We start from the raw sequence: 57,977 nt of genomic DNA on the forward strand, positions 1-57,977 counted from the left end.
AGCTTAAAAAATAATCAGTATACGATTTTGGTTGGTAAGCTCAAAAAACCAACTGTGTTGATTGTAAGTCCAAAAAATAATTAGTGTATAGGTTATGATTGGTGATCCCAAAAAATCAACTAGATTTATTTGTAATTTTATAAAATAAACACCCTGTAATTGGAGAGATTATAGTGGACTTCCTAAGGGACTCTTAAGAAATGGACGTAGATGCAAGGTTACACCGAATCACTATAAAATCTTTATCTTTATATTATGTTTTGTATACTTATTTTTAATTATTACTTTACATTCTTATTTACTTTTATTATTCTGCTATAACATAATTGCATATACCCCACAATCACTTAAGATAGCTTAAATTGAAGCATATCATTATTTAAATTTTAAATTTAATTAAAATTTTTAAAGAACCTAATTCACCATCCTCTTGGGTTGCTATCTTTCTGGACAGCATCATATAAGGCATCAGAAAGCCATATATATTATTCAAGATATTATATAAAAATATAAAAAATTATACATATTATTTAGGATGTCAAATATATTCATAGAAAGTTATGCAATGCATTAGGAAGTAATAATACTATTTTCTTTCTTTATTCTACAGAGAGAAAGCATATTTTCATCAAAAAAAATTCAAAAAAAAATAGACTTTAAATATCTGTCTCATTATTAATTATGCTAAATGACCAATCAGTTGCCACAGTGCGCTCCATGTTAATTTTGCTACACTGCACATGGTGCACAAAGAATTACTCATTTACACAAACCCAAATTACTTCTGGAGTAGACCAGCCCGAATCCCATAAGAAAAAAATAGAAATTCTTTGTCCACCACCCCCAATGGAGAAAAAATGCACCAACCAATCACATTGGGTGATGTGGTGCAATTAATAATGGAGTAGATATTTAATGCGCTCAATTTTTTTTTCAAATTTTTTTTGATGAAAATGTATTTTCCTCTATAGAACAAAAAAAGAATAATGTTATTACTTCATGATGCCTTATATAACTTCCTGTGAGTACATATGACATCCAAATATATATATATATATATATATATATATATATATATATATATATATATATATGACTTTCTGTATCTTTATATGATATCATGTAGGTTATTATGACTTCCTGTGAATATATATACATATATGACATCCTGAATAATATATATGACTTTCGTATCTTTATACGATATTTATTGATTATTATAACTAATAGGAAGTCATATAAGAGTCAAAAAGTCATAATAACGATATGTTATTGATTATTATAACCAATAGGAAGTCATATAAGGCATCAAGGAGTCATAATAACCATAAAAATCATATATATTATTCAGAAAGTCATATATATTGTTTAGGATGTCATATATATCTACAAAAAATCATATATATTATTTAGGATATTATATATATTCACAGAAAGTCATATAAGACATCATAAAGTAATATATATTATTTAGGATATCATATATTTTTAAAAAAAATTATATATATTATTCAGGATGTCATATATATTTATAGAAAGTCATAGTAATCAATAGGATATCATATAAAGATGCAGAAAGTTATATATATTGTTCAGGATATTATATATATTTACAGAAAGTCATATAAGGCATCAGAAAATAATAATACTATTTTTTCTTTGTTTTACAGAGAAAAAAATATTTTCATCAAAAAAAATTTGAGAAAAAACTGAGCAACATTAAATGTCTGCTTTATTATTAATTGCGCTATATGACTCAATATGATTAGATGATGCATTTTTTCTCTATCGAGGGCAGTAGACAAAGAATTACTCAAAAAAAAAAAAAAAAAAAAAAAAGCCTTAACAGATTTTTTTTTTTTTTTTGCTCCCTATGAGATTCAGGTCGGCTCACTTCTAAACCATTGCAATTTCGTATAAATACAGCCTAGCTTGGCCAGATTTGAAAGGTTATATTGGCCCAAACCTACAAGTTCTATAGAATTTTATACCCAACCATCTAAACTACAAATCCAACCATCCAAAGTACAACAAATCCATGATTCCTATGGTTGTATTGGTTATGGGACCCAACCTAACCCAATAGAACACTAATCCAATCCAACCCAAACTTTTATGAAAAGGTTGGGTTGGATTGATTTGAGAAATTCTAACATGAGGTTGGATTGGATTAGACTAGGAAGATACAAAAAAGTTGTTTTGGATTAGAATAAATCCTTACCCTGACCAAACCTATCTGAGTTACCGTCCTAAATATGCCGAGTGCAAGAGAAAGATGAATATTTTTGTGGAACTGGAAGTCGAAAAGAACCATTCAATTTGGATCGACAAGTGCATGAATGGATGCTATCCGTTCGACATGCCTTGCAAATGACACTCCTTTGCCAAACCTGAATGAGTTTAGCCCCTCAAGAGCACAGGAGTAAAAGAAATACAGAACTTTTTTCCAAGTACTGTTCATATTTATAAAACAAACATAACCAATCATTTTTTCACTAAAATATAAAAAGATCGAACCAGTTGGTAACTTGTGGACAACTTTCTTTACTCCAGTGGTATCCCTGCTACCAGCCGGAATTTGGCATGTGTTGTTGAGACCGGCTTTATCCAGGACTACTTCACAAAAAAAAATCTAACTATTAAATCCCAAGTTATTCGTCAGCAAACTAGTATGTGTAGACACAGCTTGTCAGTTACAGTGAATGGAGCATCAAGAACCTCTTCTAATAAGTCATTGTTTGCATGCTTTGCGGATAAGTGTCCAAACAGTTCTACTTATGCTAGAATCTTAAGTGTTCAGAATTTTTAGAGGATTTTGCAGGAAATAATAGAACAATATTACTTGATGATTGCAAGATAAGCTATTTTACTATAAAGATATAAATTTGGTGGAATCAACAATATATTCACAGATTATCATAGTAACATATTAGTGGTATGATCAGTATGTAAATTTTACAATCTTTAACAGTATTATTCAGCTGTTACTCAGAATTTTAGTGTCCATCCTATAACATCGAGGATCATCCTTAATGGCTGAATGGTGTGGACAACGGCAGATATATTTCTTTTTGTGTTATTATGTCAAGTATTTGTGATTCTGCATGGAAATGGAGCATCATTACCATCTTAAAACTGTCAGAGCCCAAGCCTTGACCATGTTTCTGCTTTTGCTATACTGGTGGTTGTACAGCTCTAAGCTCTTGCCAAAGCTGCCATATATAACTAGTTGGGTTACCATAGGTCAACTGCTCTGGTAATCTTTGGTCTTTTAGGGGTATGTTTTATTTCGTTTATCATAGATTTCAAGATTCAATTGTTTGTTTTGTATCATTTCTCGTCTCTGTCAGTTTGAGTAGACGTTATATGCACTGGCAGCATTTTCCCTGTGCCTGAAATAAAACATTGTAGATTAAGATTCTTCCATAGTGAAATTGTTCATGGAAGTCATCAGAAACATAATTTTTATCCTCTGATATGTTTACCTGCCATGAAAAATCTGAAGACATTCAAAATTAACTTCATGGACATCATAAAAGATTCTTGAATGGAAATGAAACCATAGAAATGATGGATGGAAAGTTCAATATGCATCGAGAGCATCACACGAAACTGTTACACCAAAACAGAGTAACGAAAATAGATAGTCAAGATGAAATAATAATCAAACAACAAACTCATATTTATTACCAAGCCACCAACGTTTCTTTCCATTGCATACATCCTCTTAGTTTACAAGAAACAAAAACAAATCTCAAGAAAAAGAAACGAGACCTCAGGTTAACAACCAAACTGTTTTTATACCATTTGTATCACCTATCTCCAAGTCCTAATAATTGTAAAAACTGCAAGCACAAAAATCCCGCACCTGTTCCTATTTAAATGGACCAGTTGGCATCAACAGCACGAAGCATGTGCATCTGTCAGGATAATCTCATGCTCGTCTTCTATCCATCTCCAATTTGGATGGAACTTTCACATATGAAGATCACATAGCAACCAAAACTTGATGAACAGGTCTTAAGCCTCATGCCATTTTTGTTTGTATTTGCCGATGGACATGTACAAGGAACTCAACATAGGAAAGGCCACCAGGAGCCTTGTCTTCAACCATATATGAGAAGAAAAACATACCTGCAAATTTAGAAGTCCAGTGCAAGTGTTAGCAATAACAGCAGTTACTCGGCACATAAATCAGCAAGATATCGTGTACTTTGCTAAAGATTGTGCAACAAATAAAACAACTTTGAATAACTTCAAATAATATGTTTTGGCAAACATTGAACAGAAAAACACATCTATGCCTCGTTACTATTGGAGAAACTTCTGAAAGCAAGGGTTTGTTAACCAACCTGATGGATCTCCTTTTCTGCATAATCGAAAACTGCACCAAAAGTTCTTATTGTCAATGTTGCTATTTTAACTACCGAAAGCTAAAATTACAGAGAGCAGAATATTTGCCATACCGCAAGTATGAACATCTCTGGCGTCTAATCTCGTTAACAACATCATTTAGTTTCTTTGAAAGATCATTATCAAATTGCTGCAGTACCAGCTGCGAGGACAATGAAATGAATCAGAAGTACACCCCATGTTGAACCAGGAAAAGAGAAGCATGGCTGATGATTCTAAACTTTTACAATATGAATCTACTAGTATAATGAAGGAATATATCAGATGCATGCACTTCTTTTTCAATAAAATTGGATGGACTTATTAGTTGTTTATAAACATATTTATCAAGGAAATTGTTCAACAAATTCAATGCCTATGGTGTGCTGTATGCATATAACATTTTTTAGTATTTGTCCAATAATATTTCAGAGACTGAACATTCAGGGAAATATCACTCAAAGCTTAGGGATTCATATACAAAAAACCTACTTCACATATAAAAGCTAAACAATAAAAAGTGAGGGTTCACCCATAGATTCAAAGCTAGGTCATTTTTAAATAACTAAAGTGCATATCAACGTAAGTTCATAGTATTCCATAGTGATAAAACCAGCATGTTTTATCTTATTGAATTTCATGCTTCGGATAGGAAAAATTGAGGGATTCATAATTTGAAGATCAGGAGGTCATACAAAAGAAAAAAAAAGTCTCTTATTTGGCAAAACCAAATACCTGATTAAGGCTTCAGATTCAAGTCATCTTACAAAAAAGAAAAAGTTTCTAGTCATAAATGACTGACACCATAGCACAAAGGCATCAGTTGTTAAACAATGGAACCTGCGATTCGTGGTGGCACTATGGTATTTTAGCCTCAATGTTGATTGCAGCAATTATGCCGAAAGACCAAAGAGAAAATTCATTATTCTCTGGAAAAGCATGTTCATGACCTCAGGTAGTAATGAAGCCAAAGTAAATATTTTGAAATAGGTTTGTCATGGTTAACTTCCGGGAAAATTGCTAAGTTCAGGTCATAGGAGAATGCACCTTAGCTGTACAAGCAGTCTCAAGGTGAAAGAAGATAAATAGAGAATTTACAAATCCTATAGTAAAAATGTTAAGCAACTATGCTTTGAAATGATCAGGTGTGACCAGCAATCCAAACCACCAAACACTGCAATTGTATCGACAGCAGAAGTATCCACAGACAACCGAACTTGAGAAATTCACTTGTACAAGGTAAAATAACCAGCCTCCCCACCTAGATGCAGGCATATCGGCAATCACCAGCTTCATGAACATAATGATTATCCCAGCATCAAGCTACCAAGAATTACGCATGCAGAGGATACATGAGCTAAAACTGCTTTGCCTAATCTGGTAAATGATCCGAAATGTCCTACCATATTTCTTACCTAGCTGTACACCTCTGGCACATATGAAATTTTCCTTCAAGCTCAATCAGAAAGAGATTATCGAATCCCATCATGAATTGCGGAAGGAAGGATGTGATCATTTAACATACTTCAGTCATCCAGAGATAAAAAACTCCTTTGTTCTTCAAGCATATTTACTTAATTTCCAAAATGAGAGCTCCTGTTTGATTTTAATCTACATGCAAATTCTACAATAGACCCTAGCTTAAATCAAAACCCACAGAGGAGGCTTTAATAATAAGATACCAGGCCATAATATTGGGTGGTAGTTGGCTGCTTCAGATGGTTGCTATGGAGCAGCATTACTACCAAGTATTGCAAGTCTGAATTTCCTTTTTAATCACTTACAGGCTTGCCACTTTACCATCAAAATGACTTTATTATGCAAAGGCAACTAAAAACAAACATTCAGTCAATTAAAGCAATTCTCAGCTGCATGAATGCAATAACAGGCATATGATAGAACCATAACCATATGTTAAGGATTTAGGTCGACCACCATCTGGTAGAGACTAAAACAGACAACTTGTTTTTATAATTCTGGATTTTAAGATTCATTGGCCATACAAAATTGCAAATCCAGTAAATAAATTCTGTTTAACACACTGATAAATCCTGATTCATTATTAAGGTCTTTAATGCGTTGTATGCAGTCTTCTGAAAAACAACTCCACAGGTGTTTGGCATGCCAAATAGATCCTCCAGAAGAATACCCAAACCTAGAAAGTTGGATATGGTATGATAGAAGAGGATAGGGGTGGATAGGAAGCGAGAGAGGTGGATGGAATCACAGTTTCCATATTTTAAAAAGAGATGCCTCTGTATAACCCCTAATCTATGGGTTTACATTGAGTGTAGATCAAGATGTGAATTGATGGAGGAGCTGTTCGAGCTTTCATTGGATTTCTTTGAAATTTTGATGCATCAGATAACCAAAAGTGACCAAATTCAGAGAACAAGCTCCAAAGTTCAGCTATATATGTATATGCAAAGACCACACTGAAACAGGTTGACTTTAACTACTAAGTCGCAGAAGGTTTAGACGCATGCCTGGGTTGGAATTCCGTCCGCAGAAGAAACTCCAAATAATTGTTGGAGAGTATCTGGATTCACCATGTTTCCTACATAAATTACAGCATCCTCACCATTTTCCATCAGATAAATTCCATCATCATTTACATGCTCACTGGATAAAGGGATTGTAGCTGATAAAAGAGATCCGTCATCCTCCTGTCACATCAGAAAAACTCAAATTTAAACATGGATTTACTATAATAATACAGTACATTGTTTGCAGATTTTTTTCAGAATATTAACTAATCAGTACCTTTGAAACCAGGTCATGAATAGATATCATCCTAGGATACACCAAAGGAACAGCAAGCGAAATTGGAAGTGAAGCAACATGGCTGACCCAGTAGGAGCGGTCATCCAACCGCCCATCATTTCGCAAGCCAATGCTTTTGACCAGAGCTGGAACATAACAAAGTAACAAAATCAAAGTCACTAGCAGGCAGGTATACAGCATTTCTGTCATTCTACATGTACAAGGTTGATTTAGTCTGACAACGGCAATATTGCTTAGTGTCACAATGGCAATATTGCGCAAGGAAACAAGCGAGCAAAATCAGAGTGAATGTTGACACACCTAACACTAATGTAACCAGTACCAATATGACATTGAAGATCATCTTTTAGATTTAATTTATAATAGCATGTAAAACCACACATAAATGTATAATATAATATATTCCACAAATTCAACCACCGACCCTGACCTATTTTATCTTCTCTCAACACCCTCTCTTTGACCACTCCCAACCCCCTCTTCTTTTGCCTGGGTAGCATCTAACAACTGCATACCATTGGTCACATCCATCACTAGTGCGTACTTGATCACAAATTGTCGTCAGGATCTTACAAACCACAGTCTGGTATGATCCAGACCTAAATGGACCTCAGTGATCTGGATCAGATCCCTAGATTAAGATCAGTATGGAAAATGAGATATGGACTGTAGATCATATAATCCTCGAATTCTAAGATCCAGATACAAGTCATCTTTTTGCAAACTAAAGCTATTGCATTTCCATTCTTTAAGATGAATTAGTTTCTGACTGATGCAATGTCCAAATCATCACTAGCAAACTTTCAAAACATCAAGGGTTTAAATCTTATCAAATTTTTTTTCAACTTTTAAGAGTAAAGAAAATTGAGATTTTGTTGTTTCAGAACTAAGAGCTAGGGTTTTTTTCCTTTTTCAATCTCTCTCCTATCTTGTTGAAAATATAGATTCTTTCTACAACCACTTAAAACAAAGAAACATTCAATAAGCTTCTTCTACATACCTTGCTTTTGGGTCAAATTACTCAAATTAAGATATTCTATGGATTTAAAGGGTGAAATAAAACTATATTAAGCAATCAAAAATTGCCCCATCCATCCTCCCTCTAAATCATCATTGGAAACAATGTTATGACTCCCTAGGTCCCCCAACCATTGTCAGCTCAATAAGCTTCTTCTATATAGATTCTTTCCACAACCACTTACAACAAAGAAACAATCAATAAGCTTCCTTCCATATACCTTTCTTTTGGGTCAAATTACTCAAAATTAAGATATTCTATGGATTTAAAGGGTGAAATAAAACTATATTAAGCAATCAAAAATTGCCCCATCCTCCCTCTAAACCATCATTGGAAACAATGTTATGACTCCCTAGGTCCCTCAACCATTGTCAGCTCCCTCCACTCTTGTGTACCTCTACCACATCCACTTGCCTCCAGACTCCACTTGCAATGAACCTCATCTGCCATGCCATCAGCCCCTTTCCATTGCCCTCCTCCAAGATGAGTGCCAACCCTCCTTTAAGTCTTGCTTAAGCCAAAACCTTGACAGGGTCAGGTAATCAAATCAAGAATCTGATTACAAACATTAGTGTTTGCCCATGCTAACGTATGCCATAAAGCACATATCATGCCAATGGGTCACAGGCAGTGCACCAGTGCATTTATGACATACTTTATTGTTGGATAAGGCTTGATTACATGCATAGCAGCATAATATGTATACATGCATATATGCATGCATTCTTGCACCCACTTGGTGCATAGGTTAAAGACCACCAAAGCATGTGATTTTTTTGGTTTGTAGGCATTTTTCGTTCTACAGATAATGACCAGTGGTGTGGACTGGGTGCCCCATTTTCAGTTCTTCTCCAAATCCAATCTTTATCATTGGGATAAGGCTTGGTGCACACCTACATAACATGCATAGATGTGTATGAACGTAACCAAGAAAATTTAATAATGTCAGGTTCATGAACAAGACAATCAATAATGAACTCAGTAAATTTAACAAAGAACAATTTAAATTAGAGTTCAGTTGACAACTTGATTGATATTTCATGCGAAGTAACACTGATAATGATAATTATATTCATGCTTGAACTATTATATCAACTATTAAAGATAGGCAAACAAGTTCTTTCATGCGCAGCATAGAGTATGTACCAGAAACATTTTAACCTCAGGCTGGGGAAATACCTAGGGTATATAGAGGCAAAAGCTTAAGAGCCTCCGGAAGAATTAGCTGTCCGGATGATGATACAGTTGCACAATATTTACGATAGGAGTGTAAGATGTTGATGCAGAGGTTTGTTATTTGATCCCGAACTTGAGATAGAGGACTAGTTGGGATGCCATTTGCAGCTGTAGGATGCAGAACAATGAAAAAAGTCATTTACTGCAAGAGCAAACAACAATACTTAAGAATATTTTACCTTGCTTCAGAAAACAGGCAAACTGAGTGTCCAGATCAGCTGAACGAAACAGATTGCTAAGCATGCTGGTGCAAGGAAGCGAGAGATTTATAATTCGAATTCTTCTTTGCCCATACACTGTAGTGTAAAGAACTGCACACTGGACAAGGAAGCAATAGTAAACAAGATTAACTCTCTAAAGTAATAGATGATATTGCCATCAAAAGTTAAACACAATGTTAATAATTGAAACATGAAGTGTAAGCTAGGTTGTACAAGGCACAACAGAACTGAGTTGAACGATGTGAAAGCAGCAGTGCTCATCTTTGCACGTAAGTTTTTAATCATACCTGGAAAGCACATTCTGAACCCTCCTGGAACTTATCATCATGTTTGAAAGTGACCATTATGGTTTTGTCGCAATCGATCTGTGTCAAACAAGCTTTCTTAGGGCTGCAAATCAATATGCAATGTAACAATAAAGCAGAATAGACGTCTTGTCATATCAATTCAGTGTTAGCAAATCCTATTCTAACTGACATTGTAAAAAGTGTTTGAATCAGATACATCAGTAGGGAGGACGAAACTTCCCCATAAATGAAAAAATTAGAAGATCGGTCTTAATGAAATATTCAAAATGGGACCGATCAGAGAAGAGTTAAATGCAATAGTACCGCTGCCGTTCTATTATAGTGTCGGAATGTGGCATAGTATCCGATTTGGCATACCGAGTGTTGGTACACTCCCAAACCGTATACCGGTCGGTACCGGTATGGTATGATATGATCATTACACACCGTTATCGACCGGTATGGCAAACTTTGGTAAAAACTAAGTGAAAGGGATAGGTTAGCAATGTTGAATGGAAGTGTATGTGAAAGCAGATCCTGCTCTGTATTTGGACATCCAATTCAGTAAAATTAGGAATTCATCATATATTTCAAGATTAATAAAGTATTTATAATTCTTGATCAAGAATGCAGCTTTACAAAAGTAGCTTAGTTTTAAGGACACGATTCTAATCATCAATCATTTTCCCCTTTTCGAATAATTATTCACTTTGTAATCGCAATTTAAACAGAAGTTCTACTTTTATCTTTACCAAAAATCCAATTAATAAACAAGGTATTATGTTAAATATGCATATTATCTTTATATTAGTTGACTTGACAGATAAGTCAAAGATGTGTAGGTATATGAGTTTAATAAAAACTGTCATATTGGAAAAAACATGGTGTGATTGATTTCCATATCTTGATGCTATTATACAAAAAGGGCAAGGACAACAAAGATTTTATATATATACATATACGTGCGTGCGTGTGTGCATGCGTGTGTGAGTGATTGCATGACATGATATAGCAGAGAGAAGCTTCCAATTCAATCTTGTCATGTTGCTAAAATAGAAGAGGAAGTGGGTGCTGGGAAGTGGATATTTTAGACCTTCTAGTAGGGAAGGGCTTAGGAAGCAGGTGTGAGTTAAAGATTCTGGGAAGATTCTGAATTGGTGCATTAACCTAGGTAGAAGATTCCGGCTATTAAGAAACAAAGTCATGATTTATCAGTGCTCACATGCTCATTCATGTAATCATAATTATTTATGAAAACATACAAGAGCCTGGATAAATTCAGCCATCATTTCTAAAATCTTATGACAGCAACAGAAGAATAGTTTTTGGTGGCCAATAACATAGTAGGTTAGTCCTGGTATCTTGCCAGTTATCTACTCGTACCTGACTACTTAAAATCGATTCAACCCTTCAAATGATTTGTTAAGAAATTCAAAATGTGAAATAAATTCACAGCAGCATGATTTCCGAAGTCAGAAAACAGCTTAAAAAATATAAGAGTACCGACCGCAGGAAGATCAATATCAGTAGGAATGCGCTTGCAAAAACTTCCAGAGTACTCCTGAACTTGAAGGCCCTATGAAGAAGTAAAATAGAGAAAACAATATTCATGGCCCAAGGCAAGTTTAGTTTAAAAATATAACCATTAATTCTAGCAAGTACATCTCTCATAAGACTTACCTGGCTGCATCTTACGCGCATCACAGCCTCAAAACCTTGGGGTCTACTGATATTCCATCTAAGATCATTGTAGAGTTTAGCAGTATCGGAAAGCGCAGAAAATGGGTAGTAATAATAAACCTGCAACAAGGAAAAAGAATATAAATTACTTCTCAAACGCACCCACATCTGAAACAACACCTATCACCACATTCATGGTATTATGTGGCTTCATTCTTTCATTTCAGTACATCCTCAAAATAAATTTATAATTTGTTATCTTTGATTCATAACACATTCGATGTTTAAAAAAAAAAAAATTATCACCTAACTCATTTGTACCCAGAAGAATATCTACAGATGTCATAAATATAAAATGTTTCAGTTCCATTGATTTTATTAACAGGTAAAACGGTGCCCTTTGCCATAATTTTTGATAAAACACGAGAGCTAAGAAAGACTACCTGTCCTCCAGTAGTTCTTGGAACAACAGAGATAGAAGCGATGTCCACAAAGGTCTGGGTCGTAAGGAATATATCCACACAAACCTGGAAAATGTTATGTTATTATTTTGCCTACATCCAAGATAGATTCGTTTCAAACTTGAGCTCGGTTACTTGTATAAAATCACCTGATATTCAGCAAACTCTATTGCCATTGTCTTTAGAGTCTTGTCTGCTGGCTGAAGCAATTTATGGGCCTCCTGAAATCCAGTGAAGAATGTTTGCCTATTCAACTTTCATTTAGACTTGAATTTATGATGGAATCTATTTAGGCCTATAATAACTTACAAACAAATCAGAAAGTTAATTTTATCATTTAGACTTCTACTAGAAGCATAAAGTGCCACAGTAAAATTAAGAATATTAAGGACAGGAAAATTAAGAATCAAGCCACACTGATCTAACTGCAAGTCAGCTTATGGATAAAAAGTTAAAGACATTCTAAAAATGAATAGCTGAACTGTCATGAATTTTTTTTTTCGAGTCAGAACTATCAAGGGTTCACGACGATTCCAGATTCTGGCATCTTTTGCAATGGCTGAGTCCCTTGAAGCTCGTAGTTAATAAGTATCCACAAAATACCATTATTAATGTATAAGCAAATGTACAAGAAATCTGACAATCAAGAGCACAAGAATATTAGAAGCTATGTATCGTAAAACCTTATCTCCTGAAGAAATATTTGTTCTTCCTTCTGCTTCTCTGGAGGAAAGAGACCCAATACCAACTGATGGCAAGACTGCAAGGAACAAAATATAATCAGAAGCTATTCTATTAAATATAACAAAATACAACCAAAAAAGAGATGAAGCAAACTTTACACCCATGAACTAAAAAGGTTGAGGCCATACACATTACGGATTACATACATGTATACAAAACAAAGATACAGACACCCAATTTTCTGCCCATCTGCCTAAATTGGTCCCAAAAGGTTGAAAATTATAATCAACGAAGCACCTTAGGTACCATAATAATACATGTTTCATTTTAAAGTGTATCAGCAAGGGCAGATGAATAGTTGCAACTTGCAAATAATGAAACTTGGGTGCAAAACTATAATAATTGCCATTTGACATTTTCATCCCTAATTCAACTATAATAATAGGGCACCATTTAGTTTGGAGTAAAGTCTTTTTTTCCCAATAAAAGCTTTGAAATATCAAGAATCAAACCTATATTGACCAAGGGTGGGTATCGCATGTGTTGTATCAAGGATCATGCTGACAGAAGATATCAATAGTTATGTATAGATAGCCCCCAAATAAACCCTTGGTACGGCATTTGTGCCCTCCAAAATCTATCATGTTTTCCAGTCTCAATGGTATGTTTTTGTAAGAAATAAAGCAGGGGTGTTGATCTAAGTGTCCTAAGCATGACCTTCTGTGTGCGCTGAAGTCAATGACATTCAAATTGTCAAAAAAGAAAAAAAAAAGATCATATAAATTGGAGCATATAACATATTTGCGATAAAGATCTATAACGTGCATACTCATAACATAATGAACAATTAGAAATAGCATCCAGGTTTTTCATAAAGACACTTCACTTAAGAAAAAATTACGTAGGAGCATAAACAAATCAATGTTCTCCCCTTCTTCTTGTACTAACAGCTGGTGGGAATCCTTAAATTAGCAATCATTTTGTTGTATTTAGTTCGACATCTAACAAGAGGTTGATCTCTACCCAAATTTGAATTAAATTTCTCAAGTTATCCACTTTACAACTCGATTTCCTATTTCTTTACTTCGTCTGAAATTCAAATAAAAACATGGTTGTTCTAGCACCATAATTCGAACATTAAAGGTTGAATCATGTGATGATTGACATTGGATGCTTCAAGAATCTCCCTTTGCCCATTTCAATCTACAAATTGAGAACAAACCTTTTTCCCTTTGCTTGTTTCAATCTACAAATTGAGAACAAGCCTTTCTCCCCACGAGAAATTATTCCCTAGCAGCAGATACCGCTCGGTCTAGGCATGAATTCAGACTTGGCAGCAAGGTGACCGTGATCTATCCTTGAATCACCCAATTCAGGGTCAGTTCAAGTGGTTCAGTTGGTATTTGCCTGAAACAAACCCCACTGTTTTGTTTTAGGGTTGGCACTTTGCACAGTATATACCAAGATGTACAAACTGAATCGACCAGTTTTCAAACATTGGTTTCATAATTGCTAACCCTTATCTCCAAGGTTTCCACCTCTAACCAACTTTGATCATCTCCCCCTAACACTACTTCATCATCTAAAAATTAAATAAACAAACCAACCTTCTATGTTTGAACATCAGTTAATACATAAATAACAAATGAAAGGACTTAACTACTGTGGCTTTCAAATTACTAATAATAATAATAATACTTATATAATAATAATAATAATAATAATAATAATAATAATAATCACATTAGTGAAAAACCACTATTTCAGCCTTTATTTTAAACATTGATGTAAGCTTCCTGCAATAAAACCAATTGGCATGTCCCCTGGTCATTGGCAGCCTTTATTTTAAACATTGATGTAAGCTTCCTGCAATAAAACCAATTGGCATGTCCCCTGGTCATTGTTCCACCACCCTCTAACCCAATTTAAATTGTTCTAACAAAATTAATTCACAAACTACATCATATATATCCCCATTAGCTAGTGCAGTAGTAAACCTCCAACCATTTGCATTTTCCTTGTCCTGGAGTTTTCATTAGGTTAGCTAGTAAATAACAAGAACCCATGTCTCCAAAGATATTTCTAAACCTTTATTAGTATTTTATAAGCCTAAGACAGTTTAGTTGTTAACCTGTGCATTTTACCGATTTTTAACACTTAAGTGAGATTCTGATAAATCATGTCCACCTTTAAAGTGTTCATTAGCTTCAGCAATGAACCATTTACAGTTTCGTGGTCTTCCCTCTTTCTCATAAACTGAATGGTATTTGCACTTGGTTCACCTGATTATTTACCTGCATCTCTAAATTTCTTATCTATCATAAAGATATTATAAATTATAAAGAATTATCAGATATAAAATTATGCTGCACAGTACCATTAGTAACCAAATACAGCAAAAATATATTAATGTGGACAAGTTAGAACATTATAAGCATGTTATATACCCAACATATTTATGTCAGCCTTTACACCCAAAGTAGCATTGTGGAGCTTTTAATCCTTGTTCACCGTATCATTCAGCTCTTCCAAAGGCCACTTCAAATTTAAGAGACTTTTTTTTCACATAAAAATCTAATCTTATGCAGCACTTCACCAGCTTTGTTGGAGATAACCAAATCAACCAGGTAATTGGAAGTCCATTAGTTAATCTGGATGCCGATATGCATCCATATCGACTTTCTCACATGGGCCATAGCCGCCATACAATTTTATGTGCTAACGAGAATGAAGATGGGAAGAGATGACTCATTGTTTTTCTTGGGCAGGGAAGGGGAAGGAGGATTCAATTCTGAAATAGTTATTTTCTTTCTCTTTCTTCTAAAACTTGATTTTCACAAGAAAAATTGCAAATTTGATCAACATAACTGAAGTTAGGTCAGGAAAGTGGCAGCAACAGAAACCATAGGGACAAAGAGGTTTTTCTCGGAGCTTGGTTAATATACTGTTCATAAGCCTGTAAGTTTCTTCCCCTTTTCTGCCAGAGCTTCGGTTAAAAAACTGTTCATAAGCTTGTAACATCAAGCCCAATTCTAGCCAATTTATTGCTACACCAGCATACAACATGCTGGAAGCTTTTGCTCAACTAGATGCATGTAAACTATGGCAGTAGTTTTCAAGCAAAGCCAGCAAACTGAGATCCCCATGCTATCACCAAATTGGGAGTTAAAAAATGCTGACATGTAGTGATCAATACTCCTACTTCCAGAGTCTCAAACATTCTATGAAAAAATGAAATATGACAGTTCTTATAGTAGAAGAATTTTAAAACTTCTAAAAAGCATTCATCCTACAGTTCTACTTAAATATTTTGTTAAATCAAGAACCGAACCCAAAACCAACTGAGAGACAAGAAAATTTTAAATCTACAAGATGTGCAGATGATTGAGATAATGAGCAAAAAATGCATGATTTTGTTCTAGTACCAAATAAAAATAAATGTACTGTGAGGCTTGCCTGATTGAAACACAAGAAGCTTTCCACCTGTGGGTTTCATAGCCAGGAACCCAGCCTGAAATGGATTGAAGATAAATATATAAGATTAGTCTGTTTTTCTTTGAGAAAAATAGCTAACATTATGGATTCTGACACTAAGGATTGAGCATCACTCCACATATGTATATATGAAAATACCAAGGTATGCTGAACCGGTACCGCCGGCCGTATCGGCCGGCCGACGGTACAAATCGATACGGTTTTGTGCCGTACCGAACCGACGAAGGCAAGCGGACCCGAATCGGAAGAAAAAAAGAGAGAGAGAGAAATAGAGAGAGAGAAAGAGGAAGAAAGAAAAAGAGAGGGAAAGGAGTCGGCGGGGCCGCCGGATGGCCTCCGGCTGACTGCCGTGGTCGCCGGAGGGCGCAATCCACGCGCGCGGCGCCGCAGGTGTAAAACAGGGGCGTCGCCCCTGTTTCGCAATTTTTTTTAAAAAACCTAGTTTTAAGTGAAGTCGGCAAATAGTTTGCCGGCTTCACGATTTTTGTATTTTTTTTAAAAAAATCCCTTAAGTCGGCAACTAGGTTGCCGACTTCATAATTTTAAAACCAAAAAAAATAAAAAATCAAAACAGACAGTCGTTTGTTTCGAAAAAGAAGAAGAGGACGAGTCGCAGAGGGGCTCCGCCCGCTCGACCGCCCTCAGGCCGTTGGCGTCGACTCGCCGGCCACTGGGGCCCTCGCGACGGAGGCGCCGTCCGTCCGGTAGGTCCCTCGTCCCCCCTCCGAGCGCTCTCTCTCTCTCTCTCTCTCTCGCTCTTTTGAAAGTCCTATCGGACGATACGGGACTCGGAAGCCCTCCGGCGGCGTAGCCGGTCACCGCCAGCCTCCGACGGCTCCCACCTCCCTCTCTCTCCTCCTCTCTCTCTCTTTCACTTTCTCTCCTTTTTTCTTTCATACCGCCCGTGTACCGAATTTACCGGCCGAATCGTACTGGTTCCCTGCCGGTCCGGTGCGATACGGGTGTACCGGCCGGTTCGGCACGGTATAGAAAACCTTGAAAAATATATTTATAATTTTTTAAGTAAAGCTCTTAATCACCCAATTAATTTGAATTTAGGACTTGTTTGGCTGCAAAATATATTTTGGAAGGAATATCCTTCCACTGTTGAAGGAAGAGACCTATACGACAGAATACGACCTTTTTGGCATCTGATAGGATGGATAAGTGCGGGAAATAAGGGGCATTAATACACATTGAACTTCAAGATAGTAAGGATTTTTATCACAAAAACGAGATTGCCCTCTCACTTTTTTGAATATAGGCAAATGGTAATCGAAGAAGGGAATAAGGGTAAGCCTATTCCGTGATAGAAGTCTGTTCAACCATTTTGGTGGAATAGATGTATATTCTGCAGGCCCACTTATACCCTCACATGTTACAAGCCCCTTTCCATGATCCTTTTTGGTGTTATGCGAGGATATCCCCCATTTGGAAGAATAACCCCACTCTTATTCCACAGCCAATGCCCCTAGTACTACAGAAAAGTGTAAAGCTTCAGTATCTTATAACTATACAGCATCAGAGAGTTCAGATCCCCATGTAAATAGCTCTTAGAAATTAAAATATGAAAGAAAGAGGAACAAGCATAGTCAGGATGGTGAACAACCTTAACAAAATGCATACCTTGATAGCTGCACCAAAAGCAGAATCAGCGACTCTGTTATTTTCAAACATGTTCGGGATGCTATCCAGCAATTGCTCCAAATTTTGACGGCACTAAATCCTCAGAATAAAACAAGAAAGTTCTCTAAGCATGAAAAACTTTGCTGACAGAGGAATGCAAGTACAAGTCAGAGTTTTAAAAAAAAAAAAAGCAATCCAAACCTCAGTAAGTTGAACAATCAGGTCGGTATGAAGGGGTGTATAAACATCTTGTACGTCAGGAACAATGAGCATCAAAGGCTGCAAATGTAGTAAGAATTAATAAAATAAAAGAATCATTTCATGCAATCCATTAGTATCAATAGCATCCTGTGCAAATGTATCTAACTCCATATCCTCAGAGACTTTGTAAGTGAAGAAATGCTGAGAGATTTCTTTGTAGCTTTTCCACAATGCTTGTCTGCTATTGGATAAGCATCAAAATGATGATATGCGTGCAACATGACAATGTTTAACAGTGCATAGACAATCTAGACTTGAATATGTACCTAGCAAATAATCTTTTCATATTTTATGAGACATTTAATCCAGAATTTAGTCTAGAAAAATGTTTCCTCAAACAATACAGACCTTGCCAAAGAATACAGTGCACATGCTGTATCTACTAGATGACTCAAGGCACACGAGCCCAGCCAAATTTTAATTTTTAGTAAAAACATAAGGTAAATATTGACATAAAAACTTGCACATGAACCGACCAGGATACAAACATTTGAACTCAATTCCCAAGGTTTACTTCGTAAACATGATATCATCCTTCTTGAGGTTTTTACCACTCAATTTTTGTCCCCAGCAGGTCCTTTCTACTGAAACATTCTGTAGATATTTGTGTTATGTGGGTAGCATATTTTATTCAACATTTGTGTTCTGTGGGTAGCATATTTTGTTCATCTTACTGGTCAGGCCTGAGTGTAACATGTAAACTGCACAACTCCCATGGAAGGGTTGACTGAACTCAAATTTCCATGGATGCAAGACAACATAACAAGAGAAATAGGTGATTCTTAATAGCTCTACAAAAATAAAAGTTCATGCCAGCTCTCAGATGCTTGTAAGACATGATAAAAACATCTCCATTACCTGCTGTGATGCTCGTTTAAGATTGTAAAAATGAATAGATGAATCGAAGGTCGCTATGCCCACCATTGTTCGAGGACCTTCCTGCAAAGAGGCAACAAATTTCAATAAATAACTTGAACACCTTCCAGTCTCTCTTGCTCATAAAAGTTGCAAGATGCAAAATAATGGGTGAATACAAATGGAAACTAAAGCTTGTATCAAGACATTAACATTGATGAAAAATTTAATTAGACAATAATTATTAGAAAAGAAAGGCAAATAGAAAATATATGTTATAGGTTGATTCCTTCCATCAATCTCCAAAACATAATTCTAGCAGTGGTCAAAGTGATCCAGCTGATGTGGCAAGTCGTTACTAGTTAAGATGACAAAGAATGATTTAAAAACTGCCAAGTAGAAACTAAAACCCATAATTAACTTTTTATTAATATATCTGTTCCATGATTCAAATCCCATTGGATGGGGCCATCCGAGTTTTTCCATGGAATGGGATGCACCACCATCCATGGGATGCACCACTCTGGATGGTGGATGTCTTGTCTTTTCCCAGTCCCTGTCCTGCCTTATCCCATCCTGACACTTGGGATTGTAGGACATACTGCCATTCCACCAGGACTTATATCCTTGCTTATGCTGATGTCATTGTTGATCTCATCATAATGTTAGCATGACCACATTGGCATGATAACAACAAAACTATAACACTAAAAATGAAGCTAACATTAGCAAAATAGTCTACCTGCATCACATAACAACAATAATGAGCCAGTGTTAATTACTGGATACAATAATGCAACGTCATGCTTTTCAAGCAAATTAGTCTAACATCGAGACTAGGGGCAGTTGCACACCTTTTAATGCACAGTAATTAATTGAAACATTTTCTAATGGTAAGTAATTAATTGAGAAAACTGGCACATCAAACTACAAGATTCCCTTCTATTAGCAAAAGCTCATAAGCTGTGTTAAGAAGTGTATGACTCTAGTTCTAGGATTATTATATGGAAACTAAAACCTTCATGCTCAACAAGTTAGCTGCCCACAACTTCTGATATATGAGAAATATCCCAGAGAGCTTAAGTATTTGGTAAGCGGGTTAAAGTATCAGGACCAACAGGTAGACAATCCAGGAATTAGACAGCCATTTTACCTCTCTATTCACCATACAGTTATATGGTGATTATCATATTTCTTTAAGAAAAAGCATCAGCCATGATTTTGACAATGACGTTGTAAAGTCAGATACTCATGACAATAGTTTTGAGAGATGACAAAATCATGACTTGTCACAATACTGACAACAATATAAGTGGATAATGGCAGGGAATCTAGTACCTTTTCTGATATAACCAGTGACAGGAAAGGGCCCACAGTGCCTAAAAAGTACTAATGGTTAAGAGTTAAGAGGTAGTAGGGCTTTTGTTCCATGAGAGGAATGAGTGTAGCATGGTTATGATCCTTATTTCAACTTTGTCAAGGTTTTGATTGGTTGTTTCATCAATGAGGGAGTCCTTTAATTGCTTAGCCACTTATCTGCGGCATTGTTGTGATTTTCCAAAGCAGCAAAGACTAACTGCTTATAGAAAACACCAATCTGATCAACTGATCCTTAACACCTACAGTATGTTATGACTGCCAAATATGAAGGAGAATAAAGGAAAAGAAGATCTCAGAAACTCTGAGAAGTCCTAGTCCTAACCAAACTCTCAGATCGATGAACTAATTCCCTGCAAAACAATTCTCTGCATCAGGTCTTTTCATTTAAAGGATCATGCCCAACAACCAAGCAAGCTATACTTGATTTTTCTTAAACATTTTTTCCACGTGGATTATTGAACTACCACAAACACTAACATTACTCCTGATTTTTCCTAAACAATTTTTTTCACATGGATTATCAAACCACTATCCAATGTTCTAGTTCTATCTTGAGCAGATTTTATCATTGCATTGGTAGCACCCGGTGGTACAATGAATCAAAATAGTTGGATCATGACAATAAGACCAAAGGATGAAAACTGAGTTTAACCAGAGAAGAGCTGGATCACCTATGCAATCTTGTAAAAAAAAAAAAACAACAGGAGATTGACACCAATGAATTCAAAGAACCAATAGTAAGTTCATTTTCCATACCATGGCACTTCACAAGAAAAATCTGATAATGAATTCTTTAGACATAATGTGTGCAATTAAAGTTAGAGCCCAACAATACAAAGAGCAAGAATACAATTTGAAGTTTGATATTCTAAACTTAAACAGAAAATTCCAAATCAAGGAACTTTTTATTGCGGGAATTGTCAAAAAGTACTTGTTTGGCTGCATCATGCTCCAGAGGGAAAAGCTAGAACATATGCTTCAAGAAGAAGAAGAAGCAAATACACACAAAAAAAAAAAAAAAATGATGCAAAATTTTCATGACTAAAGATAAAGGTCTTCTGAGAGAAATTCTTTCTCAAAGATTATGATGCAGTAAACTACATAAACCACATCAACTTGATGCAAGATTCTCTTAGCAGCATAAACTAAGGAGATGACTTCAGCTTGTTCTCAATACAGAACTTAGTCAAAAAAGCAAACCAGGATAATTACTTGGTTAAAACCAATCTGAATCAGAATAGTCAAAATCCAGCTTCTATATTCCCCATATGGATCATGGTCTATATGGTCAACTAGACCATAGATGTTAATTTTATAGGTTCAGACACCATGCTTCTCCATGCAAACACAAACAGAAATTTTTAGAAAACATTTAGGGCAACGAAAAGTGAATTGAGGAGCCAGTCTAGCACATGCTGTACATCAGTTGGTAGAGCACAGAAGGGACAATCTTCCATGTCAAGCCTCCTAAGCAACAAGGGCAGAGCCTAAAATGTGCTCACACAAGACAGCCTCTTTTAAACATAGAAAAACACTAGCAATGTTCTGGACCCTTATGATTTACTTTCTATAAGTTGGGCCCCTCATTGTAACCAAAGACTCATTAAGTTGTAATTTGCCCCATCCCTCTTCTAAGCAAAGAGTACATGAAAAGCTGGGTTCTACTAAAATCATGTTGGAAAAAGTAACCAACTCAATTATCAATAGGATGACAAAGAGAGAGAAAGGGGAGAGAGAGAGAGTTGGTGATGGAGTGTAGAAGCCATTGGATTGTGTATGTCATTTAGGGCCTTCTTAGATACCAGAATTTCTCATATGGTGATATCTTAAGATGGCTTCTCTTCATCTCAAGGGAATGAGAGGAAAAACAGGCACATTGGTTGAAGGAGGCTGCCAAAGGCCTGCAATCCATGAATTCTCAAGACAACAGATTCCACCGGAAATGTGAATTATGCGATCCCTAAAATTTAGTGATTGGGAGAAGTAAGTTTGCCAATCAAGAGGAAAACCACTCTCCACCTTAGCAAGCTCTTCCCACTACGCATCCACACAGTCCCTTAACGAAGAGTGAGAGAAAGGTGGAGAGTGGTTCAGTGGAGACAGCTTACCATATGGGCATTGACTAAGAAGAGAATTGTGTGAAGGACATTTCATGTCATTTACGTACATTCCCCCGCCTGTTTGTAAGTTGTAATAGAACACAAAAGTCATTTTTCTTGTTGAAGAAAGCAAGAAAAAATGCAGTCCCCTTTGAATTTCACATTCCAAAACAATATTGACAGCAGGCATGTTCATTTTTTTTTTCCCTTTTCCTTATCTTAGTTTTAAGAGGGTTGGGCATTCTTTTTATTTGCTTTGTAGTAGAGAGGGGATTCTCTGTTTTTTACGGTCTTCGTAGCATAGTAATCTTTTTTTCTTGTCTACAAAAAATTGTATCGCCATAAGAACCATAATTTAACATGTTAATCATTGCTAAAGTTTCTAAGCCCCAAATAACAATAATACAATTTCTTTTACAAATGCCAACAAAACTCAAAATATTCATTCTATATTTTTATATTTCTAAATTCATTTGCCAACAAAAACTTAACATCTTGTTGAGCAAACTTTTTTTTTTATTTTGGTAACACATTATGTAGGGTCCCCAAGATAAAATTGCTGGCCCTGCCCCTGCTAAGCAATCATGCTCATGAAACAGCACTTCCAATTAACATTTGTGTCTCTTCTAGAAGTGTGGACAACAAAATGCCAACGATTGTACAAGCACGAAATCATTTGACTTGAGTGCAGAAATTGTTCCTAGATTGTATTCAAATCAAGTTTCTTAACATCATGCACGAAGGGGAAAATGGCTTTGAGGAAGAAGATATGGCACAACAAAATATATTTTATGAAAATGAAAATAAAATGATATCATGTAAGTTGAACATCAAGACCTCTTAAAGCTTTGGTTCATTTATCCAAGAGAGAAGTACGTTCCAAAAATCAGTTAGCCTGATTGGCTACATGACCATGTTTTTTGATGTAGATATGGTAGCAGGATAGCCTTTCTCATCATTGACAATAATAAATAAGTGAAGCATTTCACTAAAGGTACAAAAGAAACCCTGGGCTCCACAAGGTAAGAGTCAAATATGGTTGTTAGTTAATTTTTCTATTGGCAAAAATTTATTTATGAGAACAGAGTATAAAGGTACATGTTGGAAGACCAATGTTGCTTGGACACTCACAAATCTAGCTTCTTGATTTGTCAAAAACTTGGACACTTCATAACACCCATTCACACTTTAAATCTAAGAACCAAATGATTTTCATTATTACATTTCAACTTTGGCACTTCTATACATACATACATATATATATATATATTATATATATATATATATTGTGCTTAAAACAACATCAACAGAAGAGCTAGTAGCTTTTATCAAATTATGTAGTAGTCAGCCTCACAGGTTATTAATTAGATACTTAATTATGAACACATCTGTTTATTATAGATGTATCCTTAAGTCCGCTTCCTTGATGCCACTCCCATTGAATTAATCTATCTAGACACCTGGACATTTGACACCCATAGTACATCCATTCTAAAGAACATTTCAATTTTACTGAAAGACAATGAGCAACAAATCTCAGATCTCATGAAGGAAAATAAGTGCAAAAAGAAAAAGAGGCGAAAGGACATGCTCAACACAAACCAAACAATGTCTTCTAGACATCAAAAGGAATGAAGAAATCTTTGTGGTGATAAAAAGAGACATATCAAGACAGCTAGAAAAAAGAAAGAAATAAAGAAAAATGTGCACACCTTAAAGATGGAAGAAAAAGTTTTTAGTAGTTTGTGTCTTTAAGGACTCAAAATAGTTTGTCTTTAAGGACTCAAAAAATGCCCAGTTTAAGTGGAGGAAGTATGTAGCTGACCACTTTAAATCTTTTGTGATATCACTTTAGTTTTCCCCACACTGTAGGTCCTGCATCATTTACAATCTATAAGAACTATGAAGTCCCTTTTTTTGGGGCACCTAATTGGATCAAAAGGCCTATAACAAAAGGAGGAAAGGACAAGATCATACTTTCTTGGTTATCAATACATGTCATGAAATAATTAGTCAAATTTCCTTTTTTTCCCCTCCTTATATTTTAGTTTATTGAACTCCATCCATAAAATTAAGTTTAAATTGAAGATCAATTGGTAAAGTTGTAGATTTAGCAGTTCCTCCTCTTTCTTTTTTCTTTCTCCATTCTTAGGATCTGATTTTCGATCAGATTTTAAATATTTAAACATCTAGAAGATAACCTTTCATTTGTCACTGAATCAACAGACCTCTAGTCACTATCTGTATGTATGCACACCACATGCCATCTGAACACAACTTTGCCAATTGTTTAGAAGTACATATTTTTTAAACCCAGTCCACGTGAATTACCCAATTGAAGTTCGAAAAAAACTTTATTGCCTACAAGAATGAAGGTAATACATTATACGGCCTGGTCAATTATTCATAACCTTAACTGAGAGTCCGAGGAAAAAATTGCACTCGAGACAGAAAGCTTTGAATTAATTAGGCTCTAAACATAGAGCATCCTTGCAATATATTTGTCATTTGGAGCAAGTGAAACGATAACATAATCATAGTATATAGGCAAAGAGTTTGAAGTAAAATTTATTTGCAGTGTGGTATATGTTTAGTTGGTTGGTTTTGGGGGTGGGGCGATAACAATAGGTTTTCTTACATCAACTTCAAGTGCAAAACCAAGAAAGTGCATCCATCATCTCCCATCTTTATCTTCTAGGGGGGCGATAGTATTATAAAACATCATGACCACCTCAAGTCACACCAGCCTAATTAGCAGTGGAATGTCTTTTCATATTTTCTTGTCCTGTGGGGATGAATTATATATCTTTAGTTATTTATTGCTTTTACCTTTCTTGATAGCTTCATTGTTCCTTTCATCCAGAAGTGGTCCCTTTCGAATACTAGTATGGGTGTGTGGAAAAAGAGTGAAGAATGAACCCTTTAATGTTTGGTAGAAGGTCTAAGAGGCAAACTCACGTAACTTATTTTATCAACAACAAATGTGATACCAAAATAAGTAGCTTTCACAATTGTCCACCTTTCCTTTCAAACAGAAAGCTGCTTTATAAAATGTCATAAAATTATTTCGTCATGAAACTCGAGCCTTCCCTGGTTTTTTCTTTCCTTTCCTGAAAGAGGCTCCATATGTTTTTCATTTCACTTGCCATGTACTCATATTTGTTGCAAACATGAGGGAAGAGAGGTTATAAGACAGATGGAATGCACTAGGAGTAACATAACACTGAAAGGACCAGTACATCATAGCTTTATTTGAAAGGCCTGGAAAAGCCTAAAGACAATTTCTCAATAGTGATTGATCAAGATGTCCTTTTTTCTTTCCATTAAAAGTAAACTAACAGAATAGCTATATAAGCTATTGTCACTAGCATGTCTAGATTCCAGAACTACCAGTGACAACCTATGTATGTTAAAAGCTTTACTTCCACACAGAAGTTAAGAAGCAGATATCCAGGTTTCCTAAAGAATATCTAGGTAAATCCTGACAAGCTACAGAAGTTTTTATTTTTGACTGGATCACTTAATTGCCCTGACGCTGCTTCATGGTGGAAAAGAGCTGTATCCATGCAGTTAAGCCAAGCATTCATTGATAAACACAGTGAAATGGGACTTACGGGGAGATCTGCAAGGGCCTGGCTGATTGCAGTACAAGCTGCTGCAGTTGCACCAGTCTGTATAGCATTCATTGTGACATCAATGATGAAGAAAAACACAGCAGGCATTGGATCACGGACCTGAAACCAAACAAACATGCAACAAAATTCAGTTTAATCATAAAACAACAGAACAGTTTTGTAGCACATAGCTCAGTCATATATGCTAAACCCAAAAGATCGCAAGACTGAACCCAACACACACAAATGTAAAAGGTCACAATCAAGGTTTTAAATTCCTGTCCCAACAACAATCCTAATCATACATCCCGATAGATATCCTTTATTTGTTTCCTTCTTTCCTTTCTTTCCTTTTTTTCTTTTTTTCCCTTCTTTTCCTTCTTTTTTCTACCTTCCTTTCTTTCCTTTATTTTTTCTTTCCTTTTCTTCTCCCCTTCTTTTTTTTTTCCATTTTCCTTCTTCTTTTCTTTCGCTTTTTTTTTCTTCGTCTTTCCTTCCTTTCTTTTTTTCCCTCTTTCTTCTTCTCTCCCCACATGGATGGGTTTCAAAGTCCCGAACCCATCTCAATCCTATTTTCTCATAGGAACGGGATGAGATGGCTGGGATGCCACCATCCCATCAGGACGTAAAACCTTGCTTGCAATCATTATTGTGTGCAAACATGAGAATATTGCCTTCTGTCCCTATAGCACATGCATGCTTGAAGAATGGAGGATCTGTTGGTCACAGCTCAATTTGTTTTCAGCATCACATGATCAATTCCAGACTAAGCATCGAAAAAGCTGCAATTAATACTTGTGTGTGTACTGTGAAAACTAAATGTCATGTCCATGCAAAGAAACTTGCAGCATGCACCAACAAAGGCATAGGCAAGAACATGTACACATATGCATAAAGATGTTTAAGAAAAAGCATTAGGACAAAAGCAGAAAAAAGAAAGTAAGCTTCCATGTGTAAGCTTTGTATGTATGTATGCATATGTGCATACATGCATGCAAGTATACATGTATGCATGAATGTATATCGTATTTTAACGAATAATATGTATTTAAGCCCAAAAAAATACATACCACCATGGACAAAATCTTTGAAAGCAAATAGTGAAACCATCACATTAAACACAGAGAGGCATGAAAAATAAAGAACACTACTAGTTACTAAAAGCCCACTATATAGTATTCCTCTGTTGCATTAGTGAGCTCTGTTATTGACACAAAAACCCCTTATATTAATATCTTTGAAACTAAGGCAAGCAATAGCAAACAGCAAAAGTACAATGTAACACAGCACAAGAGAGAACTAAAACAAGACAAATGAAAAACTTGGAAGCAAAAGACAAGTAAACGGACCATGTATTCCTTAGTAGCAACAAATTCCACTGTTCCTCTACAGAGTTCAGGTCTTTCATCAGCATCACGCCGCCTACCATCTGGCCCTAGATTACAGTAGTAATCCCGAGGAGTCTCATTGCTAAATCCTGCCGAAAGAGTGCTTCATTAACAATTCATAGTCTTCCAGAAAAGGGGAAGAGAAACAGTGCATCCGCATCATCATCATCATCATCATAATAATAATAATCATCATTATAAAGCTACATGGAAGCGCCATGAAAAGACAAATGTATCTGTTAAAACTCAAAAAAGAAAAGCATAAATTGCATCAAAAAGATAAAGAAATCTGGCATCGAAGTAATTTCCTCTAAAAAATAGAGGGATATGAAGTGCGATAATTCTGAAAGAGGAAGTTCTTTTTCTCATGGTTACAAGGAACTTAGTTTGCCATCCTTCCTAAGGATGAGCATACTGGTTAAAGCCATAAAAGTACAAGCAAACTTGATATAAACTTCTAGGGGCAAAAAGTTAGAAAGCATAGGTAATGAAAAACTATAAGATAAAGTGAACAGGTGATAATCTTGTTATATTAATGAGCACCAAATTGCAAAAACATCAAGCAACACAATGAAGCATGACTACTGAATGTCATCTATGATGCTTACCACATAGATTGCAAATGAAATGTCGTCCTTGATCACCAAATCTCATGAAAGGATTTATATATCCTTTGCAGCGAGAACATCGAAGAGGTCCACTCTCCCCAAAGTCCACAACCTTTTCAAAAATTTGAAAAAGAAAGTTCTTAAGAAACATGATTAAAGAGCATTCCAGAAGAATATTAAAGCAAAGAACTTACATACCCAGAAATTAGAAAGTGAACTTCATAATTTAAGCTCATAATTATCATCTTTCAATCCATCAATACAAGGGAACAGTCATTATCGATAGCAATTACTGATGTACAATAGCATTTGATGTCCATCTAGCATATTTCATGAAAAACGTAATATACGTATCCAGTGTCCTTAAAATTGAACTCACATTGCATAACAAGATGACCTGCCACTCTAACGTTACACAGGTATTGTACTAACATTCTAAATATAGTGGAACATTTTGAGTTTGCTTTTTTGCATTTGGTTTTGTGGTGTATCTACGTTCTTATTAAGTGGGGGGTAAAGATAACTTTCCATTCCAAACTTGTTTGACAGTGATGTTCATGTGTTATATTTGCTCGGTGGTATTCAACTTATGTACTGGCTTCATAAGAAAGGAGGAAAGGGGGGAACAAAAAGAAAGCAAAGAAAGAAAAACAAGAAGCTCATGAGCAGATAATGGTAGTTGATGGTAGGCAAGGAACCTATTATGCTTCGACTTATTGATTATTTGATGACCAGGTTATATAGCAATAGTTTAAAACACGTGATCAAATCAGACATTGAAAGAGAGGTTCACTGGTAGTCAATCTAGAAAAATCTTAAAAGTAATAAATTCCTTATATATACTGATTGTCAAGAGTGGTGGCTTCCATGTAGGCAAGACCAATGCATGTGGTGGCTTCCGTGAAGTACCATCATTAGTGAAGTGAAAGGCAGCCATGATGGCGACGGTGTCTTCTTTGTGGCACGACCAAGTGGTGGCCATGAGGGGAGATGAAGGCACGGCATTGGACATGACGAAGAAGCACAAATCATTCAATTAGGGCTAGTGCACAGTATGTCAAGACGATGAGAGAGAGGCAAGCAGGCTTACTCCAATCATCGTACAAGAGTGGTTGGCGTTGTTCCGAAGGCTGTGGAAGGCAAGCAATTAACGGCTTGTGTGGCTGCCCGAGCTTGCAATGGTGGCCGAAGTGGCCATTCAGGGTTGAGTACCATGCCAAGCGAATTCCATTGAAAAACTTGAAAAATTGCACATCTAGTTAATTTAGTTATATATATATATATATATGGTGACAAGTAAACATTATGGCGATCCTTTGCTTTTAGTTAATTTTCTTGAAAAAAGAAATTGCAAATCTAGAATACATATACATGATATAATAGTTTATAAGACCCAGGCCTGGCCAAGCTCAAGCCACGCTAACACAAACCAGCCCATTTAACAAGCGGGCTTATATTTCAGGCCCAATCTGCGGGGCTTAAAATCCCAACCTAGACCCATCCGAAACACTTTGAGCTTAAGCAAGCCAAGCGGGCCGTTCAGCCTATGAACAGATCTACCCATTTTGACCATACCATACCATACTGGCACCATATTAGTTTGGTCCGCATATAAGTCAAACCCATCCATATCAGTCCAAACCACGCGAAACTGCCCTGTGATGCTAAGTGTCGCCTAAAAACCAAAGACTGAATCATACCACACCAATCCGTACCACCCAGTTTCAATATAGTACCACTACCATGATAGAAAGTGAGAAAAAAGGGATTGAAAGGCGTATTGGTATGAGGTGTATGTATCACACCATACCAACTACACTATGCTGAACCGACAACACACCAATTCGGTAGTCAGTACCAAGATTGCCGACCCTGAAATGGAGATTTCTAAAAAGACAAAAAAGATAATCCTAGTTGATGTAGAACTTCACACTGACAATGAGATTTTAGAAGACCAAGATATTGTAGAAGCCCATCACACAAGGACAATTGTTTTCCAAATAAACAATTATGTAGTTATCGTTAACAAAATAGATGAACCTTCTTGCTAAATCTACTGATTCGTTTAATGCCAACATCAATCATCAAGATCAAAAGATACCAAGACCCGATTTTTCAATTGCTCAAAGCTAAATGTTGGCCTCTGCTATTGAAACTTGCAAAGTCAACAAAGAGCATAAAGTTGGTGTTAGCCGGTACGATCTCAAGTAACGACACCATGCCAAAGTAATTTGAATCTTAGAAGAGTGTGGGATTAGTTTTTCATTATTTTCATATTTTCTTATTTCTTTTTCAGGATTTTTCAGAATGTTAATATGAGTCAAGTTTCTTAAGGCTAGAGTTAAAAGTGCAATAGTATAACATCTTATATTATTCTTTAAGTTCTACTTCCAATCAAGCGATGAAGCCCACATCACTATGATTGTCATTAGATCTCTTAGTCGAAAATTCAGATAAATTAGGATCATTCAGGTCCTTTGACTCACTATATTGAAAATATCACTCCCTGTCCATGCACATCAGATCTTTATTTGCATCTGGTATATGCCCGACATATCAGATCATCATCCTAAATGGATTAAGACTGTCCAAAAGTCATGATGTACTTGGTCATTTTTCTTGAGGTCCAATTGGTCATTTAAGAGCTAGTTGGAGTAGCTCGAGATTCATAGTCTATGGAGAGTCCTTAAAGGCATTCAACGGTCAGAGCTTCTATAATGTAGGTTGTGGACGATGTTAGAAGACCAAAATTATTTAGTATATGACTGACTATTATTACCCTTCTTATCTCACTCTCTTCTCTCAAATATATATGATTCCAATAGTCCCATCTTCCCTAATATCTTTCCCCTTGCTTTCTTCTTTTACTCCAGGCTACACTCTCTCCCTCTTACCTTAATCTTCCAAATACCTCATTCCTTGTCCCCTTTTTGTACAGGATTTTAAATCTAGGTCTTCTTATTTTCATCTCTATAGGCCAGGGATGAAAGTCTGAATCTGAAGCAATCAAAAAAAAAAAAGCAAGGAGCAGCCCCCTAGGACAAACAAAATGAGTAGACATAACAAACCCTTCAAAGCTGTCATCTTTTTCAAATTCTCATCAGAAGTACAGTGCATGGATCACCAATATTATTTTATTACCAAAAAAAGAATGCTCAATTTTTCAATGAGAAAAAAAAAACCTTTATTTTTGTTCAGAAGAACAGGAAAATCCAGAAAAGAGACACATTATTACATGGAAAAAACCCAAGCACTATAGAAACCAAATTATTTCCTTTCTTCTTTGTACAATTCTTAGCTGGAGTCAATTAGCTTCCATTTCTGCATTCCCTAAAAATGATTGCCTCATGATAGTTGCTTAAAGGACCACCAAATGAGCCAGCTGTTCACAGGCAGCTCATGCCCAGCAATTCAGCATGAATTCAAATAGCTCAATAAGTAAAAAGACCAGGATAAAGCTAGGCTTGCCTCACTTGTGCTCAGGTCAATTACGCTCAAAATAGACATGGCTGTGGACGATACATATATAGATAAACCATATTTTATTTTAATCATTATTCATAATAAAATTGTTCATACATTATTAATGACTAATATAATTCATGTATTAAAAAAATGTATGTTCACTATAATTTTGAGATACAATGAAATTATAGTTCAGTCAATTTATATATTTTAAAACTTTGAGGGACTTCAAACTCTCGTCAAATCTCCTAAAAAGTTGCTTGTAGGTAGCTTGAGTTTGGCTTGAAATTAAATAAGATAGCTTGAGTTTGGCTCAATTACAAAATGAGCCAAGCTAGAGCTAGGACTATCTAGCTCGAGATCAGATTCTTTCACCTGTAGACTTACAGACTACTTCTTTTGATATCTAAATAACAAATGATTATTTATAGCATGTTCTCTGCAATTAGATGTCTCAAAGAAATAAACTGAAGCTATGTCAAACCTATACATTTTGGTTCAGGAATTTAATTGTCCCATGAGGTGTATGGGTTGTTTGTATCTTCGTGGATATGCATCAAATATTGATGTGGTAGTGAAGGGGTCTTCATGAATATTGTGTAAGGAATGATTTGGTAATAATGTATCAATGGTAAGCTATGGGCATATAGGTGCCGCGGCAAATCCTGCCATTCAAACTGCAGGATGGCAGATCCACACCAAACTTCAGAAATTGCACTTCGAAATGAGAAATAAGTTTTCTTGAGTTCATCAGAAGATTATATATCTAATTCACAACATAGATCATAGCAGGACCCAACCTCATGAAAATCACAAACATGACACTTCCCTTATCAGATTTAATGAAATAACCATCAACATTTAAAAAGTAATCAAAAATAAGTACTCAAAAAATGGAGGTATATTACTTGGATAGGCTCCTCTGATGGATGTGGAAGCACAAAGGGTTGTACCATCAAAGCCAGGGGCATGCTGGATGTTGATAACAGATCTCCAGTGCATGGTATCTGTCAAAAAATGTTATTGATGTTAAAAAAAAATGTATAATGTAGAAAATAATGCTCATTATGATAAGCCTACAAACTAAGAATAAAAAAAATACAAGGATGATAGCAGAAAGCATACCTGATTCATAGTGCATCTCATCAAACGTGGGCTGCAGTTGCCATTATCCTTCACAATGAAATCACTTGTGGCAGGCTTACCAAAACAAAAGTCGCAAAACATTGATAATATATTTTAGGAATATTTTGAGAAAAAAGAATTTAAAAAAGAAAAGGCGAACAAGGAACTATTAGGATAAAAAACATGTGTCTCCAACCAAATTGGACCTACAACAGGGAAGTTATAACTCGACTATTCAGATAAGAAACATGTGTCTCCAGCCAAATTGGACCTACAATATAACAGGGAAGGTATAACTCGATTATTCAACAAAGGCAATATAAGATGGCATACCGGTGGGATGTTTGCTTGATTTCCCTGACGGGTCTCAAACAGGACAACTGAGGTACTTGGCACAGGCCGTGGAATCTGATTGGGATCAATTTTTGATGGTGTTGACACCTGATGCCCTGCAAGAGGAGAGTGACCCATCACAGGAGGGACTGGAGCCATAGTTTGACCAGGTGTATGTGGTGGCATGCCAAACATTCTGGGTGGCGCTTGCGTAGTACCCGGCATTGGTGGCATCCCCTAAAACCATTTAAAAAATTAAAAATTAAAAAACTCAAGAATCATACGGTGAAGCTCATCAAAGACCCTAATTTTCTATATTTTGATACCATTTGTAGTTAGGCTAGATACTACTGGGAACTCATTGAGTTCAAGCAATCACATAAATTTTCTCAACTCCCACTTGATCTACATACAAAGTTGTGTTCTGGATCCATTCGCTGAATAGGACATAACATACAACTACCAGAATCAGCATAAAGTTAATTTTCTTTCTCCTAATTGCAGGAAAAAGAAAAAAGTTCACATTTTTGTATATCATACAACTTTAGATTGCACATGAGGCAATCAATTTGTTAAATTGAATCAAATCCAACTGACCTGCTGTGCAGGAGACTGCCATGATGGAGTCCCAAAGGGAGAACTAGATGTCGGGGGCCCTGGGAATGGCGTTGGTGGTGCCATATACGGCTGCGAGGCTGGCAATCCAGAAAACGGCTGCGAGGCTGGCAATCCAGAAAACGGCCGCGAGGCGGGAAGTCCAGAAAACGGCTGCGAGGCCGGCACTCCGGAAAACGGCTGCGGGGCGGGAAGTCCGGAAAACGGCTGCGAGGCGGGCACTCCAGAAAACGGCTGCGAGGCAGGAAGTCCAGAAAACGGCTGCGACGAAGCCGGCAATCCAGAAAGCGGCTGCGCGGCCGGCGGTCCAGCAAAAGGCTGCGAGGCCAGCGGTCCAGTGAACGGCTGGGAGGCCGGAGGTACAGAGAACGGCTGCGAGGCCCGCGGTCCAGCAAACGGCTGCGAGGATGGCGGTCCACCAAATGGCTGCGAGGATGGCGGTCCACCAAACGGCCGGGAGGAGGGCGGGCCCATAAACGGCTGCGAGGACGGCGGAGGGCTGATAAAAGGCTGAGAGGACGGTGGCGCGCCCATGAATGGCTGCGAGGAAGGAGGGGGAACGGACGGAGGGCTGCCGGGGAACGACCGAGCGACCAGGGTCTGCGGAGGGGCAGCAGAAGGGGAAGGGGCCCTGATCGAGGCCGGTGCGGCCACAGGGGGCGGCTGCTGGGCGGCAGCGGGCGGGGGAGGCAAGCGGGGGGCGCCGAGACCGAAGGCGGGGGGGCCGTTGCTGGTGATCGGGGCGGATGAGGGAGGGGGTCGGGAGGCGTAGGGGGGATAGCCGGGGCGGGAGATGTTGGCGGCAGCGGGTGGGGGGCCGGGCCGGGAGGCGAGGGAGGAGAAAGGAGGGGCAGCGGTGGGCGGCGGGGGGCGGCCGATCTGGAGGTTCTGAAGTGCATCGGCGGCGGAGGAGGGGTTAGGGTTGGGGTTGGGGTTGAAGCCAGGGCGGGGCCGCGGGGCGCCGGAGGGGAAGGGCTGGGAGGACGCCATGTCCGGCCTCGGGGTTTAGAGAGAGAGAGAGAGGGGGGGGGATCGGCGATCGGGATCTGCGTTTGCCGAGAGAGAAGGGGCGAGAACTTAAGCTGGGAAATTTGAGGGGGATTGGGTGTGAGGATGAAACAAGGAAAGTTTAACGAGTAGATATATGACGTGTGGATAGGTTGTAGTGACCCTGCGGAACAAGAGTGCGGGGGTTGGGCGGCTTGGTGGGAGGGGTGGGACAGCTGAGGTGGCCGGGAGACGCCTTATATTATTATTACATTCTACGAGGTTAGAATACGCGTGTTTTCCTTGGTCATTTTGTTAACTATCGCCAGAGAGTCACCGTCCGACGTGGCTCTAAATGATTCAAGGAACCTGATCAGCATTGCCAATCATCTCATGCCACGGAGGTTACTGCAGGTTTCCTGAATTGTTCTGCGTACTTACCTCTCCCCGTTAAATAACATTTGGCACGTAAGCCGCGAGTGAGAGTACTTGGCTAATCCCCCAGCCTGGGCTCTCATTGGTTTATTTATATATTTTAATAAATAAAATTATATTTTTAAAAAAATAAAATTTAAGATATTAACAATTGAGTAAACATTATCATCAATTTGACCAATAAAGTAAAAAAAAACAAACGAAATCAAACAAATGGATAGAGCTCCAAATCTCTTGCTCGCCGCTGTCACATGATTAACTTAGCTTGTAAATAATTTATGTGACAAATTAAAAATAAATAAAAATTAGTTAAAATTAACCTCAAAGAAATTTATATGGCATCTGAATATGGTAATCAACAATTAACTGAGAATATACCGGATTTCCTACCGTACTTTTTTTTTTTCTCATATTTTTGTCGTCCTCGTCTAAAGCTTTAAAGAGAAAGAAAAGGGATGGAGATGGAATAGAGAGATAGAGGAGAAGCCATTCATTCCGATATTAAGACATATTTCTTTCTTTTTCATCATTTTGATCCCTTCTAAATTATGAATACAGTCATCTAGCTACAGTTCGATTTTTTCACCAATAAGCAATGTTTCCTCTCCACTCCGGCATTCCGCTCCATCCGAAAAAAACAATGTTGGTTAGAAAAAATGCAACTACAATGTATTTGTTCAATAACGGATATCATGGACTAATGATAAAAATTTGTAGACTGCTCTAACTGTCATGTAAGTATGATTTAATATAATCAAACTTATTTTTTTAAATATTGGTTATTTTTTAGTTATTGAATGGTTTGGTTCTGTAGGATAAGAAGTCATATTGTGGATTTTTGATTGGATAAATCTTTTATATGTGCTCGATCAATATAGTGATCCCTGGATTACATGATAAATTCAGAATTTAAAAAGAGAAAATATGAATATGCAGGGTTCTGCTTGTCCAACAAAATTTATTGCAATTGAAAAAGAAGCAAATAGACTTCATGAAGTTGAATCAGAGTTGATTCAAAAGTTGTAGAAATTAGAGGCTGGGCATAAAATTTTAGAAAAATGATTTTATTTTTGCACTATTTCTATCATGGTTTGTCATTTTTTGAATGGGTTGTGATTTTTTGGATGATAAATATATCCTGTAATGATGATGTTAGTATGTTGGTATAATTTATAAAATAAAAAATAAGCAAGAATGGTTATCATTTAGGTAAAGCATGTTTAGAATGTTGGGTTATTCAGAATATTTATTATAATTCTATACTCTCTGAATTAAAGTTTTCCTACTATTGATGAGTTGTTCAATATAATCTATAAAATTTTTCTCTGAAAAATATTCATTTAATTTCATGTGGGTTGTGATTCTTGACTATCATATTCAATTGTAAGATAAAATCCAAGTCACGAAATAAGGTTGATCATATAAAGTTATTTGTTACAGCAATACAATAACTTCAATCATTTGGTAGCAAGAGCCTTCATTCCAACATATCATACCAGCTAATATATCACCTGCACATATATCTTCACAATGCTCGCATATTGATAGTCCATTTTATCACTATTTGACATCAGTATCATAGAGTTATATATCTCTATTTTTATTAAACAATTAGTTTCTTGTCAAATAATGAGTATATGGACTGATCTAACAAATAGTAATAAGATGAGAATTCATAAAGATTTGTTAAATTTCATTGAATTTGTATATTGTATTGAAGCATATAATGCTACGAATAGCATAGAAATAATTTTAATTGACCATAAGTAATTTGAAACACACTACAATTAACCAACTCTAATAATGCAAATAGTCAAAACAATTTCAATTTGCATTTGCCAACTATAATATTCATAGAGTTAAAATAATGATAATTTCAATTGGCCAACTCTAACATTCACTTAGTCAAAACAGTAACTGTTTACATGCATTCAACTCTAATGATTTCATATTCAGCATGCATACAACTTTAACAAAATGACAACAATAATCCAAAACTTTAATATTTCATGTTCGTGTGTGATGTTTGGCTTGATTAATTGAGAGTATTTGACTCCATCTTAATGTCTGAATACTGATAACAGTCTTCTTTGCTCATGTGACCTTGTGATGCTATCTTTGTCATATTGTCCCTTGTGGTTCAATTTCTTGAGGTGCAGTTTTGTTAGAATCCTACAAAATCATATTTAACATGTTAGGCTATTAATTAATTATCATAACATTACATTGACCATAATTTTTGTCTCACTTGTATCATGACACCATGCATAGAACTCACATTCATCTTGCAGCTCTCAATCATAAAAAAAATTTCATTTTAATCCAAAATATATATCCCATAGTCAACAGAAACTATTGAGGCTTATATCATCCAATTAAATAGTTTTTGTTAGTATGTTTTCAAGGTAATTGCAAACAAACTTCATCAATCAATTAGCTTTCTTTTCTACTTCCTCTTTTGCTGTTGGTTTGCCATTGATTTCTACTTTATATTGCTACTCTATCTCTAATTTCAATTTGAGATGACTTATACAAAAAGTCATTTAGATAGCATATAGTATACTCATGTAAATTAAAATAGGTAGACATATACCTACACTATCTTTTTGGAGTTGTGGACTCGTGGACTGCCTCTTTTACTACTTCACCTTGTCTCTTCTTCCCTTGACTGTTGAAAGGAGTTGTACTTGAATCTTTTTTATTATGGTCAACCATGTGACACTTGGAGTAAGTCACTATTCCCCCCATATTGGCTAGCCTATATAGATTCTTAAGCTCATCCAAGTCTCTTCTTCTCTGCTTTTTGGGTCTATTAAGGGATCTTCTAAGTGGTGGTGGTCCAGTGGCTCATACTTAGACTTCGACCATAGTCTTGGTCCATTGACTGGCTCGATGGCATAGTCATATTTCTTCCTATAAGTTTTAGTTCTAAACCAATGTACCATATAATTTTCCACAATTTATCTATTAAATCGTATTACTATCACTATATGGGGGCATGGGATTCCATTAAGTTGCTACGCCCTAAGCTACATATTCCTTAGGTTGGATCTACAATCTAACTATCAACCCCATATCTCACTTCATAACCACTCTTTTCATTATAATTTAAGATATAATATCCACTATCCACCTAGACTTTCTCTATCTTTACTTAGATGTTAGGACATATGAGTATTAGATGTATGCCCTAGAAGTCAATATGATAGACACATTTAATTTTTAGAACATAAATTTATACTTATAATATTGATTTATCAATAAAGTAGGTAATTTTATTTTCATTATTATGTGATGTATCCTTGAATCATCTAAGGAATTAATAACTTAATGACATATTTTCTTAAGAGTTGAGAATTTGAGACATGCATGATTAATTCTTAAATTTTTTTCAATCGATGGATCATCATAGAAACAGTGATTGATCCAATTAGATCGACACATGAATTGCTTCCTTCGGAACAGACGAGTCTCAAATCTACAATGTGAAAATACTGAGCGATAGTGTGGGTGATTGTTAAAGAACATCGGTACCGAACGTGATCATACGAAAGATCACATGGATGTCTACTCACTCGTCAGTGATCTTCTCGATGCTGTAATAGTGTGAATGATTCTTTGACCTACAGTATCTCGACTGCTCACAATGGGATTACTGTAGTTTGACTATACATAAATATAGCCTCTTAGTCATTTGGATTCTTATAGTATATGTTGGCTACAGTAGGTTCATTGTAAGAGTAGGGTGTGCATCTAAATGAGATCTATCAATCTTAGTAGATAAGAAGTAGTCCTATAAGATTTAAGAAGTTGAGTCTCTAAATCTGTGACTATAGTAAAGTGATTGATGAAAATGAGTTTTCATGAGTTTCACGATTTGGACTCGAGCTAATTGAATCTTGCATATAACAGATATTAGAGTTTGATGAGTTTTTTGTAATCTCCATCTTGTTAGGACTCACAATAGAGGAACTGAATAATACGATAACTATACTTATGAGTCTTATTTATTCTGTTCTGTTGGATTGTCACCACATACTGCTAGACGTCACTAGTGGATTGTGAGAACTCACTAGAATCATTCTGGATCAATAATCCTCGATGGGCGTGAGTTGAAATTGTTCTAACCTATTGAAAGTATTTTGATGACACTACAATGAAAATTATGGTATATCTCACTGTCAGATAGAAGAGAGCTTATAGGATCACACACAATAGAGATTTGATTAGATCAAATGATCGGATTATGATTAAATTATTAATATGATTGATAATTTGGATCAATTTATAAAAGTTACAAATAGAGGATCTACTAATAGTTAGCAACGAGCACCTAATTACAATTGTTGTAAGGCAATTTGATGAGATCAAATTAATGTTTAAGTACTAATTGAATTAAATTTGATTTAATTTGATTAGACTTGATCTAATTAAGTTTAATGGGATATTTGGATTTCAGATTTGGATCTTAATTAGATTAGGATTGAGTTTGGAATGAATTAGACTCGAATCATATTCAAATTGGATTTGAATTGAATTCGGATTGAATCTGAATTGGTTTAGATGCTAGAGTCTTAGATTTACTGGGACTCTCTCTCCTCTCTCATATCAGAAAGGAAGGCGTGCATGGGGATGTGCACCCCTTCTTTGGCATGCGTAAAAAAGAGAGAGGGCGTCATAGGTGGGTGCCCCTCTTCCTGGTCTTCTCTCTCCTTCAGATAAGATTTTATCCTTATCAAGTTTTGAATTTGATTCAAAGTTAGGATGATCTTATCTGAGTGGTTAAAGGTTGTTAGATACCTCTATTTAGCAGGCATAGAAGTGAGAAGGAAAAAAATTTTCACCTAGATTTCTACATAAAAATAGTTCTAGCGCCACTTCTCCTCCACGCCCCATCTGCTTTGGGCGTCCCCTGGTGCACCAACAGAGAGAGAAAGAAAAATCAGAGAAAGAGAAAAAAAAAAGAGAAAGGAGTTCTCTCATCCATTACCTCTTTTCTTCCTTCGATCCTGTGTGAAAGGTGTTCGCGCACAATTTCCTATTCAGATCTTCTTCCTTCGATCTTATGAAGAGTTGAAGAAAGAGATTTGATCTAAATCAAAGGAGCAAGATCTAAAAGAGAACTAGCACCTCGATGATCTCAGATGCCCCTGATCTACATCAGCCTCATGTGGATATCCATAGAGACTGGACACATGTATGGCTTCATCGGAACCTGCAAACATCTTCAGATCCAGATCTTGAAGAAGAAGATTACGCTACAGGTAGGTGATTCGATCATTGGATTTATTTTTATTAAAATTAGATGCATGCTTATTTTATTTTCATCATATGAACTAGATCTGTCGGTCTTTAAATTAGATCTATGCATGCATAGATTAAAAGTATTTTAATCTAGCCTTCCACTGTCTGTTATGAAAATATTTTGAAATCTGTATGTACAAAACACCTAAATCCAACAATGGATCCACTGAAGTTCTTCAACTCTTTCCTTTTCTATCTTAACCTGATCATCATAAGGATCCTGATCTCTTCTAACATTGTGATAATAGGCCTATCTCCGCTCTTCAAGATGTATGAGTTAAAATATTTTGGTATGTTATTTTATGCCACATCACTACATGCTCTCTCTATGAAAAAAGTTCAACCATATTTGAGGAGGAGCATCATTATTATTTATAACATCTTTATAAGCCTCCTCATTTAGATTCTTCCAGCATTCTAATGCAGCCTTATGCTCTTGTATTGTAGAGATAAATGCTACTCTCATAATATATTTTTAATAACTTTTTCTTTATATTTTTTTGAAAGTTACTTTGTACATGCCTCATACAAAATATGTGCTCAATCCTTTCCAAAACCTACTGAAAGTTCAGGCCCTGTATTGCAAGACAAAAAAATATGCAGAACAAGTTTGTGTAATTTAATAAAAAATATATAAAATAATTGAAAAAATAAGAAATTATTTTCTCAATGTTATCTTTTATTGGTGTGACATGAAAATCCAACTTTTCTCTTGTACAAAGCCAATATCTATTGGAAGCAAATTTAGAAACCACTCCTATGGCTCTTTGTTTCTACTTCTACTACCGTTTAAGCTATAGAAAATATTCTTTCATTGGCATCTCTCCTAATTGTTGCCAATAGATGTCCTTGGCAAACTGATTTAAGGAAGCTGGCCATCTAAACAAATGATGGGCCTACAACTAGCAAGAAATTTTTCTTGCATGCATCAAAGCATATATGAAACGTTTGAAAATTTGGCTTTATTTGACCTTGTTGCCTCCATACATGATTAACAACTGTGTGTTTAAGGCTCGATCTTTTCAATTCTTGAGTATAGTCATACAGTCTTGCATACTACATTTTATAAGATCTTTGAATTTTCTCAAATGCCCTCTTTTTTTGTCCTATAGCACTGGTATATTAAAACATTAATATTTAGGTTCCTGTGTACATCATCCTGTAACTCTTTAGTTTAAAAATCAGGATTGCTCCTAAACTTATCTAAGTAGTGTCTAGCAAGTCATGAAAATTTTATCTGACAATTTTCACTACATTTATGTTCAGGACAGTAGTACTTCACTTAGAATAACTTTTTTATACTCATTCATGAAGCAGATATCCTCCACGAGCAACTATTAGCATATACAGCAGCAATGTAAGAACTGGCATTCCTTTTGAATCTAATATTTTATCCATTCAATATCCCATATGTCATTACGGCATCTTTAAACTCCTTATGATTGTCAAACTTCATTCCATTTAAGAATTTTGGGTCCTTCAAATCAATTCTAATATTAAACTCTTCAAATTTTCCATCGCTTCTCATAGCACCATTGCCATTAGAGTTAGCATAATTAGACTAAGGTATTTTTCTTTCTGCCATAGCTTTCAAGAACTGGTTGGATGGACCAAGTCTTTGTATATATATCTGTCTCAAAATCACTTTAGGGTTAGTATTATTACCAGCTTCTATCAAATTCACATCCATAAAATTACTATCACAATCAACATTATATTACTATCACTATTAGAATCATTATTAGTATCATTATCAGTATCACTGTGAGCATTACTGTTACTATCACTATCTATATTTTTAGCAGAAGAATGAGCATCATTCTTACCAGCACCCACATTCTCATCCTTTTTAGATTTACTTACAAATTTAGCAATATCAAGGACTTCAGGTATATCCAGATGTTCAACACAAATATACACTATACTCCCATAGTTCACTTGACTAAATATCTTAAAAACTTATTGGTCATCATATAAAAATCTAAGACTATTCTTGAAATCTATTCCTGGTACCCCATAGTGCATTTTTTCCTTATTACTATAACCCAACTTATTTAACTTATCAATAATATCATACGATACTTTGTCTAGATGAATATTCTCTATCTCTATCACTGATCCCTCCACATAATCAAATATAAGATGGTTGACAAATGAGCCACCATGATGAATAACAATTATAACAACTATATCTATGCTACGAAGGATTATAAAAATAATATAAATATAAAGATATTAATTTATTTTTAAACAAGACATAATAGTGAATCTAAACTATTAGATAATAACCTGGTGCAGACATTGAGGATCCACTAAAATATTATATAATTTATATAATAGGCTCTTTAGCTGGTGAAAGCAGACATTAGGGGTCGTATAGCAGATGAAAGTAGATATAAGGGGTCTTATAGCAAACTAAAAGCAGACATTTAGGGTCCTATAGCATGTGGAAGCAGATATTATGCTAGATATTTTCAGTATTTCAGCATCCCAAAGCAGAGACTAGAGGACCACAATCACGACATAGAGAAAAAATAAAACATAAATATATCATATGAAAACCCTATAGAATAAATAAAATACAAATCCCAATATGTAAAGGTTCATGTAAAAATTTTGATGCCCATAATTGTAAACCTTTTTTTAAATATATAATCTCTCAAGTTGCTGTAGAACCTTTGATTTAGATATCTCGATGGTCCTTTTCTTCACAGCGATGATGGTATTCGAAGGGGGGATCGGGATTGGGATAGGTGGCTAATTTGACTGACTAAGTTGACAGATGAGGATGCGATCAATGCTGGAGAAGAATTCTTAAAAAAAATTAGGTTGGACCTAAGAGAGAAGGAAGTATAGGAGAGATATTTTTCTTTGAATCAACCAAAGTTTTCAATTTTAACTTACCACGCATGATTGTTTAGTGGGCCACGTGAGTCATATGACGGTCATAGACAAATGGCATTAAGCTCCGTCTGTCCATTTTTCTAATTTTGAATAATCTTGTCACTTTATTGATCAAATTAACAAATATTAAACTTGGATCACTCGATTGTTAGTACCCCTAAAATTATTATGCAAAAATACATTTTTCCTACTCTTTATATAATCATAATGCATGTAGCCGAGAATACAATTCTTCCTAATTTCCGAACATCAATGGCGTCAATATGAAGTAATTACTCTCCACGAACTTATTTATCAGATGTTTCTTGTAGCTTAGCACAGATATTGCTAGATTACTATCATATGCTTAGTTATAGTAGTTAATATTGGAATGTATACTTTTACAATCTACTTGCTTCGTTACGTTCATGCCTAGCCTTTTTTTCCCCCACATGTTAGTGTACAATCGTTCATGATATTTTACAATGGCTTTTATTTACATTATTCATTATAATTAATTTAATCTACCTTTCCGCATTATGTTGTTTTTAGTAAATATCAATTACTTTTGATACCGAGACATTCCTTGAATATATCCCCAAAAAACTCAAAAAACATATGTTATTATGTTTTAGGAAAAATAAAATGATGATTGATTTAGATGCTCCCACGTAAGCCTTCCATCAGTTTTTGTAAAGAACCATACCTCTTCAAGCTTTACCGATCCACACGTGAATGCCCCTTCCTAGTTTTGACTTTGACTGACTCAAAGATTTTGAATTGAAAAACTACTAGAACTAAATCCAAACAATTTTGTATTGGATGCAATTACAACTGATCCAACCATTGAAACAACAACTAGAACTAAATCTATCGGAACAAAATAAATCAGTAAAAAAATTTCTTAATAGTCATATTAATGGACCAATGTTCTAGAATGGAAGAAAATAAAAAAAATCGACCTAAGATCAAGAAAAACCTAATATATGGTAATTTATCATAAAATACCTGTAATCTACATGGCTCAATCCTAGGTTGACCAAGCAACAGAACTACTCCAACCTGACCTAAGGGTAAGCAACCATATAACAGAGAGAGAGGAGAGAGAGAGAGATGCAGCTACATTCAAAAGACAGCTAAATATATATGAAGCAAATATTGATTTTAAAGTTCTTAATTATGAAAGCTTCACATGGTAGCCAAGATTTTATGTCCTCATGGGATAAGAGGTATCTCGGCCATCTCTTTCTATTCCCATAAAAAAATGAACCAGAATAGGATCAAAATCCTAAAATCCATCATAAGAAGAAAAAAGAGAATGAAGGAAAAAAAAGATGAAGAAAAGGAAAAATAATGAAAAGAAAGAAGAAGAAAATGAAAGAAAAAAAAAAGAAGAAAAAAAAGACAAGGAAAGAGAAAAAGAAGAAAAGAAAAAAAAAAACTGATAAGAAAAAAAAATGAAAATAAAGAAAGAAACATGGAAGAAAAAAAAGAGCTGAAAAAAAAAGGAAAAAAAAAGAAGAAGAGAGAAACCAATGATATCTATCAAGATTACTATCAAGACGGAACCGGACAACAATAATCCCCTTCTAAGAAGAAATCAGGATATCTTTGTTCTGCAAGATTTAAGACCTTGATAGCAGCCCTTGCCAGCTTCAGATGACATCCATGACACTAGCTAAAGAGATTATTTACAGGCCAGAACAAGCCCAGCTCACATAATCATACAGAAAACACATGGGCGCACAGCTAAGACACCTCGCCCCCTACGAGTAATCAACTGATGCAGAAGAATACCATGACAAACAACTCGAAGCAGCCAAATTAGAAAAACTTCCAGCTAGTTATTGGTGTGAGTACTGGTGTAACATCAAAGCCGATTTGTTCAGTGCGCTCAAAGCTGCACCACCCTACCATAAATCCAACTGAAGGGAATGTGTGGTGCTTGCTTGGCTCTCCCTTGAGCTCTTTCTTCTAGCCTCCGAATCCTGGAAGCCAAAGAGCAGACAAAGTCTTGAGCATGGTTCCCCTCCCCAGAAAGGCCAGTTAGCTTCTCCACATTCCACCTTTGGACCAGAAAGTCGAGTATCTCCGCATAGTCCTTGGCAGTATAGACACCCAACCGCTGAGCAACGGTGGAGAAGTGTTCGAACAGGTTATCATCATGCCCATCATACATCAAATGGGCGGGCATCGAGATCTTCTTCTTCATCATGTCAGCAAATGCAAGCACAGTGTCATCTGGATCTATTTCAAATAGCTTCTCCACTATCTTGGTGTATGCAGTCTCATGGCGCTTCTCATCAGCAGCAATTGTGCCACATATCTGAGCCAGTTTCAGGTCCCCATGCTCTTTGGCAAGCCTAGCAGTGTTCCCATGAGATATGAAGGTTGCCCGCTCTTGAAATGAGGTATAAATGAAACCAAGATAGGGGTTATTCTCTGTCCTGGGATCCTATGAAACACAATAAAAATAAGTCGTTCATATATTTGAGAATTGAGACAAAATAGATACATGCACATTTGGAGGCCATGCAGACCCATTACAGTTTCCAGTGTTTGCATATTTCTAATTATCACTTAAGGTGATTGAAGTTGACTGAATATATTTAGGTAATTCTAGAAACATGAAGTATTTTTTCACACAGAAATGTCCAATTCTAGTAACATGAAGCATTTATTTCATACAAACATGTACAAACCACTATCAGTAACTATGACCAAGGTTTTATATCTTGACGATTGCCGGGACATGATGATTAGTATAAGCATGACTTAGAAAAGAAGGAGAAAGAGGAAAAAAGAAGAGAGAGAAAAATGAAGAAAAGAAAAAAAAAAAAGAGAAAGAAGAAGAAAAATGAAAAACAAGGGAGAAAAAAAGAAAGAAAAAAGAAAAGAAAGAAAGGAAGGGAGAGGAAAGAAAGAAAAGAAAAAAAAAAGAAAAAAGAAAGAAAAGGACGAAGGGGAGGATGAAGGATATCTATCGGGATGCATAACTGGAACTACCATCAGGACGGGATGGAACGATACAGCGGGGCATCCTGTTCCATAGAAAAACCGGGACACATTTATCCCACAGGATTTAAAATCTTGAATCTATGACCACTTTACAGTAAAGCAAATTCCTTCGTGAGTCATACTCCAATTAACATTTAATCTCAATTTTCACCAAATTTCCTTCCTTGTACATTATTTATTTTATTTTACTCCAAAATACCAATCAAAGATCTACATTTCAAAGTTCCGAACCTTTTTAATAAAAGAAAAAAAAATTGTAATATAGGAGTATGGATAATTAAATATCATGTCTTATTGGCTAACTAATTTGGCATCATAAGGTCCACATCTTTGTTAAAGGACTCATACACCAGAGCTTCTTAAAAATTATGGGTCCATGTATATTCCTGCCAAAGAATAATTGAACACATCACAGAACAAAAATAGAGAGGGGAGAAAAGGACCACATATATCAAACTTGAGGCAAGAAGCATACATGATGTGCAGCTAAATAGAATTCTATACTTCAAACAGGACATTTTGCATGCTAGTAACATAATTTAAACAAGTTTCAAGCTCGTATTTTGACTATAGAGATTCCATATTATAAAGTAGTGTTAAATCCAGGAAAAGCATATCAGAATTTGGATCGAACTTACCATTCCCGAACCAATTAGATACTGAATTGTCTTCTCAATTTGTTTCATGTCCACCCTTCCAGTTAGGTACAGATACTTGTTGAGAAGGTCACCATGCCTGTTCTCTTCAGCAGTCCATGCCCGTGTCCAAATAGCCCATGAGGTAAGGTTTGCACCTGTTTCATCCCGGACACCATCAAGAGTATTAAGCATTGTTTGATATGTAGGAAGAGCCTCCTCAGTGATCATATCTCCAACCAAGCAAACATAATGATCATCAGGGATCTCCTTTGACCGCTCCTGCAACTCCTTAACTTCATCAAAAAAACCCTCAGATGAAGAATCAGGCAGAAAATCCTGTGGTTGCCAGCTCTTCTCAACTGGCTTCAGAAGCACCAAGATGTTACTTTCTGCCCACTCCTCTAAGGACTTGAAAATCTCAATCTTCTGAGGTGGCATGGAATGAGTGACTTGGAAAAGTGCCTCACGTGGAGGACTGAAGGGCTTCTTCAGAGACTCAACCCTGAGACAATTATATGCTTAGAGTATTCTTTCTGTTGTTTAAAGCTAATATTCACAGATAACAGACAAAACATAAAGATGTCATAGTTTTATCACTATGTTCCTTCTTTTTTTTTTTTTTTTCTTTTGAGGAGAGCAGTTTTGTCACTATTTCTGTCAAAGATAATTAGGGTGCGTTTGGTTACACTTTGATTTTTAAAAAATACTTTTTATTTTTTTTGATTTTTGCTATTGAGTAAAAGCAAAAAATAAAAAGTATGTTTGGTAACTATGTTGCTATAATGCAAAAACCAATATTTGGGGACGGCAGATAAAGAGTTTGACGAGGGAAAAAGGTTCGGGCTCTTTACTTTTTGATTTGGCGTTTTAGATGTGCGGAAGCAAAAAAAGCAAAAAAGTAAATTTTGAAAAGCAAAAATTTTTTGCTTTGCATATAAAGCAATTATTTTGATTTTTTTTGATTTTTGCTTTTTGCTTTTCATGATGTTACCAAACATTACTTTTTGATTTTTGCTTTTTAAAAATCAAAAAACAAAAAAAATACTTTTTTAATGGCTAACCAAACGCCCCCTTAATTTGTCAAATAAAGCACCACAGATCATTATAAGATCTACAATGAACAATCAAAATACTGGTTATTTTGCAAATAAGCAAAAACTAAGAGCAGCAGATACATTGTAGTTATTAACTTCCACAATGAGGAATGATGAAAAGGAAGAGCCGCCACAAAAATTTTTTTCCCACATTTTACAACGTATAAAATAAGATAAAAAAATATAGAAAGCTGTATATCTTTTTTCTATCTCCATAAAAAAAGTCATACTACATTCTGAGATTTAAAATAAGAACACATTCTAAGTCATGCTTATAAATCTGATGTTAGTATGAATAGAAGGCAGTAAAAACATAGTGTCTTATTTCAGGTAAGCACACTAGCACATGATTTTTCATATGAGAAATTAGTACAAGAACCATTCTCCAAATACCAAGATACATTAAGTATGGAAATATTTTATTCATTAATTTTTAAATTATAAAATTTATAATTTATAAAAATGTATATACTGAATGATATTTACATACCAAAGAACTGCTATTATCATAATCTATCCAAATACCAAGTAATTGGTGAGCTAGCTAACACATTCTGCACCATGCTGAAAAAATGTATGCATGCAATGACTTAATAGACCTTTTTTTACCAAAAAGTTTTAAACAATTAATAAGTGCCACATAGACCAGAACTGGTGCCTGTACGGGCAGGCATGACATATGCTCGTTGGCATGGACCAGAAACGACTGGCATGGGCTAGCACTTGGAAACTCCGTTAGAAACCATAAAACTTGCATATACATGCCTTCAATACATGCACACTTGTCTCTGCATAAGTTACACAGGAGACGGTCCTTTTGAAACTTTTTACAGATATCACATAAAATAATTAAACTTTCACTAGCATGAGAAAAAAAGTTAGTCCCTCAGCTGTTGTAAGTCACCTTCCATGAAAAAGAAAAAAAGAAGATACCAGTGCTAGAAGAATGATACAGAAACATTTGGTGCAAAGAAGGAGGCTCAGATGCAAAGAACCAATATTTAATAATTCTTGAAATTACGAAAAATAGTTTGTCTCCATATTACCGTGAGCTTTGAAGTAATGGAATTGCAAGAAACAGAAGATAGATATAATCTGGTAGCTATTGGAAGAAATGAGCAGAATCGAGTTTTTTCATTTATTACAAAGCAGTGCTAGATACTCGACAGCATAGAATCCTCTCAAGAAGTCCTGCTCTCACCGAGAAGCCTCTTCACTTTTATTACACACACAAGTCAGGAAATCAATCAAGCTCAATCAAATAGAGGCTATCAGGCTGCAAATGAGGAAATCAATTCAGTCAATCAAAGGCAGTAGATATTCAGGGTGTATACCCGCAGAAGGAAAGTGGACTCAACCAAGGAAGAATAATATCATGGGATTGCAATCACCTATATTAAGGGGTCACAATCACCTAAAAGAAGAAAAGTGGACTCAACGAAATAAGGAAAAATAATATCATGGGATTGCAATCACCTATATTAAGGGATCACAATCACCTAAAAGAAGGAAAGTGGACTCAACCAAATAAGGAAGAACAATATCATGGGATCGCAATCATCTATATTAAGGGATCACAATCACTTAAAATTCCGACGACTGGAGACCATAAATAGAACCAGAATGTGAAAGACAGAGAACCCAGACTTTACCAAATAGCTTTGTTCGGCCTTTAGGCTTAGTCTGGAGATTTGTCTCCTGATGTTCTTGTCATTCTGTTTCTTGAAACCATATTTATACTATTTCTTATTGATTCTATAAAAGATCCCGTTCTTCCTCCAACAACTTTTCATTTCTTCCTCTTTTGAAATAGAAATATGAAGAACTAACTTGTATCATAGTGGCTGCAGTGAAAATGGAAAATCCCTCCAACACAAACAACTCCACCTAAAGTCTCATAATGTACAAAGTTTCCAGGCCCTGATCCCTATTGTGGTCTTGAAAAAACAACACAAGCCTAAAATCGAAGAACAATACCAAATTTCTTTATGATAGATAAGTTTCTTAGGTTTAATTAGAAAGATGATGACAACATGTTAAAGTACATATGCCTCAAAATTGGGATGATTTGACAAAAATGGAATGAAGACTTGGGAAGATTTCCAATGATGCAATGAAATAGTGGCATTTTAAAGCTTATATAGCTCAGCATTGAAACCAAGTGCATATCAAAATGAAGCTATATATTTAGAATGAAAAGATTTAAAGAATAAGTTTATGATGAGTGATTGGATTCTCTCTAAAGTAGGGCAGCATTATTGGATGCATCTCAAAGGAAAATTTATCAAAATAAAAGTTGCCCAAATGTTAATGCACAAGTACAAGTACATTAAATTAAATCATATACAAGAATGTTTAACTAAGAATTGATGCTAAGCATTAGCATGGTATGCTAAGAATGTTAAGGTTTACAGAAGTAAATTTTGTTTAACACTCCTCTAACCCCTCTAAAATGTATTTGACAGATGTCCTATCCCATATCAAAACCATCACATTACAGATTCCACAATTCTGAATGACCTTGTTAAAAAAATTATCCAGAACTCACACAACACAACATCATCCAAAGCATGAAGAATCTAAGACAAAACATCTGCAGAATGGATCAACAATTGTGGAACAATCACCCTGTCACTTTAGGCAAAACCTTTACACCAAATGCAAGTAAGACCATGTATACAGCTTTGCTTTGCCTTCAAGAGCATGTCAAGAGCAGCATCAATTAATTCATTTTCCTAGCAATATGCCGAAAACCTGAAGCAATTCCTTCCTACATCAACAAAATTCTCATCTCACAATATGCACCAACTTACCATCATTGACACCTTACAATTCAATGCTCAAGGAACCAAGTCAAAGATCATTCAGGAAAGCAGTTGCCAACCAAAACAAATGCATCAACATATACAGCATATTAGGAAAATCTAGCCTATTGATTGTTCATTTTGGCTCTCTAAAACTAGGATTGAATTATGTATCTAATTTTTTCTGTCACATTCAAAACACAGAAATGTTAAGCAAGCAAACTCCTAAATAATGGGTATCACAAAATTCTTCATTCCATAGATTTCTTATTAATTACATGATGGAGTTGCAATACTCAAGGAACAGATACTTTTTTATTTAAAAAAAATACAGGTGATTCAAAACATAACATAAAAATGTATTAATTCCTGAATTTACTGAATGAAGTCAATATCATAAGTACAATGCCTTAAGAACTAATTATTCAACCAAGTTTAAATTAATCATTTTGACTGACTGTTTTATTTGTAGATGATAAGTGGAAAAGCAGTAGGAACCAGAATGAACAGTGCAGCAGCAATAAATGTGTGAATATTGACTTGAACCACCCATGTTTGTTTGACCACTCTCCGCTTCAATAGAGGGTCCGGCCCTGCAATCATCAGTCATTTTCCTTGTGGTATCACAATATACATACATACATATTACATTCATACATACATAAGTACATACATACGTACATACATGCATACATGCGTACATACATATGTGCATACATACGTACATACATATATACATATAGATGTAGATGTTGATATAGAAATATAATGCTAATACAAAAACACCACTACAATGTAACATGGAAAACATTTTCCTACAAAAATCAAAATATAGAAAATAGTATAAAATTGAATAAAGTAATTCTGATTCAACAAATATTAAAGAAAAAAGATCATGAGTAACCGGATTCTTCGATCTCTCCCTTCCTTCTCTTCTTTGATCTAGAAGGAAAGGATGATAGTACATTAGACTCGTCCAAATTAAAACTTAGACAAAAAGGAAAAAAAAAATTTTTAAAATAGGGGAGAGTAGTCACTGAGTACAGATTTGGCCTAAATTCATTCAAGAACTCCAGAAGAGAGCTTATCCGGAAATCATTTGGCTACTGTAGCCTGTAGGTAGTGAGATATGTAGAGAGGTATCCACATGCAACTCCAGTGGGGTGGGATTAACCCAATATTTCCATAACAAAACTTTGATTCCAGGGAGTCAAATCCTTATCAGAATTCATCAAATCCCAATAAAATCTCACAAAACGAACTAATTACCACCGTTCTTAGGCCCAAAAAACACCCGAAAAACATGACCAAGATCAAGAAAGCAACAAATATAAGCAGTTTGAGGCATCAGAACATCGAATCACGCAACATAGATGCGACTGAACATAAAACAATGGCTTAATTCAGGCATGCAAGGAAAAAAAAGAAAAAAAGAAAAAAAATCGCAACTTTCCATCGATCAAAGGAAACATAGAGGATTTTAAAGATAAAGGAACTCACTTTGGGGAGGAGGGAACGGTGGAAGCCATGGAGACCCTGGGGGATCTCCCATTCCCCTTTGTGGGAGAGAAACAGAGAGCCATCCGCGGCGCAAGGGCCACTCTGAGAGCCATTCTTCCAAGAGGGGCTCTCTCTCTCTTCTTCCCTCTAGTTCCTTCAGAAAGGTGGGAGGGAAGGGAGAGAAAGCTAGGCTCCTTCTGGCGGTGGCTTTGTTCTGAGTGGGAGAAAGGGAGCAGGATGGAGGAGTATTAACAGGGCCGTTTCTCATAACTTGTTCTACATGAAGTTACATAATTGCCCTTTTATTTTTCATTTAATTTATAAATTTTGCTTATTTTTGCCTCTTTTAATTTGTGATCTAGTTTTAAGCTTTTAATTTTAGAAGATGAGAGTTTACCAAATTGGTAAGCTCTTTGCTGGGCATTTTTGGATTCATATATAAGTTTTTCCATTTATTAAATTATATTTAAACTCTCAATATATCAAATATTTTATAAAAAAATTTATCATGGCATGAACAAAAATATTTGAATTCGTATGCTCTCGTACGTGCATCTATTTGAAACTGATATGTTTGTTATATAGTAATAAAGCCGAGTTCACAACATTAAATAGTGAATATTTATATTTTTTTAATTTTTTATATAAATATGTTAAAGAGAATTATGATAGGATATAAATTGTTTGTTCTAAACAAATCATGGAAGGCCTATAGTTAGTATTAGATGCCACATCTTAGATCAAATATTATTTACAAATATAATTTCATTATTTATTATGAAATTATTGGAGTTGGAAAATCTATGAATCCCTTCAATTCTATCTATAGAATACATGCATATCCATTTCTCTATTTATAAGGTTACAATTCTTTAGCCTTCGACCTAAAATGCTTGTTTCTATATAATAAAATCATAATATTTTCTTTCAGCCATATGTTACTATCCTTAAAAAAAGTCCAATAGTCTTATATTTTTTTTCTAAATTTTTGAGTTATTTATGTATTTTATCTTTGATATTGTGATAGAATTGACTATAGCTCTTTGTGAGTCTAATATCACTCCATTCCTTGGTTTTTAAATTGCATGGGATTCTCATTTTGAGTTTCAAATTTTTATTTATTCTTTTTTATCGATAAACTTTTCTATGGCATCCATCTTAATTTCTTCCTATTGTTTGATTTTTACTTTTATCATAGCAATAAATTTTTTCTTTGATGTACATTACACCAGTTTAAAGTTGACAAAAAGTTTGGATGTAACATCACAATTGTTTTAAGGCTGCATTTAGCTCGAAAAAAAAGAAAAATATGAAATGAGAATAATTATGTTTAATGAGATAATTATATACAAATCATCTATATTTTTTTAGTTATATTTTTAATAATTTTTGATTGAGAGTAGTTTTATCTATAAAAATGAAAAAAAAAAGTTATAGATTCAGACAACAATTTTGTTCTAGTAATCACTTATAATTATCTTTTTTTCATGAGAATAGTTATACTTGGATAAAATAGCTATCTCTGGCTCGATGACCTTTTTCTAAAAACTATTTGACAAATCCCAAACTTACTGAAAATCAAATAAATTATTTTTAAAAATATATACTACTGGCATTTATAATTAGTTTGGGTAATTTTATAATTTTATTATTCTTATGTTGTTTAAGTAATTTGGAGAATTAAAAGGGTAAATAGGTAAAGGCATGGGATGCAACGCAGGGTAGTTTGGGGACCCTACCGTTGTTAATGATAGACAAAATGGCAGCTAAATAAGAAATGCTGCCATTTTTGGTTGCACTCCCATCATAGCAGTTTTTTTTTTTTTTGGGTAGAACCATCATAGCGGTTTCTGAAGGAGTGCGCCACCTGTCTGCTTCCCTTTCCGCTCCTTTTTGTTCACTTCTCTCAAACTGGGGAGGGCACTTCTCTCATTTCCTTGTCGAATTTCTTCTTTTTTTTTTAAATCTAACCTACTGACACTACCAGCTTCGATCTAATGCCCGCACTCTTGGTGTTTCTAACTAATTATCCGGTTCTGCATTGAAAAAATTATAATAAATCCAACGTTATATTTACGGCTATTTAAGTTGCTTCTTTTTTCGATAACTGATTTAAGAGTGCATTTAGTTCACCAACCGGGAAAGATTGGAATAAGAAATGAGATGGCTATATTCGATTTATGACTGAAATCAAAATAAAATTTTAGCACCAAAAGAGAGTAAAACTTGAAGTATTTTTATTTTTTTTAAAATAAAATAAAAATAAAATTTTTTTCGATCAAAATATTAAAATAGGGCCTACTCATTCGAATTACCATTCCAAAGTTCAATTGTCTCAAGTCAGATAGAATCTTTTTATATATTAAAAGACAATACAAAGGCCTCCCTTGGATATCAAATGTCGGGTTTTCGGCGATAAGTGTCGAGTAATATAAGGGTGATACAAAGGTCTTTTTTTTGCAATACATTACTATGGTTCCTGTTGTGAAAGTGATCCATCGATCGAACCGATTGTTCCCCATAGAGAGCATCCAAAGTAACTTGACGAAGCCACACCAGATGTGAATCCAAGATTTTGACCCCCCACCCATTTCAGACAACTACCTCAACTGCCATCCATGAGAAGTCTGTGACAAATGCCCATGACTAACAACCTTGATCTAAAGTTTGGTGGACAAATTTTTCTCTCAATGAATGGTCAAAATATGGCCCAACGATCTAAAGAACATACCTAACAAACCTATAGATTCGGACTACCTACGACTAAACCTCCATATAAAAGAGGTACGAAGGGAACCCTCAAGTAAGACAAAAGAAAGAGGAAGAGAGGAGCATTTGGCTCTTTAGCAATCTCTCTCTCTTTTTATTGTTTCAAGTTCTGACAAACTTAAGCATCGAATGGTCCCCCATCGAAACACCTCCAACAAGTGTGAACTTTCTTTACAAATTCCCATCAGCATCGCGAATCTTGGACAACATCTAGCTCCAACCATATCAGTATCTTTCTGGAGTCTTACAGCAATAAATTGATACTAGAAGAAGGACCTTAACCCCTTTTGAGAAAAAAGAGAGAATGGTACAACAAGAGCACAGAACTCCACCACCTCCCACTAGGAATTCCTTTATCGCATTCAAAGCAATGCTGCTTGTGGGTTAGTTGTAGTGCAACCTCTGCCCATAATAGATCCATCATTGCTCGATGCTCTGACTCACCAGATCCAGACATTGATCGGTGCTGTGCAGTAACTCCGACAAGTGACAGAGTAGCAATAATAGCGCATAAAGTTGAATCCCCAAGTAGCTCCTTCCCATCGCAGTTGGTGATCTCACTCCAAGAGCTTGAGATCCGCCCCGACGGCACTCCCATTATTTCATTGCCTTCATAGCTCATAAAAAATGATTAAGAAGCTCTTCCTCCATGGGCAATTCAACCTTGGCTTACTTTCCTAGGCCCCAGAGATCTTGGGGAGAGGAGGAGCTTAAGAAAAGAGTTTCCATCCTAGTGAAGTTTAGAGCGAGTCTCACCGGGGCAATGACGGTCTCAATTTCAACCTCCAACCGCTATTCTCCCAGATCATTCTGGGCGAACCAATCCCAAATTTGTTCAAGGTACCTTAGCTGGAGCCATATGATAGCTCCATGGATCCTCTTGATCACCTATAGGGTTACAGAACCCTTATGATATTGTGGGCATCTTAGATGCCCTTCTTTGCCTTGCCTTCCCTACCATCCTCAAAAAGTTAGCACGAGCATGGTATTTAGGACTTTAGCCTAGTTCTATTCATTCGTTTAAGCAACTCGGTAGGTTGTTAGTTGCCCACTTTGTCAACAGTCGAGCTCAACTAAGAAATTTTGATAGCCTCTTCTCTTTTCAATAAGGAGAGGGTGAGTCGCTGCATGACTATATTGTATACTTCAATGCTGTCATGCTCGAGGTGCACAACCTCAATTATGGAATGAGAGTCTCATCTTCTCTCTCAACAAAAATTTTTCGAGGGCCTATGCGACCTGCTGGTTTGAGTGCGGAAGAAGCCTGGGTGGTGTGCAAGTAGTTGGAAGGAAGAACTCCAATAGGAAAAGGGGTTACAAAGATCCTCGAGTGGCTCCAGTTGAAAGAGAATCCTTTCGACTACCAAAGAGCTACAAATCGAGAAGTCCACTTGACGATTCGATAGCTACACCCCTCTGTCCGTTTCACGATCTCAAATCCTGATGGAGATTGAGGACCAGAGGTATCTACGGTGACCTGAGCCGAAGAAAGCCCCTCTAGATAAGAGGAGCAAGGGGAAGTATTGTCATTTCTACCACGATCGTGGCTATGATGCCAAAGAATACCATCAGCTCAAGGATAAGATTGAGGTATTGATTCAAAGAGATTATCTCAGCAAGTACGTTTGTGAGCAAGAAAATCAGGCCCTTGATAAAGAAAATAATAGTAATCAACCGACAGCTGGCATCATCAATGCCATTTTCAACTTCGTTAATGGCATGGGGGGTAGGAGATAAGGCTGAAAATGGGCTCGGGTCGGTTTGACTATGGGTCAGGCTTCGGATTAAGTCCAAACAAAATCAAGTTGGGTTTGGGCTCAGAAATATAGCCCATTTCATTTTCAAGTCGGGCTTGGGCCTACCATTAGCCCGGCTTAGGCCCGAGCTCGACTGCAAGCTGCTATTCTTCTTTTGTTCTTTGTTTCCTCCCAAGGGGGTGCACCATCGGGTTCGCTTCATCGGGTGGTGAAGCTCTGGAAAGGAATCGAGGAAGGCATGGTGAGTCCGAGAAAGACACCTAGGGACGGCAGTTTTTTTCTAAGAGGCTTCATCGGAAAAGGGATGGCTTTCGGAGCCTCCTTGAGATATCCGCTCTTCTTCTTCACCAGTGGGCCGGAGAAAGGCATGGCATCAAGCGAGCTCAAGAGCGCCCATCCTCGATCGGCCTAGAGAGGAAGAAACCTCTATTGTCAGAGAGCTGGAGGGGGATGGGAAGAAGGATCCAGAGCTCTGAAGCTAGTGGCCTGTGACCGAACAGTGATGGCGATGGAGCCATCATAGACTAGAAGGAGGAGGAGTTGGCAGAGACAGAGGTGCTGGAGATGGTCTTGAAGGTGATCTCGACAGCGATAGTGGAGGATGAGGTGGAGGAGGAGAGGGAGTGGGTGGGCATGGCCTCAGGCCAAACAATGCTCCAGCTGATCCAAATAGCTTTGAGCTGAGCTCGGGCCTGGGCTCAGATCGAGATTTTTATACATTCATTGGGCCTAAGCTGGTCCGAAGCTCGAAAATAATTTTTGAGCTGAGCTTAGGTTGGGATAGGACCCAGCCCCACCCAACCTAGTTCCACCCCTAGTAGAAGACCAAGTTAAGGAAGAAAAAGGAACAATGCTCAGGAGGCATTATTTTCTTTTATGCTAATAATTTTTGAGGGAAGTGTATTCATCATAACGGTGCTATCATCACACTATTGATGATAGTAAGCCATAATGTATATAAAATTTCAATTCATAATAAAAGTCTGGCTGACATACTATCTCATGATGCTCTTTGAAGGATAAAATTCTTAGTGGACCCAGGAGAGGCAAGGGTAGAGCTGAGGCAAGATAGAATGAGGCTCGATCTTAACAACAGTACCCCTGAGGTAGCTTCAAAAAGCTTCCAGGGTTCATGACGACCCAACGAGGAGGCAATCCCGA

At 36.1% G+C, this 57,977-nt stretch overlaps 2 protein-coding genes across 2 annotated transcripts; both read right to left on the reverse strand.

Annotated features, from left to right (window-relative positions):
- Nucleotides 1–3,661: 3,661 nt before the first annotated feature.
- On the reverse strand, nt 3,662–34,708 carry LOC105051152 (protein transport protein SEC24 C). Its single transcript, XM_010931464.4, has 24 exons — nt 33,610–34,708; nt 33,013–33,249; nt 32,680–32,754; nt 32,463–32,561; nt 28,090–28,201; nt 27,443–27,570; nt 26,094–26,213; nt 19,004–19,084; nt 18,086–18,163; nt 17,885–17,977; nt 16,220–16,274; nt 12,763–12,839; nt 12,229–12,300; nt 12,062–12,145; nt 11,619–11,738; nt 11,446–11,514; nt 9,939–10,016; nt 9,610–9,748; nt 9,374–9,538; nt 7,156–7,301; nt 6,879–7,058; nt 4,467–4,555; nt 4,353–4,384; nt 3,662–4,134 (listed from the first exon to the last, which is right to left on the reverse strand). The coding sequence occupies exons 1-24, from the start codon at nt 34,615–34,617 to the stop codon at nt 4,028–4,030; spliced, it is 3,444 nt and encodes a 1,147-aa protein (XP_010929766.3). The 5' UTR covers nt 34,618–34,708; the 3' UTR covers nt 3,662–4,027.
- Nucleotides 34,709–44,807: 10,099 nt separating this feature from the next.
- LOC105051176 (stearoyl-[acyl-carrier-protein] 9-desaturase, chloroplastic-like) lies at nt 44,808–52,524 on the reverse strand. Its single transcript, XM_073243603.1, has 3 exons — nt 52,291–52,524; nt 46,893–47,394; nt 44,808–45,691 (listed from the first exon to the last, which is right to left on the reverse strand). Exons 1-3 carry the CDS (start codon nt 52,401–52,403, stop codon nt 45,131–45,133), a joined length of 1,176 nt encoding a protein of 391 aa, XP_073099704.1. The 5' UTR covers nt 52,404–52,524; the 3' UTR covers nt 44,808–45,130.
- Between the last annotated feature and the right edge of the window lie 5,453 nt (nt 52,525–57,977).

This window comes from Elaeis guineensis, chromosome 9 (assembly GCF_000442705.2).
Source record: "Elaeis guineensis isolate ETL-2024a chromosome 9, EG11, whole genome shotgun sequence".
In the NCBI taxonomy this organism is placed as follows: Eukaryota; Viridiplantae; Streptophyta; class Magnoliopsida; order Arecales; family Arecaceae; genus Elaeis; species Elaeis guineensis.

Coding starts and splice junctions, on each gene's coding strand:
- LOC105051152 (XM_010931464.4), bottom strand. CDS start 34,617: ATGGCGTCCTCCCAGCCCTTCCCCTCCGGCGCCCCGCGGCCCCGCCCT. Junction 4,556..6,878: donor CGGACGGAATTCCAACCCAG/GCATGCGTCTAA, acceptor TTGTCCTCGCAG/CTGGTACTGCAGCAATTTGA. Junction 4,135..4,352: donor CAGAAAAGGAGATCCATCAG/GTTGGTTAACAA, acceptor CTAAATTTGCAG/GTATGTTTTTCTTCTCATAT.
- LOC105051176 (XM_073243603.1), bottom strand. CDS start 52,403: ATGGCTCTCAGAGTGGCCCTTGCGCCGCGGATGGCTCTCTGTTTCTCT. Junction 47,395..52,290: donor ACCGTTCCCTCCTCCCCAAA/GTGAGTTCCTTT, acceptor TAATTGTCTCAG/GGTTGAGTCTCTGAAGAAGC. Junction 45,692..46,892: donor ATCTAATTGGTTCGGGAATG/GTAAGTTCGATC, acceptor TGTGTTTCATAG/GATCCCAGGACAGAGAATAA.